At 39.1% G+C, this 53,546-nt stretch overlaps 1 protein-coding gene across 1 annotated transcript; it reads left to right on the top strand.

The window, feature by feature from the left end:
- Window positions 1-2,348: 2,348 nt before the first annotated feature.
- On the top strand, window positions 2,349-30,946 carry LOC112967044 (synaptic vesicle glycoprotein 2C-like; the record flags this gene model as incomplete). Its single annotated transcript, XM_026067754.1, has 10 exons — window positions 2,349-2,495; window positions 5,434-5,567; window positions 5,724-5,813; window positions 10,108-10,218; window positions 11,792-11,880; window positions 13,230-13,394; window positions 16,719-16,852; window positions 18,466-18,669; window positions 19,578-19,737; window positions 30,763-30,946. Coding segments are annotated over 10 exons (1,418 nt in total), but the record flags the coding sequence as incomplete, so codon positions are not given.
- Window positions 30,947-53,546: the final 22,600 nt, after the last annotated feature.

Below are 53,546 nucleotides of genomic sequence, written 5' to 3'. Positions count from 1 at the left end.
TATTCAAAACGCGCCTGGATGCGATCCTGTGCAATGTGCTCTAGGTGACCCTGCTTGAGCAGGGGGGTTGGACTAGATGATCTCCAGAGGTCCCTTCCAACCTCAGCGATTCTGTGATTCTGTGATTCTGTGATTTCAGTGCTGCCAGGTGTAAAATATTTCCACTATTCCTTATAATTCTGATTTAGCTTCAGAATTCAGAAATTCAGCTTTAGATTTCAGAAATACTAAGCAGAAAAGCAACATTTAATAGTAGAACTCTTTTCTTTATTGATTTTTTTACTGATTATTTGTATTAAGTGCAGTAACAGTGCCATCGAGTGGCAATATAGAGCAATCATACATTTTATTTACTGGAAATTTCCCAAAATTAAAAATGATAAATTAAGGCTATAGAACTGAGTTCTGACCAAAGAGTATATGATAAAATAGATATAAGCAACATTATAAAATCATAGAAAGGATTCTGCAGAAGAATCTATAGCATCTATGAATTCCTTTAAATTCCTTGACTGTGCTCCCCCCACCCCTAATTTTAGTGGTGTTCTTGCCTCTACTCCCTCCCTCGATCTAGCAAGAGTTTTATGGGTTTTTTTGTGCAGATGCAGACTTGCTTTTGACAGTTTCTGACACTGCCATGAATCTAGTTCCTTCAGTTCCTACTTACTTGATGAATAACAAACATTATCAAGACTAGTCAGTCTTTAGATAACCATGCCATAAAGTCATTTTTGTAGGCTGCATCGTAAATTCAGTTAGGCTTTCTTTCCCCACATAACTCTCTTAAACAGGTAATACAGAACTTTATTCCTCTGGTGGTTAGAAACCATCCCTTTACCAGCCTGTATTTATTTAGAGTCAATATGCACCCGTATTTTCATTATTCACTTTGCACTTTAGTGTAACCCATATGTATTTGTAGGGAGCGATCATGTTCCCCTTTAGCCTTCATTTTCAAAGGTTAAGCAAGCCATCCTCTTTAGTATCCTGTCATTAGGTAGACTCTCTGGTCACCTAATCACTATGAAAGATGATACTTGTCCCTGAAAACACCTCTGTTTCTCAATTAACATATATTTACAAAATTCAGCATAATAAGGATAGGTTTACACCTCTATTAATCCAGGATGCCTCCGACAGAAATGTTCTTCTTTTTCCTTTGGAGCAAGAACTTGTTTAAAATATCCTTTGGGTTTATTAATACTCTGCAGTAGATGAAATGTGGTGCTAGGGGAAAAAAAAAGATTTTGTTGACATTGAATTTGACATATAAATCAGTGATTATATATAGGTTAGCATCTTGGTACATTTTGCTGTTGCTCTGGCACATGCCGCTGTGGTTCTGTAATCAGTAATTGCCATGTCTGTGACTCACTTGGTCTTTTCTAGTAATCAGTCAAGTGAGGAGGTGATATTCGGCAAGGAGGCTGCTGCAGTGACTTCCCACTCAGGCACTGCAGGTTTTCGGTTGCTCTACAGCAACTGGCTCCCAGGATGCATTTGGGCCAAGGGTTTTAACAACTCACAAAGCAGTGGAAGCCGCCGCTGATCTCAAGATTAACGACAGTAGAGTACGGCACAGCCAGGAGCAAGGGTGAAGCTGGGCACGTGTGCAGTGCTCTGCCTGCAACCGAAGAGAGCTCTTGTCGCTTTGCTCTTGCATCATAACTCAAGGAGGGGAGAGGCAAGCTGAGGTACAGCCAAGGGCACACTACCGTTTGGTTTCAAGATGTACAGACAAGGGGCCTGAAATCCACTTTGAGAGCTAAATCCAGAAGTAGTCTAATGGCTCTGTTTTGCAGATTAGCTCCTGACCTAGGAAAGCGTGATGTGTTAAACATAAGAATAAATCTGAACTTGCTCTGCGTCTAAAAGATGTTTGTTTTGCTCTCTATCGTGTGGTGCTGGAATAGATAGAAGAGCAGGCTAAAGAGAGCTGTGTTGCAACTGTGGGTTTTTTTTCCTACCTATTTCTTCTTACAGTTTTGGCATTAACTATTATCATTAATTCAGCAGATATATTAAATCATGAGATAAACTGCAGCAGCGAAAACAATAGAAAAAAAGCATAGTAAGAGCAATAAAAACCGTAATTAACCTTTCATTTGACAATCCCTCAGATATTTTGAGGAGAGATATGTAAAAAAGATATTTTGCAGGTTGTGAGGCTGACAGCAGGATGAACGGTGCCTCATTGTTTTTAATTAAATGTAGTATGGTTCACTTACCTTAATAAATCACACCTTGGAAGTAAGTTATTACCAGGGTTTTCTAGGGCTGGCTACAGAGCACAAGATTTTGCCATAGTTTTATAACAGGTGTGAAGCTGGGGTAATTTCATTTTACAGTGGAAGCACTGTTTGTGGAGTTGGAGCTTACAAAATGTAAACCAGATTGTGCAAACGTGCTGCTAGCTGTGGGTGCTGCTGGGCCAGTTTCTAATGCCATCAGCCAGGATCCTGGTCGTGCTGGGGTGGCAGGTGCAACCTGCCCTCGTGAGCTGGCGGCACCAGCATGGCTGCACAGTGCTGCAGCGCGGCTCGCTGCTCCGACTGCGCACGGACGCAGCCAAACCAAAGTCATGTTGTGACGTCTGTATCAGGTGATTTTACACTGCAGTTTGAAATATATAATGAAGAGTAAGAATGACTATGATAAAATATGTGTATGCAATACCCAAAGCACAAATGTGTTTTCTAATTGCTTCATTAACTCACCTTAAACCTTTCCTTCTTTACTTCCTTCCCTTCCCAAATTAGATGAAAGTATGCCCATATTATTTATGGGCATTATTTCCATTTCAGTGAGGTTAAAAGTTGAAAATTTTACAAAGTCAGTAGAAGTAAATTTTTAATACACTTTCACATCCTTTCCTGTTTTTCTTTTTCCCTTAAATATTTGGTCAAAGTTCTATTTTGGGATAAAATCTAACATGAAGTTTTAGATAGCTTCTTTTTGTTGGAGGGAACTTTGGAGGGGGTAAGTATGGTTAGCCTGAGCCTTACTTTTAAAAAAAAGTAGCATAGCACTCCAAGATCATTGCAGATATTGTCACTGGTTTTACCTCATTCTTCCTTGGGTAAAGGCAGAAGGGCTAAATGAGGCTGTAAAGCAAGCTGAGATCGTTTCCGAAATACAAAAGGTGTGTAGGAGACCAGAAAACCAGTCTTAAGTCTGCAGTGTTTCATAGAGCTTTTGATAAAGAGCAAAAAAATTGTATTCTGTATTCTTCATATTATAATATATATTCTATAGAATATACATAAGAACACATAACTGAAGAATGCATTACTGTATTCTTCATATTGTAACACATAAATACTTTAAAATGAGAATGAATTTTTTTCTAAGAATGTAATCATGATCCACAGGATGAGATCTTTAAATTCCAAAATACACTATTTAACAGATGAATACCTCCTTTGAAGAAGTATTTAATAGCCCATTTGGTGCCATGTGGTGCCAGTTGTTTACTGACATCCAGACAGATTAAATTTACCACGTCTTTTGTCTAGAAAAATCAGTTATCAGAGAAGATCTCAGATGAATCTGGCATCAGCTCTTTCATTAGTCAGTATTTCATTTTCTTCCAGTAGCTGCTTCTATGCTAATTGTTATTTTTATATTCTACTCCAATTTTAATAAGTTTTGCTTCAAAATTTTACTTTAAGGATTTTGCTGTATTGAAGCCACACTAATAGGCTGGGTAGTTATCCGAATCATATTTTTCTCTTTCTTAAATTCTTAGGATTTTTAAAATCCTGTCATTGCTATAGTCCAGTCATAATGTACCACTCAATCAGATATTTTATTAAAAAGCTGAACTAGCAGCCCTGCAGTTTCACATACAAGTTTTCCAATATCTCCTTTTGCTTTCTTCTCAATGTCTTTGAAATGGCTTCTACTTCATGTTATTAGTCAGTGCTCAGAGATATTTCAGGATCAGTTTTTCAAAGAGGAGTTTTTTTTCTGTTCTTTTTTCTTAATCTCTTTATATCATCCTCAATTCTCTCTCTACTTCAGTGTTAAGGTTGCCAGTTTCAGACGAAAGCTTAAATACTGATTTTTTTTTTTTACATCCAGTTACAGGTTTTTTTTCAGTTTGCTTTTCACAGATTTTAGGGTGTTGTATAGTGCTCTGAAACAAGATAGAAACAGAAGTTAGGCCCTGTAAATGCTTTATTTATTTCATTTTGTTACATTCTGAGAGTCTTATTTGATTAAGATTATTGAAATTAGCTCTTTGTCAAAAAAGTCAATAATAATAATAATAATAATAATATAATTAGAACACAGTTGGAAACCTTAAAATTCCAGTTTTCATACTCTGTAATCTTATGTATACCTAATTATTATTCCTGTATTCTTCAATTATATAAAAATAACACAGCAAATACCACAATGAAAACTACTCTCAAAACTCCAAAATAGTAATCATCAATACCTAAAAGAACCATTGKCCTCAACCATACACACTTGTAATGGAATGGAAACACTATTTCAGAAAGATTTTGACCAAAAAAAAATGTAAAAGAAAATTAACTCAAATATGAATGATATCCTAGTACTTTAATGCTAAATTATAAGGTGCCTGCTTATTTGAAGAAGATCCAAGAGCATTGAGTTTATAATGAATAATTTACTCTGGTCTTAGTGTTTCTGTTTCTAGAAGTCTGAAAGCATGTTACTGTAGACTTGATTGTATTTTTGTATGAATGCTTTTCTCACATTATTTCTGTTTCTTCCTTTCTTATTTATTGCTAGCAATTTACTATGAGAATTCAATACCCAATATTCATCAGCACTTTAAATAGCTTCTGACTAAGAGGAAGACTTGGAGATGCCAGTTAGACTTCAATTTTGTCAGACTGTTTATTGGTGAAAAATAATAGATAGTTTGTTGGAATAGATAGTTTGTTGGAAAAATTGTGTTTTTTGAAAAAAGCTTTTCCTTTAATGGTACACAGGCTCTGGCAGATGCAGTATTCCTAGATGACACAAAATTCCATAAAATGTGTTGTATGAGTGTAGGTTTTTAGTTTAATTCTCTCTTTTTCCAGTATTCATACAAAGTTATTGCTTTTTTATGTATAAAATCTTATGAACAAGTATGAAGATTGCAATGGTGTCCATGTTTGATTCATGTAACTACCTTCATACAGATTTGCCAAGTGGCTTGAAAGACACTTCTTAATCTATGTTTAAGGAAGTCTCTCATCCTGCCTTATCTGAACGTTTTCCAGCATGAAAAGTCACGTGCAAGAGTTTAAAATTCACAGGCTAGGAATATTTGTGGAATCTTTGATATTTGTGGGAATAGAACAGATGAACCAAGTTCCAGATACAGATTTGCTTCCCATTTTGAAGAAGCTGCAGACTCCAAATTACAATAATCCTTATTTCTCTACATTTTGTGAATTTCTTCTTTCACAGGCTGGAGTTTCAGCATGGGCTCGGCCTATCAGTTCCACAGCTGGCGAGTATTTGTGATCGTCTGTGCACTGCCCTGTGTCTCCTCTGTGGTAGCCCTCACCTTCATGCCAGAAAGTCCTCGGTTCTTGTTGGAGGTATAACTTTCAAAATCGTTTTTAGATTCCAGTCAAACTTGTTTATGTGTTTAGATCAGAATATCATTATAACAGGCATTGAGATTGTTCAGTGACTATAGAGGATATCTTAATCTGAATATATATTTTGTTTAATTGCTTTGATCAAATACTTAGGTTGGAAAACATGATGAAGCCTGGATGATACTCAAGCAAATTCATGACACAAACATGCGTGCTCGTGGACAGCCTGAAAAAGTTTTCACAGTGAGTATTACTCTTAAAGCTAATCTCTTAGAGTATCACCCAGCTTGCTGATTGGCAAGGTCTTCAGTGCTTAAGCAATCAATATTATCACTCTATGTACTAAAGAGAAAAGAAGTCATTTGTACCCTAAATGTCTGAATATAAAAACTGAATTCCTATTGACGCTGTTATATATTCAGCAGATGTTAAGATACCAGCCGCTAGAAATTTTGACCAGCATATTCTGGACCATATGAACCTGTGGTGTGGTATTTTCCATTGTACTGAGATAATCAGTAGACTCCAGCTGTGATCTTTTATTAAGTTTACTTCAACTTTAATATTAACAATAAGCACATAGTAGAAGTCCAAATTAGCTGGCTCTTGTTCCTTTGAATCTTTTCAAATGATTTTTCATTTTCATCAGCTAATACAGCTATTTTAAAAACTTTATTTCCACTTCTGTTCAATATTAATTTTTCAGACATTTAATTTTTTCAAAATATCTTGGAAGCTTGACTCTTTCTTGTTGTTTTGTTGACTTCAAGCTCTAAGGAAAAGGCTGTATTTGAAATATTGCTGGGTTGTTTCTATTTGGAGGAAAAATTGACAGTTCAGACGTGGGGGTTTTTTTTATGCAGTCTTTTTATCTATGAAGAATATACACAATTTTGTTTTCCTTAACACAGTGGGACCAAACAGCAGCAGGCATTTTCTTGCTCAGAAATCCAGTCTGCCTTTCCAGCCTTTTGTGTGTGGTGGGAGTGCTGGCACTCTACTCCCTCTCAGGCCTATGTGTGGGACTTTTTCTTCTTCCAGAGGCTTGCTTCTTGCTCTAATGCACATATAACTCAGTTAAGAAATCCTCTTAAAGGTTCTGCATTTGCGGGCGGTCTCAAGGACTGACCATCTGACCATGTAACATTAGTCCATTAAGACTTTCAATTTCTTGCCTTGCATGTAGTTTCCATTGCCTGCATTTAATTTATTCCAAAAAGAAGCTTAAAACTGCTATTTTCATTTTGAAAGAAGGCTGGTTAGCATATCTATCACATTTGACCTCCATTATTTATACAGCAGTAGCATACCCCTAATACCATTCAACCTAACTTTGTTTTATTTTCTGATGTTTATGAGTAAAGGGATTTGGCTAACAGTATAGAGTTAGGGTGTAATTTCCCAAATGGCTAATGCTCATCTGAGCTGCTTTCCAAAGGAGCATTCCTGCTTCTGCTTGGTTTTTATTTTTCTTCTGCCAGAGTTGATGCTCATTGATTTACTGCATAGTGAGCCATAGCATCGACCCTGTCCACCTACAGGCGTAGTTTAGGCACAAGGAAGAAGACAGGAATGTGCTGAGAAAAGGAAGGAGGCACAAAAGATGGTGGGAAGGATCAACTATTCAAGGCAGTCTCACATCAGTTTGATGTGATCACATCCTAAACTGGGCACAGAGATGAAAACAGAGCATGTGCTTAGTGTCTCTAATTCTTGTGATCTAACAAGTCTTCTCTCTACAGTTGTTAAAATGTAACACTGACCCATGTTAAACTCATTTTTATTTATAACTATTTTAGTTAATTTGTCAACCTTTATTACAATTTTCTCATTGCATGAATAAGGGAAAAAACAGCAGCGGTTTGGGATTTTTGCCATTTCTGCCATAAGCATTGGGAAAACTCAGATCTTCATATCAAAAAGTCCAAAGATAAGAAATACTGGACTGTGTGTCAGGGTTGCACATTGGTAGCAGTTCCTAATGTAAGCTTGTGTTAGTATGATTAGAAAATGATAACTTATCATTGTCTCCTCTTGGACAATATTAGCACTTATTATGCCCACAACGCAAAGGACTTCTGTGTAGTTTGCTTGGGACATCCTTTTTTGACTCTATTTTTTAAAATTAAAATTAATCCTGGGTATTGTGACATTTCGTCTCAGTAGGTTATTCACCTAACTTTCCAAAGCTCCGTTGCTTCATCCAGTATCATTATATATGACTTATAAAAGTGTTAATACTTTCCTCCAATTTGTGTCACTAGTTGCATCAGAGATAAACATACTTTGTTTGTATGTTTTCTAATTCTACAGCTGATGTAACTTTTTATCTCTTCATTATTATTATAGTTTTAGTGTGCTTTCTTTGATATATTTTTCTGTCTATTTTGATCCCATATTTTCCTAGAAGCTTCTTCACAAGTCATGTTTATTCTTGTTACTCATATTACTGAGGATCTTTAAAGTTTTAAAGTTGAAAAGGCATAAATTGATGAACCGTTGAGAGTTAGGAACTCCAAAATGGAGTTCATAGTGACTGACCGTGGAAATTGTGGAGTTGGCAGTTCTTAATACTTCTGAAAATCTCTTCTGAGATAACAGAGCAATAAGTTGATAGTAGCTTCTACTGTGGGACTACTCACATGTTAAACGTTTATGTACATGCTTAATTATCCTCCTGGGTCCTAAAATGTGCATTCATTGGATTGCTTGGTCTAAATGGGTGAGTAAAAAAAAACCTTCCTACCCCTAAAACCAAAATTTTTTCTGCTCTTTCATTGCCATGTATTAATTGATCTTTTTTTGGCAGACTTTTTCCTTTGCAACAGGTCTTTAGTTTGTATAATTTAAGGAATTCCATATTTCTAGCTACTACACTGAAGCTCCCTTTTCACTGAAATAAGTAACTTTTATCATTTTTTTCTTTCATACTTTATATGCTGGAAGCTGAATTTGCACTGGGACAGATGGATGGTTGGCCTGATTCAACAGGACTTTTCTTAGGTTAAATGACCATGAAGGCCATGGGCTTTTTGTCCTGAGATCACATGCAGTGTCCCTAGGATATATGATTCCCCGCAATCTTCCCAGCTCCAGAGAAGTCAGGTGTCCAGGGCAACGAAAAGGCTGCATCTCAGCCTACAAGAGCTGTGTTTGCTTATGGAGTGGGATTCAAAAGGCACGTCCTTTCTGCCATGAGGGGCAGCATGAGAGTATGTGAGGATGTCCCTATGTACAAGGTCTTAAATAATCTTGGAGGATTCAGCTCAGTCTTTTGTATAAAATGCTCTATAAAAACACTTTAAGAAAAGCTGAAAAACAACTGAATGATGCAGACAGGATTGTTGTTTTTGGAAGAGGCGTGATGAGAAGCATACAGGCTTTTGGTGTAGTCATTGTTTGGCCAGACAGTGAGCTACAGTATTCTAGAAGTGAAAGTGGTTACAGTTAAAACCCTTTGCTGTTTTTGTTCATGGGATGAGACTGCCAGGCCTTAAACAATGTGTATCTACAGGAATAGCAGACTGAAAACTAGAGGTATACGATCAAGACTRCAATTCCCTGGTGTCCTGTAATCCCCTGTGATACATCTCTGGGTGGTGGGGTCCTCATTCTGTTAGGAGAAACAGGAGACATTGCTACCTTCAGAAATTACTGCCAAAATTGAACACCTCATCTGTTGCTCTACCCTTCTATATGTCAGTCCCCTTCCCCATTTTATTATTTTATTTATTTTCTTTCCATTCTCTTTCCATTTGTCTAAAATGATAAAACACAATCTTGCTCTGCCACACAGGAGACTGCAAGTGAAAATTAGCACTGTAGACAGCATTGCATTCTCTCTCACTGGTAGTTCTGTATTTTTCCTAGATGTATGTTTATCTCATTTCATTCTGGGTGAAGTAGGCAATTCTTCATAACAGCAATAATACACATGGCTTCAGACCATTTCAGCTAACTTTTTCTCTCCTCTTTGAAAAGGATGGTTAAAATCAATATCAAATAGACAAGGAGACTTCCCAGTCTACCACTACAAGAAATAGTAACAGAAGAACAGAGTTATTCAACTGTTAATTTTTGACATTTCAAATGCTTTTTGTTTTGTTACAGTATTTTTAAAAATGAATCAGTAGACTTTCAAAGATGTAGTCATTGCAAGTCAGAAACAACTTGACAACAAGGTTGGGACATGCTTAACTGGAGGTTTAATGAATGTTTTATCCTTTGTGGCATTAGAGATATACAGCAACACCATAGTAAAACCTAGCAGTTACAGCTTGTTTCATTCAGAGGAAATGGATTTCCTGCATGATTTGGAAGTACAGCTCTTCCAAAACAGTTGCATCCATAGCAGGCATTTTGACACTATAGTGTGCAACTATTCCTTTATATTTCTAAAGTATTCCTAGTGTAGACACAGATTTAATATCTGTTCATTCTTAGTTTATGGGAGCTATTAAAACATTCTAGAATTCCTTGATGTGCTGTTAATGCCTCAAGAAAATGCAAATATTTGCTGTTCTGTTTTTATTTCTAGGTTAACAGAATCAAAACTCCAAAGCAGATAGATGAGCTCATAGAAATTGAGAGTGATACAGGAACGTGGTATAGGAGGTGTTTTGTAAGAATTCGCACAGAGCTATATGGTGTAAGTAACAACATCACTGTTAGTTCTGTTTTTATCATGTTTTTTAGTTAGTGTTCGGAAGTGGGCTTGATTGGCCAAGCTCATACTGGTGGCAACTGCAATGCCATGCTTTCCATGTGACTGGGGAATTTGGAAACCATTGTAAGATTCCCGTTTCGTGACCCAGGAGAGGTATAGGTGAATCGTGGAGATGCTGTTTCCGACTTCTGAGGAGGAAAACGCTGCATCAGCCCTTACACAAGTCATGGCTATTAGTTATACAGGCATATGCCCAAGCACTACAATATAATGTGTGTTGGGAATGCATATTAATACATACCTATGGAAAGAGATGATACATGATGAGGTGAAGAATTATCAGCAGGAAGTTGAGGTGGCCACATTACTTACAAATGGTAAAGCCATGAATAAATTATGTAGATGAATATCAATAAAACTTTTATAAGGCATTGTATCTGCATGTATTTTTAGTACACGTCAAACATTTTACCAGAAAACTACTTCAGAACTATTTCATTAATATAAGCTCACTGGGACTGTGTTCCATATCCTTTTTTCCTTTTTTTTTAAGTAAAATTGCACAGTAACTTTGAACCTTGTAATGAAAACTGAGAAAGGTCTTATTAATAAAAAACACTAAGAATGTCCAAAACAGCTTTTCACAGCTCTGAAAAATCTGACATCTTAAAGCTTTCCAGAGCTAAGCAGAAGTGTTGTAAACTAGGGTTTGTCACATATTTCCGATCAAAATTACTTTGCTTCAAAAATTGGCTTTTCACTATGAAAAAAATCCAGGAAGTGTCTACATTTAAAGTTATTTGTCCAAATTTGGAGTAGATGAAAACGGAAGTGTTATGATTTGGCTTTGTTACTAAAACAACTGTTAAGAAGTTGCAGCTTTGTTGTCTCACATCTTTGTTATTTCATTGAATTAGTGCCTGGGTCAGAGTGTCTTCCTTGGTACCTGATGTGTGCTAAAAACTGCTAGGACAGATTGCCTCTTCTCTCCAAAAGCCGGAAATGACCTTGAGAGAGAGAGAGGAAAACACCATTCTCAGTCAGCTCTGCTGTAGAGCTTCTGGCCTGGGGATGGTCTCAGCTTTTCCTCACATAGTTAAAGTACCAATTTCTAGCTGTAATAGATAATGACAAATCAAACTCTGATTTGTGTATCCTATTGAATTATGGAGTATAGCTCATCTAAACTTAAAGCAGTATAATACTGGGAGGTGAGAAGGAAACGTTTCTGAGAGGATCTTTGTCAGATCCTTATCTTATTTGTGATAGTGAATTGAAGACGCCTAGAGATTAGGAAAGTTTGAAGTAGTCTGTGGAGGTAACTTAACAGACAAAGTGAAAAGAGGCCAGAAAGACACAGAACATGCACAATCTGGTTATAGCCAGAAATTAACTTACTTATATCATAAGTACAGTCTGACTTTGGTATCAAAGAGCTAATTTATTCTCTCTGATACCCTGTAGAAGCAAGAAAACCAGAATAGAAAAGCTTCTGTCATTTAACAAAATTGTTCAAAATATTTTAAAAATAAATGTATTTCCTAATGATTTACAGATTTGGTTGACATTTATGAGGTGTTTCAACTATCCGGTGAAGGATAATACAATCAAACTTACAGCTGTATGGTTCACCCTGTCTTTCGGGTAAGAATGCTTCAAATCCTAAACCATTTTTGGCAGACTTGGTAGACAGAGGAATCATCTGCATGCAAATCTTTGTCACTATGATTATCTTTTTTCTTTGGAAAGGTTTTATTCAATATCTTTCCACGTAATGCTATATTTATCGGTTAGTCTGGTTTTGGTTAGTCTCTTTTTGGTTGCAAGCCTGATTCATTAAGAATATATGGTTTAAGACAATTGGCATCTTCTGTAGATCAGGATCTTTGAACATTTTCATGTAGGCAATCAGCAAACATAGAAGAACTGTGCCTGCTTCAACATTTTAAAAGTGGGAGCTTGGTGCTCTACCTGCTTTAACTTTTAAAAAAGTATGTATTTTAAAGCCGGAGTCTTCAGGCTAGACTTGATTTATGCAGTATTTGGAAGATGTCCTTGATATTGTTACCCACTGATCCAGAACTCACTGGTGTCACTGCAGACAGATGCTGCTGTAGCTTACCTGTTTGTATCTAAAGGCAATCATGCTGTGTAGCCCCTTCATAAAACACGCTGACTTTTCTCCGTTACAGGGTCTCTTCCATGACAGAGTCTTCACAATTCTCCTACAGTCTCCCACTTCAAAAATAATCCACATCTTCACTTCATCTGCCCAACTTTCCTACTCTAGAGAACATTCAGCATAGTATATCCTAGCTTACTTTTGTTTTGGCACTCCGGTAGAGCTCCTTTCCTTTTTTAGTCCAAAGACAAGGCACCAGTGATCAGACCGTGAATTCCTATGCCGGATGCTAGAAGAGACTTTTTTCTTCATATCTCTCCCTGTCTCCAGTCTATGCAGAGCTCCATTCTTTGTGTCAGGGCACCACAGGGGCCGGTAGCAGCGAGGGTCTGACAGGGTCTGTCCTGCCACCCCACGAGGGAGCAGGGCACCCGGGGGCAGCCCAGCCCTGGGCACCGGGCACCTCTGTGGAGACAGGGATGGGCCGAGGCTGGGCGGTCACCCACAGTTGGGATCGGGATCAGTGGGGCCTGTGACTGGGCAGGGCTGGAGCCCGGCACCGATGAGATGTCACTGGGGAGGCCCTGGGCTGGACTGAAATGGGGTCTGGGCCTGGGCAGGGTGGAGGGAGACCCCGGGGGAGGCCAGGCAGGGGTGGTGAGGGCTGTTAGTACCTCAGGGCCCTGACACATGGGTTTCATGCAGAAGTGAATTCCAATCTGGATCTATTCTTTACACACAATATTTGGAAATCATGACTCCAGATTCAACTACTGCATCAAGTAAATGGTTGAGAAAGCTGCTCATTCTCACCTTGCACAGATTTCTGAACATGTGAGAATTGTGACTGAATATTTGCTGTTTTTCACAGCTACTACGGCTTGTCTGTCTGGTTTCCTGATGTCATTAAACATCTGCAGTCAGACGAGTATGCATCCCGAGTGAAACATTTTCGGAATGAGGAAGTCTCACATTTTGTCTTCAACTTCACATTGGAAAATCAGATTCACAGCAATGGAGAATACATCAATGACAGGTCTAGAGATTTTCTAATATCCTGACTTGGCTAGAACAAATAAATGCATGTTTTAAAGCATGTTCTAGTAATCTAATAATTTTCTATATTAACTATTAATAGAAGGTGTTGTTACTTTTGTTGTTACACAACCCTCTAGTGTATCAGCCACTCCTTCCAGTTTTGTATTGTCTGTCCTTCCTAAAGAGCCTGTATGCATCCACTGCAGCTATCACTGTGCATCGTGTGAGCTATCGCACCATGTCTCTGTGATCCCAATGAGACTGTAGCCCTGTAACTGCATACAGACTTCTAATCCCTCCAGTTTCTCTGCCGTGCTGTGTGCATGAGTGTACGGGCACTTCAGAGAGGCACCCCGGCATGCTGACTTCCTAGAAAGGGCACGAGAGCCTTCCCCATAATGTGGCCGCTTAGGCTCTTCCTTGTTCACATACATGTGCTTGGGGTGATTCCACTTTAGCCCCGCTTTGCTGATTAAGAGGCCCCTTCTGTTTACATCACCCCAGACCCTTTGGTTGCTAGCCCTGTCCACTACTTCCTTACTGGACCATTGGTCATTCTCTCCCTCCCCCATCATTCCCAGTTTAATGCCCTACTTACCAGGTTGCCCAGCCTGTTGGCAAAGATGCTTCTGCCCCAAGTTCTTCTGTGAAGATCCCTCATGCAAAACCAGGTTCTTTGCATTCCTGGAGAAAGCCTGAAAAGCCCAAGTTAATGCTACTTCCTTTCACAGTGGGATTCAAAGGTTTTCAGAGCCAGCGTATGCAGCATATTGCTGGGGGATGGGGGAGGATGTACTTTTATCTCTGTTGCTGGTTCTTTCTTGTAGCAGTTAAGACTGCTGTGTGAAAATGTTAAGCATTAGAGGATCAGATCATATCACAGAAAAATAAAAGATAAATATTACTGTAAATCAATAAAAAGCATGAACAACTCTTAAATGGGAAACAATACATTGGCAATGCATTTTGTATTTTTTAACTGAATCCATAAGTCTTCAGACTCTAGCTAGAATTTTACAGATAACCAGATAACTTAGGGAAAAATTAAACACAGCTGTTTTAGGTGTCTGGTTTCTCTTAAGAAATATCCAGAAGAACCATGTGAAGGGACTCCTGGATGTCATGGTACTAAATAATTATTATTTCCATTGGAAAATATATATCTAAATGAATAATATTGATGATTTTGGTAAATCAGGGTAATTCCTTTTTTAATAGGAACTTGAGTTCTGAGGTTAAAGTCTTGAGTTGAAGGTTTATGCTTTGCAGACAAAAATGAGCAGTTATCTCATTTTTAAACTGCCTATACCTTCCAAATTCATTTTCTTTCCAGGAGACGGATGTTCTCCTAAAAGCGAAGAAGAGTTAACTATCATTCAGTAAGTTTCAGTTGTTTTGCATTGTCAATCAAGACCTTATCACTTTGAACTGAAAATTTTTGTAAAACAGTAAATCTAACACTAATCCACTCTAAACCCCTAATTTACTCTTTCAAATGTACAAATTTAGTAGGTCTTTGATAAGCCTATTCAGTTATTTCAGAGTTTCACAAAACATTTGCCACATTAATGTGCACTTTTTTGATATTCTTCCCCAACAAATGTCTCAGTACTCTACTTACCCCTATTTTTCAGTATTTCCTTCAAGTTCTTTCTTAACTGGAAGATGTATCCATCAATACTTAACTTTTTACTCTGATGCATTTCTCATGGATTTGAATTCAGATCACCTCAGTAATCCAAACCAGTTTTAATACAGTCACAACATATTTCCTGTCCGGAGTAAAAAGTGCATCAGAAGCACACAGGACATAGCCTGTCTTTTATGTTCCAGCTCACTAATCTAACTGCTAAATTCTCTTTGTTCTCTCCTGAAATTAGGCTACATTTTTAAATGGAAAGTGCTATATGAAAAATGATAATGAGTTGACATTGAACTCCAGCCTGATTTTAATCAGACTGTCACAAATGAGAAATATATAGTAACTAATACTAATGGGCTGAGAACACCTTTTTTCTGACCAATACAAGAAGAGAAATCATTAGCTAGAAATTATTTTCCTGTGATAATCACAGTTATCTTTTGTTCTCCTTTCTCATTAAAATTTGATTCTAACAACTTTATTGGTGAGCAAGTTTAATTCCTTTTATTTGGTATGTAGCATATTTTGTATGTTTGCACTCCTACTATTATTCTTGTAATAGGAAAAATACTTAGCTAGTCACAGCAGGTTTAATTAGAGTAGAGCCAGATCTGTGCCTGGAAGGCTTTGCCATGTTAACTATATTTACTGTTATATAACAATTAAAGCACTGCTTTTCAAGGCACTGTCACTTTTGATGCAAACTGCCAGCAAAACTACCCTTTTGTAGGTGTAGCTTTTCCCACATTCAAGTGAAATAAAATATATTACAAAAAGTTCTGATTTATTGCTACATCTATGGGGTTTTTTCTAGCATAATGATGTTAGTTTGCGTAAGTATACTAGAAAAAGCTTATTGTACTGGTTTAGCCTAGTAATGTAGAACTAGGAAGTTGTTGCTAGTACCATGCTTTGTCCTTGAATTTTTATATGAATGAATGAATTAAGAGACATCCTCTGGAAGGAGGATGTTAAGAAATAAGAAAAGCTAATAACAATTTGTTTGTACATGGTTTATGTACACAGTAATTGCAATTGTATGCACAGACACAGTAGTAGCAAACACATACTCTGGTCAGATATCTAACTGTAAACTGCATGTGTAATTGGTGTGATCGTGTTAAACCATTTTGTGAAACCATTTTTAAAAACTTGGATCAATATTTTTTGGAGTTGAGCTTGACACAGTGCAGAGTGTTCATCTGGAGAAATAAAGGTTCTTTCATATTCTTTCTTTCTGATGTCCAGGTACCAGCAGGTGCTTGTTTGTTCCAAGAGATGAGATTTCTGGAGCCTGAGCTCCCAGTTTACAACAGTAATGTCAAATTACAAGTAATAATGATTTTACAAGGATGTTCCATGACATTATTTTTGGCTGATGATCACAGACATGTAGTAACTGTAATAGTCTCTTTTTATGTTAGTTATTAAAATAAATTGTATTACTGATTATAACCAGCAGCTAGGTGGAGATGCCTTTTTAATGCTTTTTCTCAAAGGTAGTATTCTAGAATGAGCTTTTCATTAATTTTGTCACCGTAACGTTTTTAAGTAATCACTATTTCGGAGGTGGAGATTTTTGAGAAAGGCACCAGGTAAACCTGTGTAGCTGAGTCATTCTGCTCTGTCACTGTTTCTGACCTATGAAGGTAGACTGATAGAAATTATTTGTATTGGCAGGTTTATTATGATGAAGTTTAAATCAGTAACCTTTGAAGATTCCCTTTTTAAGAACTGTGTGTTTGAAGACATTACTTCACTGAACACATACTTCAGGAACTGTACTTTTGTGAATACCACCTTCTACAACACAGGTATTACAAGAGAAAAAAAAAAAGTCCATTGTTCCGCTGCATGTTCTTATTTTACTGTTGTGGTCTGATTATAGCTTCTAGTTTTCTAACAAGACATTCAGGAAGCCTTCTTGTAAGGAATACAAAGCTATAAAAAGCAACAGGGGTCAGTAATTAAATACCAGAAAAGAGAAAGGTTCATATCCTCACTGGAGAGACTGCAAGCCTGATATTGATTCAGATAATGAATGTCTCTTTGATTTTAATCATCTCTAGAGAGTTTCAGTCTGGAGAGGAGAAGATATGTTTACTGATTTACTGATTGCTCCAGTTAGCTGTATTTTCTATGTGATCTAAATGGGACTGGTGAAGTACATTGTCCTATTGTGCTTACTGTGGGAAGGGGTTCTAAGTTCAGGATTCATGCTACTTTATCTTTAATCATTCCCAGTTTACTACATATTCTGCCAACAAGAGGAACACACATTTTCACACATATAAACAGAGTAAAAACATTTTTTTCCAATTCAATACTATGTAAATGAGAGTAGCATATGGCCAACAGCTTACATCTGGAAGAATGCAGAACTTCTTACTGCTTTCCTGTTACTCCAGGAATTGTATTAGTAATAGGGTCAGGTTTCAGAACAAGCAATGCCCAGCTTTCATTGCCTGGAAGGAAGGTATTCCTGATTCAGGGTTTTAAGGCTGACAGGAGCAATAGAAGGGAAGGGGAAGTAAGGAGAGATCTCTAAATGGTATTTGGAGAAGAATGGCTTCAACCGTTGCATGTAGTAACACATCCATTTTCTTGTTCAATAATGAATGCATGAAAATGTCACCACATCAACGTTCAGTTTTACAGTGGTGGCAATCTGCTTTCAGAACCCAGGAGGATCTGACTGATAACTTTTGAAATGATAACTAGATGCAAAACTATAAAAACTGGGGCAGTCAGAAATATATGTGATCATTTGTGTTTCATTTAGAAATATTAAAACAGACACAATTTAGGCTGAGTTTACAGAGCAAACATTAGCAAAATGTTGAATAATCAAAAAACTAATTGCCTCTCTAAGCACTAGGAAGGATTCATTTTGCAGAGTCATTTTCTCAGACTAGAAGTGAGCTGAAGATCAAGTGTTCTGCTCAAAAATGAAAATGAGTTTACTCTGAATTCCCTATGATCATTTGCCTTTAACAGAAGCCACACAAACTGAGCATGATTGGCAGTCTTGGCTGGAAGGATACCTGGTATGCAAACAGTAGGTCTGATACTGAGCAAAATTGAGGAACATTGGCAGTGCTCAGTGGTAGAAACTTGCAACTATCCCAGGCTTTTTAGGCAAGACCAGCCTTTGCTGATAGGACATAACCAAATAAAGTGCAAGCAGAGATGAAGTACATTAATATAATTTACTGACTTGAAGGCCTTAGTTCCTTACTTTTATGAGCTTTGCATGTTTTTTATTAAGATAGAAAGCTGTGAAAATTAACAGCCATAACTGGTCCCATTTCATGAAACAGGATCAGGGCCTAGTTATCATTAAGGTTGTCTAAGCTGGAATGCTTTTGATCAAAAACCACACAGAGTCAAATATTTGCTGAATTTTTTCTTTTTCTTGTTTCCACAGATCTCGAGCAATATAAATTTGTTGACAGTGAATTTATAAATTGCACATTTTTCCACATCAGGACAGGATGCCAGATCTCTTTTGATGACGACTATAGTGCCTACTGGATTTACTTTGTTAACTTCCTGGGAACGTTGGCAGTGTTGCCAGGAAACATTGTCTCTGCTCTTTTGATGGATAGAATTGGGCGTTTGACAATGCTAGGTATGCACTTCACAGTAAAATAGGAAACAAAAGCAAAACCTAAAGCTATCCTGATAAAGTAACATTTTCTCTTTTTAAAGGATTTAATTCAGAGAAGTAAGGAAAAAAATTCCTTCTAAAGCTATTCCTTTATGCAGCATTCTAAGTGCCATTTTAGAAAGCTCCCAATTTAGGAAGTCTAGGAACAAAGGAGTTTGTAACTGGTTCTACTATGCCACATTATCAATCATTATTCTTCCACACTGGAATTACAAGACTGTAATTTAGGCATTTGGGATGAGATTTGGAACAGTGCTGACCATTGGCTTGCCTTTGCTCTAGCTGAAAGGAGAGCAGCATATACACGGATTATCGTTGGCTAGTGGAGCAGCTCCTGGCAATGACCCAGTGAGCAGTCCTTAGCCTGTTAGCCATTTTGGAAAGTAATACAGCTGAAAGGCATCTACTGCAGAATATCTCCAATGACAAATCTGTTTTCATTTTACTTCTATAACTACGTAGTAGTTTATTATGTTCATTTTCTAGGAGCATATTTATATATAAATTCAATTCCTACTCACACTACAATATATGATTGAGTTTTGTTTAATTGCAGGAGATGATAAACAATGAAGAATAGGGGTGGTTTTCCTGAGAAGACTTTGTTTGGTAGTTCAGAGGGGGTTCCAGTTTAATACTTTACGATATATCCTAATATTTGAGGAGTTACACTTTCGTTTTTTTCCCTGAGCCCCTTAAAACTTTTGTCTGCCAGAAYGGTCTAGCCAACAGAGGATATCTCTTTAGTTTTTAACTCAAAACATATGGATCAGTTATTCACACACACTGTGTGAATAGAAATATTAGACAAACAAAGATCGTTTAAATACAGCTCCACTTAGTATTTGCTTCATCTGTCTTGTATATAGGTGGTTCCATGGTTCTTTCTGGCATAAGCTGTTTTTTCCTGTGGTTTGGGACCAGTGAATCCATGATGATAGGTATGCTTTGCCTCTACAATGGTCTCACCATCTCAGCGTGGAACTCCCTTGATGTCGTTACTGTGGAATTGTATCCTACAGACAGAAGGTAAGTGCAGATATATCTTTGTTAACCTTGCTGGGTCCATCTCTGTGTACCAGCAGAAATGGTAAATAGAAATGGTTAAATATGAGCTTTACAGCAGTGGTAATGTTTTGAGCTGGCCAAATACATAGTTAGTCTTATGAACAGCAAGGGGAAAAAAAAGATTTTTTGAGCTATTTGGTATGTGTTTTGCATCAAATATTACCTAGTCAGGAAAATACTACAAATGTAGTTTCATATGAAATATGAAGGTCTAACTGCTACTTTTGTTTAAAATACTACTTATCATCAATAGTATTTCTGAAAACATTAATGCAATAACTCTGGGTTTCCTCTAATGCAAGTAGCTATGAAGTCAGCATTTGGTCCAAAATAGCAATATTGCTGCGTTTGTCTTTTGATTATGAAGTGGTGTGGGGATGATAATAAAAATCACTGGCTGGAGCTGAACAGCATCTTCTGCAAAAGATTGTGGGTTTGAACCATGCTGAACTGTTAATCAGTGCGCTAAGGATTTGTATGCAGGGTCAATAGCAGTTGGTATGTTCTCATCATTAATCACATACAGGAATGTCTTGGGCACTACTCCCAACCTCTCAAAGATCTTGGAGAAAGACTCAGGACAGTTTTCATGTCCTGCAAGCACTGCTGCTAGAAGGGAATTTTTCCTTTAGTGTTGAGGTGTAGGATACTCTTTAACGTTGATCTGATGTCACTGAATGAACTGTAGGAAGAACAGTCTAGTCATACGCTATGTCAAGCGTAAAAACATAAAAGTCACATTTTATTGAACAGACTGGGATATTTTTTCTTTTTTTTTTCTCCTTAAAAAATAATTTCTGTGTAAGCTTGCAGAGTTTCCTGCCAATGTGTGGAGTGTCTTTTCTCTTATCACAATACTACTTGTTATGTCATTCAGTAGAAGTTTCAAATAGAGTGAAAAAAAAATTCCAGAAGTTTATCAATGCTTAATGCCTTGCTGGCAGTTCTAAGTTTTGGGGCGCAGATGCATCTGGCTTTGGTGATGTTCATTAGGAGAAAGGAGACTGTAGACTGGGTTGAGTATTCACCTCTGCTTTCTTTTCATTGGCATTTTATTTTAATTTATGCTTCTTTACACAAGAAAGTAATCTCTGTTTTTATGGTTATGTCCAAATAGCCATACTGTGCTGCTCATGAATCCAAAGCACTAAGTTTTTATAGCACTTCTGTTTTTATTCCACCTCAGGAAATTTCTCTTCTGGCAATAATTATTCCATTAGTCAAGCTTTATGGTATAATTTTAATAAACATCCTTTATAAATAGATATTTTCTTGGAATTCATGAATGAAATAGTCATAAATATTTTCCTAAAATGAAACAGAGAAAAATAATTGTGGTAAAACACATTTATTTTAAAGGAAGAAAAAATAATCATCAGTACTAGGAATGATAAAACAAACATTACTGATACCTCTTCTAGGGCATCTGTATTTGGAGCTAATAGTTGTTGTATAGAAGTTTCCACTAGCATTGAGATTGTAGCAATTTTTTCCCTCATTTTCTTTTTTAAAAATTTATGCATGCAAAAATAGCTGTATTGAATTCCACCATGAAAATTTACTTCCAGATGTGGGGTTTTTTGGAAACAACTCACATAGAAAATATATAATTTTATAATATCAGTGTAAAAAGGCTAATAGGCAATCTACCTGTCTCAGAAAAGGTATTGCTTATATATAATGAAGGTGAGATTTTTCCCAAAAGTTCTGGTCTCTCCACTACCATTTTTCATCTGTTGGGTTATAAGGAAATGAGCAGTTCTGGAAGTCTGTTCCTAGCTTTTTAGATTGGGGTAAGGCTGTCCCTGTGTTTCATAAAACTGCAGGGACTCATTGCCTGTTTTCCACGATTCTTTCTCTGATATTTTGTATCCAGGCTGGCTCCAGTTTTTAAGGCCTCTATTACCTACCTCTAATGGTCCTGTTTGTCCTTCTAAGACTTCTTTGATCTCCATAACCTAGTATGACTTGTCACAGTTTGCCAGGAATTTCCAGGTGTTGCAAGGGGCCCCAGGACCGGACAGCCTTTCCAGGAATATATGATGCACGGAGCTGCATCCAGGGTCCTGCACACTCAAGAGGATGTGCTCTGCTTTCACTCTAAAGATGCACTTTCAGACCTGCTGGTTGAATCCACAGTGAATGTGGTCCTAGAATGTTTTCCCGTAAAAGATGATCTAGATGCAACCATTTTGTTCACTGTATCACTGTTTTGCTACCCTGCTATGTCCTCTTTCCTTTCTCCCGACTGGTGAAATGGCTAGAAACCAGCAGCAAAGGGCAGCTGGAGGTTGGGCTGGAAGAAAAGGGTGTGGAAGGAGGCCGGTGAAACGCTTCACAGGCATGAGAGACGGAGCCTGGCAACACCTCCTTTTCTTCCTGCATGACTCCTCTTGGAAACTAGCCAGTTGCCAAACTGCTGGGGATTTGCCAGTGTCATGCAGGGTAATACAAAATGCGTTTCATAAATCGTACTCCAGCTTATTTACGAAAGGCCATATTGGCTTTCTGCCAGGCAGGGATGTGGTGAGCAGTTTAGAAGCTTTTGGAGTATAGGATACACAGGACACATTTCATTTTTCTCTTCGTCTACCCAGAGGGCAGAATTAAGGTTGTTTCAGAATCTTCACAGATTTGGGTTCTGTATGCTTTCAAACTTAACTATGGATTTATGCTTTAATTTACAATTTAATGCCCGGGTTAGAGGTAATTAAGCAGTTTGTCCTAAATTCCTGATGAGTACTTTCAGATTTTATGCCGTTGGAGCATGGCTTTTGCCTGCATGTTCTTTATAAAACTTCGGTAGATATGAGCAACTGCTAAAGTAAGAGAGATGTTAGAGACTGTATAGATGTCACGTGGTTTTCAGATAGATGAAGAAGTTATGTTAAAAGATAAAAGATATGTTACAAATCCTAGTCATAGGGAGGTTTATCTCTTCCAGATGACACACACAGAGGTAATGAATAATCATTTCATAATATTAATTTATTATTACTTTTCAATACACAAACTTTAAAGGACACCAATGGTGATAAGCTGTGAATTAGCTGATTTCTAATAAACAAGGAAGTTAGCCCAGCTCCACAGTATAAAGCAGTCGTTTTACCTCATCTTTTCTCTCATCTTTTCTCTCGTCTTCTTAATGGCCTGTGTTATTCTGGATTGCTCAACAGTCAGCACATTCTGAAAAGTCTTTGGTCAGCTGTGACCCACTGGAGAGCCGAGCTAAGCTGCTCAGTAGCTATGGAAGCTCTGCTCTAAAGGAGAGTTATTAAACTTCTTGTGAGCATTTTTGGATGCTCCTGGAGTAATTTCTTACTCTTTTATAAACCTAGTGTATTTTCAGAACACTGCCTTAAATGAGGTGATGTAGAACTTGAGGCACAGAGGAGAAAGATAATATTGTTAAAAATGACTTTAGGTGCCTGATTTGACAAATGTGGGGTCTGGGTTTCAGTTACTGAGCATTTTACAGGGGGAAATGGGCTGAAAGTATAACTTCCACTGCAGCTATGAGTGCTTGTCAGCAACTCAAATCTGAAAGTGCTAAGCTGAGCACCCAGAAAATGTGAAACACATACTTAATGACCACTTAATTTGGTTCAAGTGACTTGCCTAGCATCATTCAGGAATTTTATGATGAGGGCAGGAATTATCCGTTTCTCCTGACAGCGTTCAACTACCTTAACTGTGAGACTCTGCTTTCTCATCTTGCCGTCCTCAACCCTAGTGACAGTGCACCTTCCAACTTCTGCAACAGATGAGGCAAAGCAAGTTTCCTTCACTACATAACTGTTTTATCCCTCTAGCTCTCTTTGTTCTGTGCATTGGCACAATGATATGGAAAAAAATACTATGTGATGAGGTAATTATAGATTGTGTTGTAATGTGTGTGCCCAAGGGGCTTGAATATTGCACAGTTGCCTAGGTCTGCCTATAATACAAATATAAATGGAAGAGAGTTAAAGCTCTCCAAAGAAATAACATTTATGAAGATTTTAATGACTTTGAAACACAGTCGTTGCATTCACATAAATGTTAAATGTCTTCTTGTGAACTAACTTGGGAAGCACCAAGATTTTAAGTCAAGACTTGTTAAGGAGTAGGTACAACAAATAAGCCAAACCTAAACAGATACTGGAAAACAATAAGTCATCTCCTTATATTTCCTGCAGAGTAAATCAAGGGCAGATAGCATCAAATAACCAACAATTCATCATTTTTACTATGGTTGCCAGACATCTAGTTTTGAATCTTGGCCAGGAATATTTTGAATTCAAGGTGTGCTACAAAATGAAGTCTGGAATGAAATCCTGTTCTGCTTTTTTTAATATCTCTGAAAGAAATTCATAAGGGTTTGGTCATAAATAGGAAATAAGGCACCTATCTTCAGTTTATTATATATTTATCTTTTGCTTCTCTTCTTGAGCCCTGAGAATCTCCCCCCAGACTCATAACCATTATTCACAGGATATCTTAAGTACAACATTTTATTGCTGTGGCTGTCGGAAGAGAAGTTTTCTATTCTTTTCAGTTGTAATAGCAAAGTCATCAGCTTACAGTGCACTTCTGACAGCTATTTTCTACTGCCATCCTGTGGATGTGGTTCATCTGCACTTTGCTGAAATTCATGTTGGTGTTTTTAGGACATGAAATGCTTCAGCTATACAGTTTCTTTCTTCTTTCCCAGCAGAGCAGGCGTTGTGAATAATGACCATTACCTTGTTCACTGAACTGAAAATAGTTTGCTGTTTAGCTACTGGAGATTTTGATTTCTTACCCAGTCACACTGAAGTCTGCTGACAACTCAAAGAATGCTAGGCAGATATTCTCTATTTGCTGTGTATATTTTACGCTTACCACCAAAATATCTATACAATTCAAAGACCCTAGGATCGCTCTAGAGTCCCTCTTCTCCCCCACTGTGGTAGCACCCATCTTCTTAGATAGTTATTTATTTTTGGCAAGACCATATTTCTATGGAAAAATTCTGAACAGTGTTACTTTGAAGTCCTTCTTTACTGTCTTATTTTTATTCCATTGATTTCTTGCAGATATGGAACCAGATAGGATTAATATGAAACGAAATCCTTATCTTCTACGTTTGATGCCTTGAACCAGTCTTGTCTTGCAGAAGGCATCAAACTAATTTGAAATATTTTTTCAGGGATTATAAAATAAAAAAGGCTTAGAAGTTTAGGATTTTTGACTGTTTTGTTCTTCTTGTGAGAGCATTTGTCAAAGTAACTTAATTCTTCTCTTCCATCAAGGCAAAGATAGGAGAAACCAGGCCTTTCTTATTCTTTGATTAATTTTTTCTATTTTGTCTCCAGTTTTATACTTACGTACAGGAGGATGGAATCATTGCTTTTGAAGGATTCACAACCAAACTTAATGGATTAGTAGTCCAAGGCAGAAAGGCAAAATCCATGGGTCTGCTTGCACAGTGAAGGCTGTAACTGGCCAGTCTATCATCTGAAAATGTCTGGACTTCAGAAAATCGGCCATAGCACATTCAGAAAATTCATGGTTTTCATAGCCTTTCAATGTTATCAACACCCATGAAAATGGTATTCAAAGTCTTTTGTAAAGTGTTGGAGAGGTTCAGCACTAGCTCTGGCAAGAAGGTTGTCAAATATATGCGCTACACATTCAGGAGCAATCCAAAGGCTCTTGTAGGACAATGAGGTTGTTAAGTGTTCTGACTATAAGCAATGGAAAAGTGGGGCCAAAGTATTTTACTTAGGTGTATAAGCACCTGGTCTAAGAAGCAGCATATGTGGCAACTGGGAAACAAGCTCTTTTAATCTAAAGACTTGGATAATCCCTCTATTTTTAACTGTTTTGGATTCTTGCCATTTGTTATGTGGGTCTTGGATGAAAGGAAGCCAGCTGTTTTCCTTGGTCACAGCTTCTCCAGCCCCTGAAGTAAAATACATTTGTGGAAATGCCTTTTATCCTAACATCCAGCTTTCTCGCATATCTGACACTTTCATAGGACTTTTGCATTGCTATTCTAGCATTACTGAAATCTGTAACTTTTTTTTAAAGCAAGTCCACATTGATGCAGCAGCACTGTCTGACTGGGCAAAGGATTCTCGCTACCCAACTCCTTTGGCCAGTAATGAGGATTGCTTATGGACTCAAAAAGAGATTTTTGTGCCAGTGCTTTGCCCAGTAACTGATCAACATAACGGAGACTGGTATATTTAGTAATGACTTTAGGCTTTTGGATTTTTTCACTTAGTTCATTCAGGATGCTGAGATGACACATCATGTATCTTTGATCATTTGCAGACTTTCTGTATACTCCAGCACTTTCCTGAAAGACTATGGCAAAGATCGTATTAGTGTTGCAGGAGAAGACTTGTGTGTTTCAGCATATATGTTGCATGGCTTTTTTTTACTCCTCTGAATTCAGTAGAATGAACTATGAAGGGATGAATTAGTACAGATTTTAGCCGATTTGAGTCACAAGCACCTTTTTAAGAAAGCTGTTTGTTTTTTAAACAAACAAGTTCTGAATTTGCCATCCCTATCCCTCAACAGTTTGCTCAATGACTTCATTCTGAGTGCACAACAAATTCATGTTCAAACACAGTATTAGAACTGAAGGATATAAAAGGAGAATGTTGAACAGGGATACTACTTTTCAGGCACAGGTAGTAACAGCTATGTAATTAGACATTTTACTTAAGCCTGTGAAAAATCTTACTATTTCTGTCACAGTGGATGTCACAATAAATGACCAGGCAAACTGATGTGCACATTATATATTTTAGGCAAAAAGACATGCCTGGAAACTGCTTAAAGATCAAAAGACTGAATTGCTGCTGGGTTGTTCATTTTGTATCATCAGAACAGCCAAGCCAATAAAAATAAGCTTACTTTATCTTACTCTTTTCATGACAATTCGTTAATATTAATAAGGTTAGACTAATAGCAACATCTTACAATTGGAAAAACTTAGTAAGTTAGGTTTACAAAGAAGAAATGGATTTTCAGTGCCAACAAACTACCTTAATTTTACTCAGATATAAGAAATGTTGCATTGTAATATTACAGATTTACCTTTTATTACAAATGGAATTTCTATTACAAATATACAGTATTATAGAAATACAAAATATTTAATACAAAAACACAAAATATTTAATACAAATACAAAAAATACAAAATAAAAAATTACAACTCAAATGTATACAAAATTATACAAAATTGCATTTATTTATGCAAATACAATTTTTTCAATTTATGCGGTTTATACAATTTGTATACAAATTATGCAAATACAAAATTAATACAAATTTATACAAAATACAAATACAAAATCAATATACATACAAAATATTTAATATAATTCAAAATATTATTAAAATACAATATTTTGTATTACAAAATTACCTTAATCCTTAATATGGTAATACTGGATATAGAACTGATAATAGTTCTAGATTATAGTGGCAGCCCTGAATATGCTAGCTGTAGAGCCCAGCACATGAAAATAAATGGTCCGAATTGTTCAGAAAATTGTATTCAGGTGAGGCAAGCAAATAGCATCTGTGAAACAACTTACCTTTATAAGGTAATATAAAACAGCACTGAGTGTAAGTAAGGCTTACCCATATGTTCTGTACTAGTGCCTTTCCAAAGACTTCATGCCCATATCTCTGTCCAAATTTGTATTAGCTAAATCTATATATTCTTTTGTGAGTTCTAGTAACTCTCTGAATATATTAAGGCTGTTGATGGCGAAGTGTCCATTTTCTCTATTTGAATACTATTATTTTCCTGTAACTCTTATTTAGGACAAGTTTGGTTTCACATCAGTAGTGAGAGCCAAAGAAATCGCATTTACATCTGCAGACAGTGATCACAACCAGTCACCACTATAACTTTAGAAATATCTTTTAGGCATAAACAAGGCCAAAATAGGAGCAGTTCTGACTCTTTTCATCTCCTTCTTCCCTGGACTTGTTCAAAATAGCTGCAGCCTGTTATTACTCCATCAGATAAATTCTGTTTTCCAGGCTGGCTGAGCTGTCTTTAACTTTTTCCTATCTGTTTGTGATAAAGTATATTTCACTGCAGTCTTTCCTCTTCCTGATCCTCCTTCCTATCTCCACTGTCATTCACCCTACGAGGTACATCAGTCTGGAGCTCCTTCATTGTCTGTAGCTTCTCCCCATTCTGGTCAGCTTCCTTTAGACACTTTCTGGTGCTTGGCTTTATCTGCCCTTATAGTACAGATATTTCTGTCTTAGAGGCTTGATCTTACTCTCCTATGGGCTTTGAAAGATTACTCCAGTAAGGTGGCTCTTCACCACTTCTTTCAGCACATCTCTCACTCCTCCTTTGGACTGACTTCTCCGAAAGTCTTCCTAAAACTTGCTCATTCTTCCTGTGAGGAAGATCTTTTCATGGAATTGTTGCAAGTATTTCTCTGTCAGAAAGCTTCACAAGCAACACTTCCAAAGTTTCCTCATCAGCTGCTCTCAGCAGTGGACTCTCAGGCAGCCCTCATGGGTCTGCATTGTTCCTTCTGTCAGGCAGCAGAACATGTCACTTTAAAGATGGTCATCTCCAGGATGTGCAAGTTCAAATTTTTTGGCAGTAAGTGTTGGGTAAGGTCTGCAGGTTTAATCAAACTAGTAAGGGCTTTAACCATTCAGGAGGCATATCTGAGTATCTTCTGCTTGTTTTTCAACCAGTTTCAACGAGGTTTTCTGGATAGTTTCTGCTCTGCTGTCCAAATAGACTGTCTCTCTTTCCATAGAAATCACTGATATTTCTAATCATTCAATATATTAAGGGGTACCATGTTTTGCACAAAGAGGAATTATGATTACTTCAGGCAAAGTAAACATTACTTTTCTAAATCCCAGCTATTTTAAAGAGATCAAGGGAGTCGCAAAACACTGCTGTCCACTGCAAGAGACGTATGGTTAAAGGCCTAATAAATAAAATATGGTTATAATTACACAGCAAAAGAGACTAACTCGTTTGTTCTCTTGAGGTCAGAAAAGGTATATAATACTCAGAGCTAACACTGGAAAAGTAAGTATTGACTTTTATGATTTTAATTCCTTAAGAAAGGTTTTAGAAGAAGAGGACTGACTTTGGTCTGCAACCATGGACAAATTAATATTTAATGTTAGCTGAAAAATCACTTTTAGAAGCTATATTAACCAGTCTGTTTCATGTTTTAAGTCTGTTCTGCAAACATTCTGTTAACTTCAGAAATTTGCTGGTCAAAGTACACTTACTTCAAATTAGCACATTTCTGAATCTTCGTCAGATTCTGAAGTTGACTCTGTTGGTTAACTAAAAAAGTTCATTGAGTTCAGCTTCTTAGAGCAAACTAAAGTCATGCAGAAGTATGTCAGAAGAGTCCAGACCTACCTTCACCATTCTTTTGGAGCAGTGTCCTCAAATACATCAGGCCTGATATAATTCTGAAGGACAGTTTGAAAGCACAGCATGTCAGGATGTGGACAGTGCTGAAAAATGCTTCATCCTGGTGAACTGTGCTAGACAGAAGCTTTTACCTCTCCCCCAGCATGAGACCTGGAGGTAGGACACTGACAGGCCTGACTGATCAAAACTTTTGAGATCCAGTGACAAGATTTGCAGAAGAGAGAAGTGGATGAACTAATGACACTTTGGGCTGTGGCCATGTCCATCTGTTGCTGAGGGAGAGGACCTCTTCTCCTTTGATATCATGGTTTGCCTTTTCAGAATCAGAAAATAGTGCTGGAAGGAAYCGTGACAGTTTATATCCCTGCTCCCAGTAAGGAGCACATCTGCTTACTTTGACATCTGTCTGGGCTGCTTTCAAGGATCTCTCAGACTTCCTTCCTAGAATTCAGACTTGTCTGAGTAGAGGACTTCTCTTCCTCATAGTCAACCTCAGTTTGATAACTAAGACTCTTTTTAGTCGCTCAGTCCATTAGTATTTCTGTTAATCCTTGATGTTTAGGCTGGAGGCTTTTCTCTCTGATGGCAATCTTCCATGATATTAACAAGAAAGAAACATTTTGTTCTGAGGAAAGCTATCATCCTCCTAATTCTTATTATTTTATCCCACTGAGCACAGTTTGAGCTTCTGATAGTCCTTCTCTTTTTTGCTTCTTAGAGATTTGAGGCATGTTAGAGATTCTACTGTCATAGAGATATTTTTGTTGGTACATTTTGTGCAAGGTTATTCCTGAAGCTATGAATCATACAGTCATGTCAGAACACAATTTATTAAAATGATAGCAGTTTGCATAGTATATCTACATGTTATTGTTTCCAAAACTGTGCAGATCAGTGACTCTTGGTTTAGTTACCAAGTATTACTAAAATCACACCTGTACAAAGCAAAAGCCCCTCTGAATTGCCCAAGTCATCCTTTCTGATGGCAGTCCATTTTCTTTCCCTTTTCTCTAGAGTTTCTCAGATATCTCTTCTGCCCAAGTTTTTTTTTTTTTTTTTTTAATGTGATCATTCTCTTTACCCCCTAAGAGATAGCCATTCATTATTATTGGAGGTCTCATTAGCCTTTTGAGAAAGTGCTGTTTCACCATGTATATCATCTGTGGGAAATGCATTTCTTTTCAGTACCCCAAGATGATCATCCTCTTACTCTGATGACTTCCCAAATCACCATGTAGCACTTGAAAGCTTCCCCATCTCCTGGCTCCCAATCCAGCATTTCAAATGTTATTGAATTTCCATTTGCAAGTCCTTTTCTTGTGCAGAAGTGCAAAGTTACTTTTTCAGTCATTCATTTTACGTTTTGATCACTGATGGAGCAGAATGGGTTTGCCTCAATAAAGTGCTGTAACAGTTGAGCTTTGATTTCACTTTATAAAGACAATGGGCAGAAGCTTTGCTGGCATAATTCTGTTTAAGATATTGGGGATTTATTCCCACTGAGGCTTTGTCTCAAAGGCTTTACTATTTCACCCATTTTTAACTTTATTTTGTTTTCTCTTCTAGGGCAACAGGCTTTGGCTTTTTGAATGCACTATGCAAAGCAGCAGCTGTACTTGGAAACTTAATATTCGGTTCCCTTGTTGGTATAACCAAAGCAATCCCTATTCTCCTTGCTTCTACTGTTCTAGTATGTGGAGGTCTGGTAGGACTTCGGCTTCCTGACACAAGAACCCAGGTGTTGATGTAACTGCAAAAAGCCATTTTATTATTTATTTCCTTCTTTGTACAAATGTCAGCTCTCCTGACTTATGGTGCAAAGGCTTCAGATTCTCAAAGCTTAGCAGGGTGCTCAGATGGCAGAAATCAAACACAAAACAAGATACTATGGAGTGGCAGAGATTTAGAAACCTCTATCTGAAAGTTTTAAATTTCTTTTTTTTTGTTCGCATACTTTGCTATTTAAAACAGCTTAATTTCACACTGCAAAGCTACCTCTTAAAACATTTTCAGTGATGTGTCCAGGAAGATAAAAACCATACCATAATTAGATATTTAAAATGCAATCAGTCATATTATTTAAATACACATACTAAATTTGGCTGAGCTTTTGTAACAATACAGACCTGCAAGTCGATTACTAACCCGTACTGGTGCACAAAAAGCTAATCTTACATGTACCAACGCATGCAGCATTATCAGGAAACTGTATTGACTGCATTAGTATTGGGTGGCTATATTTAAATGGTGGAAACTTCCTGCATTCTCAGAAAGAGGCATGGGCAGGCTTTAGCAGTGATGGTGCCTCTTTCCTGGGAAACCATTTTATGTAGATTTGATCTAGAGTAAAGATTATTAACTGCACCCCATATTTGCTGAGGAGAGGGTAACAACTACTACAAGGAAGAACAAAGCTCATAAAGGTGTGCAAAAAAGAGAATAATAAAATAAGCACTTTCACTTTTTGCCACTGGTCCCCCAGAAAATATTTGTTTTCTACTCGCTTGTGGGCATCTGCAATGTTTTTGCCATTTTAAAACAGTGCATTTGTCTTTCTCTATAAGTGAATCTATGAAAACCAATATTTATGTCATTGTAAGTATAAATAAAGGGTGAATCAGGCCAGTGAACTATATGAAAAGATGCTTTCAGAAAAGTGTTTTTACTATTTAACCTTTTAATTTGTATTTCTTTGTCATAGAATGGTTATAAAAATAAGTGGTAATAGTGCCACCTACTTAGTGTAGTTAGATGAAAACTTCAATATACAGTATAATTTAATTAAAAACTCTCAAAACAAATGTATTGGAGTTTTTTGAAAAGAGTAGCAAAACAAAGAAAAGCAATAATAAAAACACCTTAATAATTTTCACACTTTATACACTCTGTCACATAATCATTTACTCAGCTAATCTGTAATAGTTCTGGAGATATCTCACCACTTAACACTTTCATGCATCTCCCAAGAAGGCTATTAAGAAAGAGGCCATGCCAAGGCTGTGGGGAGTGGTGGTGGTGTATATATTCCTTCCAAGCCATATGATGTGGACTGTTCTAGATTATAACAAATAGTTCCCTACTAGTCCTACTTCCATATGAAAGACTACTGGATCATTTTAAAATGTTAGCATTAAAAATTAAATAAAGATACGTCTATAAAATTAGCAGAAAGAAGGGGCAGATCCTCTGATGGCAGAAACTGTCACTGCTTTCAGTGGAGCTAAAAAAATTTGTATCAGCTGATGAACCATCTGCAGTTTCAAGTTTCAAAGAAAAAATTAGATATAAAACATAAAAGAAAGTTTATCAGTATTTTTTCAAATTATGTCTGACAACTTTTGTCAGGTGGCTGAATTGTTGCCAAAGAAATCAGCCTTTCAGATAAGGTCATCATATAGTAACATATATTTTGCTTTTTTTTTTTCCTGTCTCATATATGATGATTACTTACTATTGGGTAGTAATATCTATTACTGCCTTCTGTGTGAGTCATCATCACAGTCTTACTAAAAGAGTCAGACAGTCCACATAAGAAGACCGTTCATTACATTTAAAGTTCTCTATTTTTATTTACTGAATCTAGACGTTAAATTTCAGTTATGAACAAATGCCTGTGCTAAATTGTAGCATCAAAATATTAGCCAAGAATGTGTTTTTCTGCTATTAACAAATGAGAAAAGTAATTAAATTAAAAAGTATGAGTACTGAAGATTAGTGCGCATTTTTTTCATGTTGATCATTTAAATATTGCATAGTAAGAAACAAAGTTTAGGAAGTATGCTTATTTTACAATATACAGTCCAAATTTTTGAGATAAGATATTTTATATTTAAATCTGATTTAAACATGTCTTTTAAATTTCCAAACTGTGTTTAAAAGAAAAAGAGAAGAAGAATTATTTTTCACCAAGTTCCAAGTTAAGAACAAAATGCCATACTTAGTTTTGCATCTATGGCTTTTGTCCGCTTGTCACAGTCCTAATATTATTTCAAGGCTGTTTTACCCAATGAGAATTACATTTGACTTTGGCCCTCCTTCTCTGTGCCATTCATTAGTAGCGTGTGTCCACCTCCTTGTACTTACTGCACATCTTATTTTGAAATCTGAAGCCTCTGTACGTGTTTGGAGTGAACATCAATGCAATGGAAAATTACATTGTCATGCTATGCACTGTTCACTTAAAGTAGTATATTCTGTCCATCTCTGTATGTAATACTGAAGAACAGCCAGATCCAATACATCATGCCATCTGACCAGTGTGGAGGAGATGGGGCACAGGAAATAAAGGTTCAACTTTTGAGGGCTCCACTTCAAGACTAATATGCTAAAATCTTGTTACATGTAAAATTATGCTGATTTCAATACTGGTTCTTATACTAAATCCTGGCCACATCGTAAGTATATGATTAAGTCTGGATATAGTGGAGCTAGCAGCATGAGAGCCTATGCTTGGAATACAGCAACAGCAGGGAGTAGTAAAGACAAACAAAATGCCGAACAACATGGACTGTGCATGGTCCAGGATTAGAGCAAAAGCTCTAAGACAGGAAAAGGAAAAAAGGAAGAAAGGAGAATAGCGGGTAGGAAAGGAGAGAAAAGATAAACAGAAGAGAAGAACAAAGAGAAAAAAATCCCTGTACATTGCCAACATATTAAACAAGACCTAAAGCTAGAAGTTCCCCTAACTGGTGAGCCAGTTGGCTCAACAGATTTGAGCTAGTGCGCGAGCTAGCATGAAAGCTGTTTGGACAATCAAGTATTTCAGGCTTGAGTGCAGTAAAGGTGTATCCCATAAAGAGAAAAGGAGTGAATGCAATTTCACGGTATAAATAGCTGGTTACAATCCACAGGCTGGAACACAAATATTTAATCTATGGAGATCTGGGCCCAAATGTTACTTAGGTTATAGGCAAAAGTGATTTGGCTGGTCTCTAGTGAATATGTGTCTTTTTTTTTTCTTCTTTTTTTTTTTTTTTTTTTTTTGCAGCTTCCAAAGCAACTCGGGTAATAAATGCTGGACAATAGGAATTTCACTTCCTTTCTATCTTTATTCATTTATATCTAACACAAAGGGTCACTTAGTGGCCTGTTTAGATCCCTGATATACCTATGATATACAGGTCATTTGCACATACCTTCAAAACAGAATGCCATGTAATGCTATATATGGCAACATAACTACATTCTGTACACACAGAGAACTAAACTTGACTGTGTTTGTGTATCAGAGCTGTCAAGCACATATAATCAGAACTTCCTATTTGTCTGTTGTGGTCACTGAACTGAATGACCACTAGTTGGAAACTTCTTTTAGTCTAAATTGAAGGAAGATACAAGGACTCTAGTGCCCTTGTGCTGTAAAGCTCATAGGCTCAACACAGTGGCAACAGTGATGATGCAAAGTACAGCGGCCCCTGAAGAGAGAGAAGACTTAACAGCATTTATTATAGTATTAATCAAGCTAGTGAAATATTTTAAAATTTGAAAACTGTCAGCGGAAAAGACCACGTTTCAATTTTTGCCAAAGAAATTTTATTTTCATTAGTTTTACTCATGACAGATTGTTGGGCAGAGTTAACAGATTCATTTCTTCAAAGCATCTTACTCATTGTGTTCGTACGTTTTAACCAGGTTGGCTATATTCTTGTTAGTACCCCGTCACTTGGAAGCATGCACTACAACATTTGGTATGTGTTGCATTGATTGCTGAGCGGGGACTGCTGGCAAGGGAATCAGAACTACGTGTTCGTGGTTTCAGGAGCGCTGAAGTGGATTGCTTAGGAATGACATGTTGGGAAGCCTTCTTCCTCTATGCTTGATTTCAGTCAGTGCCCTTCCAGAGCTGTATACTGCAACACTTAGCTACAGAAGAAAAAGTGTTAGCCCTCCTTCCTGATGGCTCCAGTAGCGTATTATTTGCTTATTGTCTTAGAAAAGTGGGACAGCATAAGACTGCTAACTCAAGCTCCACTCTCTCTTCATGCTTACCTTTCCATTCATTTTATCCCAAATTGCTTTTCTTACCAGAGTTCCACTGTCAAAGACAGTTACAACTCATTCTTCATACTCTCAGTTGCTTCTGACTTCACAGTAACATTCAGTAACAAGGTTTGCCACTTACCTTTTGCAATTGGATCATCCTTTTTTAAACCAAGACGGAAAACAAACTCAGAAGGCCTTCAGACAATCTCACTTTTGTGAAGCAGCCAAAATCCACTTTTCCTTTCATAGCCAGAAGGCTGAACTAATACAAAGAGGAGCCTTCTGACAGAATGACCCTTGTTTAGCTCCATCAGCTGCTGCTGCGTGGTGACTGGGAATGTGGAGGAATCTTCTTGTCTGTGCATCTAGCACAGCTCCATTTGGAGGAAATGTTATTCTCTCTTCTTGTTTTCTTTTTCTACCACTCTGGAACCTCAACTTGATATAACTGCCTGAGCCTGCTTTTGAGTCACATCCGCTGGTTCTGTTTTTTAGCAGTGTAACAGGGCTATAGTCCTCAGCCCCACATACTGATAGCCTCTGTGAGCTGGGCTTCGGTTCTCTTCCCCATAGTGAGTTTTAAAATCATCTTCATTAGTCAGAGAGAGATGTCTACACCACTTGACCCAAACAAGGTAATATCATGCTAATACAACCTGCATGCCATGCTTTCTGTTTAATATTAACCTGGAAATGCAATTAAAATTTCAATCACAAGGTTAAAAAAGAATACTTGCACTCAGGAGGTCAAAGACACAAGAAGTGAAACAGAATTGCTCCACTTCCTCCAGAGTCTTGAAAGAAAACACATGTTCAGTAATCATGTTCCAGAAGAAAACAAGTCTGAGAGACTGCTTTTCCTCTGCATTTCCTGCCTTCTTGTTCAATAAACTCACTGTAAGCACTTGCCTGAATTAGTGTGTTCCAATACTGTTAGTTCAGGAAACACAGCATGAAAGAGAGACTTTTGCATGCAGATTGGAGGCAAGATGGGGCTCATGCAGTGATGTGGAGTTAGCAGAGACATATGAGCCAGCGAGTCTGGAACTCGCATCAGAACCTGAATTAAATAGGAAGCACCAATTTATAATGCTGCTTGCAAATCTCCTGTACCTTCACCTACTCTAATCCAGTCTACAGCCAGTCCATATACTGAAATCAGCCTGTTGATTTCTGTATCACAGCTCAGTTGTTTTCTTCTAATATTGATAATTTCGACTAAGTGGTGCAAAATATTTTTGGATCACTATTTGCATTCTTTATTTTTGTTGCAGTAGTGAATAACCTACTTCTTTCTGCAAAAGCTGCATACTTCAGCATTTAATCCTACTCTAATCCTCCTCTTAATTCTAAAATTATTATACAGAACTTCATCCACATTCAGGTCCTCTCTTTGATGCAGTGACTTAGCATGTCAGGAACAGGAAAAGGCAGAATGGACCAGACTGATTTTTCTTGTTTGACCATGGGTCAGATTATCTCCAAAGATGCTGGCCTGTAATACGTAGCATACTTTATAGGCCGTGGAGGACATCCTGTCTAACTAAAAATGAATAAAATGATAGCAATAATTATAGGCCTCTTCCCACCACACACACTCAAATTAGAAAAAAAGTAGGAAAAAATACAGGTGTAATTGCTTTCTGGGATTGGAGTATTAATAATCTCCTCTGCCTGAGAAAGGTTGAGAATACATCGCTTGCTCCTAACCAGTGCACAGTCCAACAACCACAGAGAGCAAAGAAGTTGTATAACTGCAAAGGTCTTTGGATGAGGATGACATGAAACAAAATAATATTGTCCCTGCTCCCCCAAGGTATTCATGGATATATATTTTAATGCCACATAACTGAGAGGGTCTGTGGGAGTACTGGAAAGACCAGAGGTCTTGCCCAATACACTGTCCTTCAGCACTTTCATTGGAGCGGCAGCCGGGCACCTCAGGCTGCAAGGGAGAGCGCCACATTGCTGGCAGGCTACTTTTCATCACTCTCTCCACAGCTAGGCACCTATGCTCGTTTCTCTTGGATCCTAAGCATCCACTTTTTTGCTCCTCCTCTTGCTTTCTAATTTTGGACATCTACCACCTGCCAGTGAGTTTTTCCCAATAGTCCTGACCAAGCAAGCTGAAGCTACTTGCTACTAATGGGCAGCACTCATAACTCATTGCAAGTGTAGTACTCTGAGCCCAATGTCTTATATGTTGTTCCAGTTTCACCTGTTGTCTACAGCTAGAGTTGTCATCTAGCTATTCTGAAAACACTATATGTTTCCTAACGTGTGATACATGCCTTCTGTACTCTTAAGGTCTGCCTTGTAAATATAGGCCTGTCYCCTGCTGGCAATGTGATGGAAGTTATTTGTGAACTTCATGTAGACCTGTCTTGCCCAATTAAAAGGTGGACCTTCAAAAGAAGAGTGTAGGGAAAAAATTATAAAATGGAATCAAATTAAATACAAGCCATAAATAGTAAGATTTCAAGGCCTGGGATTCAATTATTGTTATTTTTGGCAGCCATTTTCTTTAAATCCTAACCTGCAGCTATATAATACTGTAGATTTTAAAGAAGAGGTCCTATACAGTTGCCAGAGAAGATATGTATAAATATAGACACACACGTGGGTGTGGGTGAATATACATGCACATATATATATATACACATATATATTTTTATACACACACACACACACACACACACCCCTATACCAGTATACATAACACAGGTGGGTATAAGACTTAGGAACCATATATCTTAAAAAGATGTCATTTGTGATGTCACTAATTGTTACCTTCTGCATTATGCTTTGCAAAATTCTTTACTTATTCATGCATAAAATTGTTGTGATGCCAAGATTCATCTTAGCTGGCCATTACCTTTATATCATTGGAAGAGAACTCCTGAAGTGGTCTGAAAAATAAGCTTTGGCTTAGCTGTACCTGTCCCCAGCCACACTGTGCCAAACAGCAGAACGGCTCACCACATAGAGGCACTGGTCATGTGCTGGTGACTAGGAGAAAAGCTTTGACACAGCACTCTCAGCAGCTCAAAACCCTATAAGTTTGTCTTCTCTTATTCAGAAAAAAAAAGTCCTTAAAGATGTTCCACGTGGATCTCAACATGTTAACTTCTGTGTAATGTATGAGAAAATGTCTGTGTCTTCTTTCTGTATTGTGTGTTTTTCATTGTTTCTGCATACATAGCTGCTGTCGTTCTAGTAATGTGGTTATACAATTGTTTACGGCTGTGCTTATCAGCAATCTTTGACCAGCCTGAAACAGAGCCATTGCCAGGGTATCTTTCAGTTAATGATTACACCCACAAAGATCTGCTACAGTAATTAGTGCTGTATAAAGTAATTCCAGCTATAATTCAAGTAAATCCAGGCTTAAAATAGCAGCACGTGCACACGCACACACTCACACATAGTGGTGAGGGTGGAGAGAGTTCTTTCAAAAGCTCTGGCATTTATTGCATTTCTCCTTCCCTGTTTTCAAGACGTTCACTCTTCTCAGTGTGCTTCCTCCGGTGGGGGCATGCACACATGCTACACAACTAAGGAATCAGTAGAAGAAAGGTGTATTCCTTTCAGAAGAGCTGACAAAGTATATTTGCTAGGGGAAACCTAACTCATTTATAGTAAGATTAAAACAACAATAAAAGAAACCCAAGCTGCTAACAATTGTTTTTTTGTGTTCCGTGAGTAGATAAACTGAATACTAGTCTAAACCAAACTTTGGAGAGGAGAGTAGAAAAGGGCAGCAGTGCTCATATGATAGTATTTTGGGGGAAGTACTGGGTCTTTTCAGAAGGAAAACATACACTCACTGAGTGATAGGGTAGCATGTAGTGTCCAATAGTGATCATGAATAGACAATTTTAAGTAGAAAGTTACTGTTTGGATTCAAAGTAACAGCTGGTGATATTACCATCCATATGGAAATTTGTAAACATAGATTAAAAGCAATAGTTTTGAAGGAAAAAGAGAATATTAAAATTTGGAGAGAAATCTTACCAAAAGCAAACAAAATCCCATTATCCTTTTTGTATAAACCTTACAGCTCTTTCCTATTTCTTCCTGCCACAGATACCTCCTAGTATGGTGACTGACTCCATCAGCACTTTACTAGTGAAATCAAAGGTTTTGCTTGCATTTACAGCAAAAATAAGAGCAGGTACAAACCTAGTGCTGCATGAAGGCTAACTTGTTCGTAAAGAGTAAAACAAAAACCATGCTGCTAGCAATTGGGTTTATTGTCTTCCCAGTGTTTTAGGCCTTGATCCTATAAACTGTTACATGAAAGTAGTGATGTGTATGTAAACTGATTCCTGTTTCAATCAGTGGAGCAATCTGCAGGACCGGGATCTTAGCTTTCTCATACTAAAAATGAATATGTTATGTACTTGATTGTGTATACTGTCAAGTTGGAATTTATGAGGCGAGAGAAATGTGTTCATTTAGCCCTTATTTTTTTTCACATGAATACTTTTGGCCTGGTGTTTCCCAACCAGTAATCGAGTTTGTAATAGCATCTCACGTTGCAAGTCTAATGAATCAACTGATAACTTATTTTAGCCATTTTATAAAATATGTTGTATTACAATTAAAAAATTCCCCAGAAGTGCTGCATTGCCCTCAGCTGCATGTCATTGCAACAACTAAATTGTATCTTGTACTTGACCTCAAATATATGTGACGATTAGGTGTATATAAGCAGATTTTTTTAAGTCGGCAGTTTCCTTTGCCGCATAATAAATATGTGCAAAAAATCAGGCATCAAACACTAGGTACTGAAAGTAGAGCTCTTTGCTTCACTGTAATTTATCAGCATTGTCAGGGTACTGATTTTCTTAAAAACTAGTTAGCATCTTCTAACGCTAAGCAACAGAAGGAAAATGGGTGTTCTTTCCTAGTTTTTTGTGAGCTATTTTCTGCTTCCAGTTTCTCCCACTAAACTTCCACTGAAATTGCTAACTGGTCTGAACCAACTGGGAGCAGAATTTGGCAAACTGTCTTTAGCATCCAGAGGCACAGGTGTGTTAGTGTGCATATGCTGGCAAGGAAAATCCTAGACATTCTCATTTTCTTAATGTGAGAAAACATGTACATATTGTATATACAGTAATGAGATATTTTGAAGTTGAATTCCCATTTATACATACTCACTTTCAGATATACTAATCTGCAACAAGATCTTGGCAATGGTCCTGGCCTTTCTGTTTTTTGATTTGTTTGCTTTTTTTACTGCTGTGTGATTGCCTGGTAATGCGGGTTACAGTCGTCACTATTGTATATATGTGCTTGCATGTGTGTGCATTGATAAATTCTTCCTTTTGGATTTCTGAATTTTCCATTTCAAGTCCAGCCGGTACAATTGTGAACTCATCTTTCTAGTATGCTCCTCTGTGTCAGATTGCCAACTACCAAGATGTTTGACGAAGTGTTTCGATTAAGTCCTCTGAGGAAAGCTGTCTGTATACTTGTGAAAGGGCATGCTCTGTGTAGGATGACTGTGTACAGTATAAATCTATAAAATGTGGAAGTGTTTATAAATTTATCTGCCAAATATTTATCATCCATGTAACAAATGCAAAGTTATTTAGTGCACATCAGATTAATAAAGGGGCATTTTTTGCTCCACTATATTCAAATAAAGAGTTGTTCTCTGCAATGAATACACATCAGTGTGCTAATAGCTAGACCATCATTCATCACTGCCCTCAAAATACTGAAAACAATTGTTTTATTTCAACTAGTTCTTTTTTATAAAGGCTCCCTATGCATTTCATTTTTAGTGCTGGTAGTAGAAGATGAAGACATTTTTTTAAAAATATGGTACAAGTTAATAAAGTTAAAGAAATGTAAATGAACACCATAAAAAAGAGTAAAATTTGCTATGGTTGCAAGAAGCAAAGTTCTCCTTTAGTTAACCATCTGGGATTCATATTTTTATGGTATATAATTGGACAAATAGACATCTGGTCTTTCACTACGTAACTGCACTGCAGGGGTATGTTATCAGCCAAAGGGTCTAATCTAACTCTGTGAAAAGCATACTGGTGCAAGGTATAACAATCTGTGGATCTGAAAGGCTAATAGGAATTTATACAATAAACTATGGTTCCATGGGAACCAGGCATCCACCAACAAAAAGAACAAAAAAACAAACCGGCACTGCAGCAACAATATTTCTTTATTGCATTGTGCTCTAAGAGCCCCAGAAAAGCATCAACTGATCAAATGTGGTAGCTTTAAAATAACAAAAAACTGCTGAGTTATTTATATTCTGCCATGTCCATGGCTGGATCAGGAATACATTTCCAAATATAGGTTATTCCAAACAGATGATGGAATAAACAAAGCACATGAGCTTCTTCAGCTGTGTCACCAATAGGAAAAAGTTAGGCTACATGTGAATTTAAGCATTTTTCAGCTCATGCAAAGCACCATCTGCAAACCCAACAACCTCGAGGACACATGTGAATTTGTGACTGTCCTTTGGCAACCAGAGTTTGTTCTATTTGTGGTAGAGTATGGAAAAAACATTCTTCATTTATTAAATATTACCAGCAAAAGTAGTAATCCATCTTAAAAGTGCTCTTAAAATTACACCTTCATCTATCTACATCTGGAGGGGGTTAATGGTATAACTATACTGGTCTCTTCATCTAATGGAGATGAAGCTTTTACGTCTGTTCCTCCTAGTCTCCCAATTCAGGTAAGAAGTTAAGCTTTTTTTTGCAGAAGATCACAATGCAAAAGGGAGTGTGGGAGAAGAATTGCGCATATGTTCATAAAAATCTTACAGAAACTTCATCTGCTCTGCAGAAAACCTTCAGCAGCAAAGGATTCTGTGTCAACAGGGCTTAGAGCAGTTTTGCAAATGTAGCACATGATCCTGCAAAAAGGTCATTTCTGCATTTTTCTGAAGAATTTCGCAGACATACTGGTGTCAGCCTGAACTGGAGAAAAACAGACCTCTGGCCAACACAGTTATTCTAGCAAAGTGGTGATGCTTAATTTAGAGCATCAGGTGCTTAGTTTAGAGTAGTGTGTGTGTGTGTGTGTGTGTGTGTGTGTGTGTGTGTGTGTGTGAGCACAGGTACATAGAGACTGTGGGTGCAGCATTTTGTGGAATGTGGCATTGCATATACCTGACACTGAATGCTAAGACATATCATGCGCGTCCTCCATGTGGTTTGCATTCAACTAGCATGCCAGCTAGATTGTGATTATTATTTAATCCATTGCAGTTGTAAAGTTAAGCATATGATATATTAGGGTGCTGTGAGATCAGTATCTGATCCAAATCACTCCCTCTCCCACTTAGTCCTCTCTGGAACTTCTATATGACACTTCATGTTGGCAACAGAGAAAAAGAAATGGCTCAAAGTTCTCCATAGGCTTTTCTAAGAAACATAAGCTGAACTGAAAATTATATCAGTCTATATGTTTTCTCATGGCACTATATGTAAACTCTCAAAGTACTCAGCTGAATTCACTCTTTCAGCAGAAAGCACTCAGATGGAATGTGTTACTTCCTGCTCTTGAAGTGGACCAAATTGGTCTGAATGCTACGGCAGTAATGGTTTTGTGTCATTATTGCAAACTAGTGTTATATATGCAAAATAACTTGGGAAGACACCAAGAGCCATATTACAGAGAGATCCCTTGCTGTTTCATAGAGCTTAAAGAAAGGACCTGACTGCATCGATGTCTATAGCTATTGAATCACACAAACACAGAGCTTAAACTGTGATCCACTATACCACTATTGACTGCACTGTGGTGCACAGCCTTCTTCAAAGCGCCACATGAATTCTGCTCAGAAAGCTGAATGTCATCCCTACGTTGAGACCTGGAGTCAGAAGCTGCAGCTACTGCTGCCAGTGATAATACCTGAACAACCTATGTTTGGAAATGCCTGCACTAATCCATCTAAGCAATGCTTCCAGCCCTGAAAGTGAGAAGACAAACCAGTGCCAGTCTTATCAACCATTGAATAACTTTTGTTATCTGTTGGAAAAGCCACGGCACTATGGCACTTTTAACCACAGAATGGAAAATTGTCAAAGTATACCTTCAAGCATACCATCATCCAGCACTGAAAAAAAATACGTGTTTAAGAATCATTAGCTGCAAGAATGAAGCGTGAAATGTCTCCTGTAACGACATTTTGGTTGGTTACATATGTTAACTAGTTTGGCTGAATTCTGATCAGATATAGCTTAGGCTACAGCTCTAGCCTCAGCTTTCTCACAGGACGGTAAAGGCAAATGGCATTTTTATTAAAAAAAAAAAAGTCATGATAATGCATAGACTTGAATTGTGGCAGAACAACACTAATTTCATCAGTGGTTGCAATAGCTCTGAATGGTGGATTTTACAGTAGATTGCATCATAACATATTTACTTGTGTTTTTCCTTATTAATCACCTAACACTGAAAGTTCTTTAAACAAGAGAAGAAATTTCCTTACTAAAGGAACACGCCCAAGCAAACCTGAGGCAAAGGAGAGTATGGGAAGATAAGGATGAGCCATTGTTTGCATTTCTCCTGGACTTTCTTCTTCTCCTCATGCAAGGAACTCCAAACTGAGTTTGGAATTGTGGAATTTTCACCTGATTCTTTTGGGTGCTATTTTTAAAGCCACATTTTCCCTTCAGGTGCACTCCTACTAGCCACTCCTACAACAATCACAAATTCTGACAGAGAAGGGAAATAACTTTCTTCAGGACCTGGGTGTAAGTGTGTCCATACAGACTTCAAACTACTTAACCCTGTGAATCTCAGTGCATTCTTGACTTTAAATAAAAACATCCTTTGTTTTGCAGTCAGACCAGCTGGTGGACTTTACAGAGGATAGGAAGGAGAAATCAGATAAAACTAAGTAATTCACCTTCAGCTGTCCCAGAAGTGAAGCCATTAGTGGAATCTTGTATTTGTCATGTTATTTAGCTTTGAGTGGCTCTCCTTGCACACGATCCCCGCAGGACTCCCTTGCAAACTCAGGCTTCTGCCTACACACAATATTTTCCAGCATTGGTGGTAGAGCTAGAACATGTGAAAGGAAATCCTTCTGTTACGTAGATTACCTGGCAGTTAGGATCTTTTTTCATGAGTTTACTTCCCATCCAGTAGGTTTGGTGGACCTTGGTGGGCCTTGGTGAACTGTTATCTATAATATGTTCCTATGATATTCCATTCATAATGATAAGATTGCAGAAATGATTGCTTTGTTAGTCTCTGTTAAACTTATATGAGAAAACAAGCTCAGGCCACTTGAACACAAGGCTCAGAGCAGCATAGGCTACTCTGCAGCCCAGTTCTCAGTATGCAGGAGTTTGACTTTGTGGCTTCAGTCTATCTGAAATCAGAGGTTTTTTTAAATTAGAATAAAATGGTGGTTCTGTTCAGAAAAAAAAGAGGCCACTAGCTCTTGCCTTGTTAGTAAAGATGTTGAAGTAGGCCAAGGAACAATAAGATATTGCTATACTCTTGAGTTACAGGAATATCAGTATTACATAGTTAGTGTGAACTCTAACCCGTCTTCCACTTCCTTTTTGGTAAGGCTGTTATACTATGTTTTGTGAGCTAGAATATATATAAAATGCATAATAGCTATGGACATTGACATAGGGAACCTATGTCCCAGGAGAAAACTCCAGACTAGACTGGCTAAAGCATATCAGGACTACTGACTGATCATAAACTAAAAAAATAGGAGGAAGAGAGCACACATCTGTTTAAAAAGTTCTCTGTAACTAAATATATTACTTTGCATTGTTGTTGTTACATGAATGTTGAAATCAAAGAAATATATCTTCATTTCAACATAGGAACCTCCCTTCTTGCAGGAACATGAATGCTGGCCGTGTCAGGGGAGCTAGTTTTATTGCAGAAGCCATGTCTGGTTATTGAAAACAGGCAGGTCCACATTGGTATAGTGCCATTTCCAATCTGACCTGCAGGTGGAGTAGGAAAAATACCTACCAAAAAGGATCAGGAAAGATCTAACTAACATAAAGCTTGCCTAGAGCTTCAGCCATATTGCACTGTGCACAGCAGCAGGCTGAGATCCTTAGCTTGCAGGTAAACTTACTGACAGGGAAACATGTGCCTCGTAACGTGGGTGAACAAAATATCCTGAGCTGGGATACCTGAATTTACCTCTGCCCACAGACAGTGGGTGCTCAGGGAGAGATTAACTCAGCAGAGAATCACACTCACTGCTTCAGCCAGGGCATTTTCAGGAGCTTTATAATTGCCAGAAAGTTTTGCTCTGGGATGAAACTTTGCAAATAGCACTACGAAAATCTTCTAGCAGCAATCAGTCACTGAAAAGAGATATTTAAAAGTTCTACTGGTAAAAAACAAGAGTGGTTTCACATAGCTTTTTGCTTCCCTATAACCAGAATGAGCAACGTATGTTGGTGGGGCCTCGAGAAGGGAAGTTGATGAGGACCCCGCTCCACCTGGTATTACATGTCCCTGCATTTGTGTATTGAAAGTGCCCACTGTTTACCTCCTATCTGCCAACAGCTTACAACTGTTCTGAGGCCTTTGATCCTGCCGTGAAAGTATGGTGTGGAAATTGGAAATGGTGGAGCCAAAGCAGTAGCCAGGGAGTTGGGAAGCTCCGTCTGCAGAAGATAGGAGGGTGGCCGAAGTGCTGAGTAGCAGGGGCAGGTGTAGTCTGAAAATTAGAGAGCATTACCAGCTTTCGAGGTTGCATTGCCTACACCTGCAGTCAGCTGACCAAACAGTTTCAAGGTCCGCAGTGCGGTGAGCGGAGGTACTAGCCTGCCTGGCCACTTCCACGGCGAGGAGCTGGGGCTGCATTGCTTTAAGGCTCTGTGGGAGAGCCCCTGGCCCCACTTCCCGTGAGCGCCGCCTGCTCTGCCTGCTGCCTGCTGCCGCCTTCCCGCCAGGCTGCCGGCTGGGGGCCTGCGGGACGCGCCACCCCCGGGGCACTCGGCCCTGCCTGAGCCACGCTTTCGGGTTGCCCCGGCAGGTGCCGAGCTGAGGCAGGCTCCGGGCCCCTCCGCGAGCGCTGCTGACATAACCCCCTAAGTCAGCATCAGGATCCCAGCCCCTCACGACCTACATGGGCTTCTCGTTATTGTTTATGTGGAGCTTAAGACACTGGTTTTAATTTTAGGGCTGTGGCTGATTTGGGATCTCGTTATCTGAGGAATACTTTTTGCCTTTAGAATAACAACAAAGCARCTTCCTGGAAAGTAGTGGAAACTGAAGCCATCTTGACTTAAATAAGAGGAGGCTGCTGACACTGTGTTTTCTGCAAAGGGTCCTGGATGCTGAATTAGATTTTCCCCCTTAGCCTCTCAGAGCCTGAATTTGTCGGTCTTTTAGACATGTTCTTCATTTTTACACTAATGTGAATAATGAGGAGCTTTTCAAAAGACTGGAGCTATGCCAGTGGAAAAGGGGTGGAAATGAGAAGACCAGAATTAGTCTAGTGGAAATCCATGGGAGCTCAGTCTGTGCTTTATCTGTGGGGTGACTGTTGGCAGGCAGGAAATAGCTGTGAGGTTGCTTTAGTTGTCACACGCTACCCTGTAAATGTAAAGCTCCTACTGCTCTGCCGAGAAAGTAATAAATAAATAATACATTAATGAGTGAATAATGCATGGACTTTTAGCAGACTGGAAACATTACTAGGCACATGCAGTCGCAAGGAAGCACACTGTATTACAAAACAAAAAAAACAAACACCACCACAAGCATTTCTAGCTCACAGATAACACGTGAGGAAACAATCTAAATTTTACTTTTGCTACATCCAACCCAGTAAAGAAAGCTTCTTGCTGAATCTGCTTGCTACAGCCGGACACAGATGTTCCCTCCTTTCAAACAGTTTTGAATTCATTTTTATGGTCATTCATTACGTCTGGACACAGAGGGTGACTCCACGCCAAAGTATTCTGTTAAATGAATAAATATTTATTCCAACAGACAAATGGAAAAAGCTCTTTTTTAGCAGAGTTCTTGGAGAAAGATTGCTACCTCTGTCTTGCAAAACTCTGTCACTTTTGCAGGAACCAGGGCATTTGTCCAAGACATTTTGAACAAATACTTTTTTTTTAAACCTGTTCAAGCAGAGAAACTGGTTTCTTAGGTACCTTGGCAGGCAGGATTTAACCAATCCTTGCCGGAACTCTAACCTCGATGGGAAAAATGGAGGGAGCCCTCACCTGACAGGAACGGACATATAAAAGCACACCTTAAAAATGCACCTTAGGTAAGGCTGTGGTTTATGATACGAGGTATTTAGTGGTAATACCATCAAGGCATGGTATAGCATGACATTCCCACCCCACCACTGCTTCTCACTTTCACCACAGCCACTCCCCGCCCCCCATTGTACTTAAACAGCTCCTTGCGGGCTGAGCTGGCTTGTGAGACATCACATCTTTTTGAGGGGGGAAGAGGAAAGTTAAGTCAGATCAGTCCTGTGACTGGGTTAATGGTGTGGCCCACCCAGATTGTTATGCCAGCACAATAACATAAGCCAGTATTTGTATCAGGAACCCATAGTTACAGTCACGGCTGCAAAACACTTTTTAGATTGCAGTTCCATCATGTACCACCGAAGTACTACTTCAACAGTGATGGCATCCCGGATTCAGGTGCACTCGTCTTTCTGCCAGGGCTGCTTTAACAAATTTGGCAAGTTACTCCCCCATCTAGGCAGATCATGTATGGAGCTAGCAGTGTCTGAAAGATGCTAAAATCCAGCCTTGTGCCTGAGTGGTTCTTCTCGGACCTGTAAGGTGCAGTTCGGGACCTGGGCTGATGTGGGACCCAGAATTGCAGTGTTGCCCTCACCAAGGGCTCGGGGTTGGAAATCAGACCCCTTGGGGTAACGAAACTCACTCAGAAGTCAGAAGGTTTTACTGACAAAAGTGCTGGGGGAAACTATTTGTCCGTACTTGTAGTTCTCTCCACAAAACAAAAGGTCTAGAAAAGTTCTTTTACTTAGAACAGTGTATGTGCAGATTCCTAAGTACCACGTCACTGTGGCAGCTGGACCTTTAAGGCAAACACCATGAGATCTCCAAGTGGTGTAAAGATGCAAGATTTCTGAAGGATACACATTGAGAAGGAAACACTGAATTCATTTCTCTGTGTCATTTTTTCTCAGGTGTCAGCACTACGCAAAAGTGTTCTTTCATGCACGTTTTTGTACATATCTGGTTTCTTCATGTAAGAGGTTGGTTCAGTCAAAGTTTCTTGTATGTCTGTTTTCTCTCCACCCCAAGAACTATTTCTTCTGTTTTTAAACACCGTTTTTTCAATTTCAGTTATATAGATATATAATGGTTACTTATTTTTTAGAATGTATTACTGAAGCCCAACAGAGCTTGCTGAGGCCTACTTCTGGTTTCTTTTGCTTGCCCTAGAAACCATTATAAAATCTGAGGGACGTATTCTTCTAGAGACCATGCTTTGGTATTCAGTAGTGTCTTCAATTGTACATCGTAACAGTTAATAAGTTAAAAATACTTCCTCAACTGAATGGAGCAGTTGCTGCTGATATTGGAAAGTGTTTTCAACACTTTTGCCCTGGGTCTCCATTTTACCCATCTATTCAATTTGCCACAGCATTTGAATTTCTTCCACAGTTAACTAGCTCACAGTTCCTTATGGTGCTTCAGACTGACCCAGCTCCAGCCTAGTTGGAGCTTAATCTACATTTTTAATTGGTGTTACTGCCATGATCCCTCCTACTTTTGAAGGGAAGATGCGGTGCAGGTGGCGCAGGAGGAGAGGGCAGTGTTGTGCTCCTGGGGAGGCACGAGAGCCTTTCTTGTCCAGACTGGCAAGGAAGGCAGAAGGGGCAAGCAATGTCCCTCACCATGATTCCTGCACAGGGAAGTTACAGCATCCTCGCTAATGCCAGCTGTGGTATTTCAGGGAGCCCGAAGGCCAATTACGTGATGACATATTTGTTTACTTACCTCACACCAATCAATAATGCAGAACATGGACGCTGTAGTGAGGAGGCAGCTGTAACCCAGCCTAGTTCCTGGGCTAACCCCTGCAGCTGATTCCTCTCCCTGCAACGCGGCAGTTGTGCAAATCATCACCGAAGAAAGCGCTGCTGCAGCGCGGCGTGCTGACTGGGCCGGGGCAGTTCCTGGTTTCCTAGTTCCTAATGTTGCCTTGAGCACCTCTTAACCTTCAGCTTTAATTTATAAACACAGCGGTTGTGGCCTTTTTGCTACAATTTATGCAAAGCTCTAAATCTGGGTTCAGGACCTACCTGGGACCCCCAGCGAAATCCTCAGCAGTTTAGTGAGGGCCCAGCTCTGCCACCACAGCTCCCGTGAGGCATCACCCCCTCTGCTAGCTGACATTTTGAGCAGCGTCGATCCGGCACGTGCAAAGGGCTCCTGTCCCGCCGCTGCTCGGGCAGAGCCGCTGCCCTGCCTGCGCGCCTCTCCCCGGCCGCGCACCCGCCATCTCCGTGCCCTGCAGCCTGGGGAAACCCCAGAGTAATAGTGCCACGGCAGAGGACTTCAGAAATGGCCATCTGCCATGGAAATGAGTACAGCTGGCAGCTCCCGCCCCCCGTGCGTGGGGCTCCCCGACCGGGCCCCCATGCTCAGGCACTTGGCGTTCGTGCCACTGCTTGGGAGTGTTACTCGCCCTGAGATTTGCCTTCTGCACTGCCAGACTCGTTTGGTTACGACACATAGCAGTTTGGTCTGTAGAAGCGCCAGGGTGGCAAGTACAGCTCCAGCTCGTTAGACTTTAATTAGCTGCACGGAGGAAACAGTGGAAAAGGTCCCTGTGGTACCTGGGAGCCTGCCGGGAGTTAATCTCCTTCCGTATTGCTCGGCACAGATGCAGGCTGCCCTGCCCAAGCAGCGGCTCTGCCTCTATTTACCCGGGCGGGTGCTCTAGCCCAGCCTTTCTCTCCTGCAAAAATGAAAAGGGTATAGCATTTCTCTGTGATACATTAAAAAAAAAAAAATTAAATTAGCAAATGGATTTTTCCTTTCTGTAGAACAAATGTGGCCAGCCAAAGCATATGATTTACAAAAAAAAAAAAAGGTAGTGTCACAGAAAAAGTGACACTAAAGCTGCTGTTTCCAACAAAAAGCCCATTGTCTCTAATTACCTGCATGTATTTGCGTCACTGCCACATAAGCCACTCAAGAATTTCAAATATCAATATCCTTTTCCATGTAAAATCCCTTTGTACACAACAGGACTGTCAAGAAACATGAAGTAGTGTAGGCCATTGAAGATTTTTGATCCAAGTGCGGGGAATGAGATGTATGAAAGATACATTTTCATTTTCCCGTCCTTCAGTTGTCTTTCAGATCATTTCCCTTTTAGACATTGAACAGTTCATGGCTGCCTGTAAAGTCCAGTAAGCGGCAAGCCCAGTCCCACCAAGCTTACTCACAGGCTCGCTCCCTGTGGGTGCGAGCTGCTTCATTCACACGTAGGTTCATAAGGTGGAGCTGAGCTGTTAGCAAGAATGCAGTGAGAAACACATGATCCACAGAGCATTTAATAATCCAAGACATTATCAATGTCCTTGATAATACGCTGAGGACATTGATCTTAAGCTCCATTAAAGGACCTGGACTGAGAACAGGAAATGTTCAGATTCAAACATTTACTCTAGATAGCTGACTACACTGATTTCTTAAGTGTATGCTTATTAATAACTGTAAAAGCTAAGCACTTAAGCACTTTAAAGAGAATCTGTGCCATAGTCCTAGGTCTGGTTTAGACTGACTAAAAGTCTGTGGTTTATTTTATATAATTTATTACAACCAGCTTCCCGTAATGCATTGGGAGAGCGTATACCGTGCTGGCTTCCCTTGTGGTGCAACTCTGCTGCAAGTGCAGCACGCGATGACCTCCGGTGCTGGGCGCAGCTGCAGCGGGCTTGGGAAGGGGAGGAAGGAAGAAGGACAGAAGGGAGGTGCAGAAGGGCTGCCCAGCCACGCGACTCGCAGCGCCAGGCAGCTCGCACYGGCAGGCTGTCGCCCCTCGCTTTGTTCCTGCCAGAGGTGTCTAAATCTTCATACCGCGCACAGCTGATGGAGCTTTCCTTTTAAGTCAGAAAACCAAGGTTCAACAAATCTAATACAAAAGGTCATGAACCAGCCCGCATGGTTACTGTTTATTGCTCCAGTACACTTTCACCTAGCTCCTGTCCCGCTGCGAGCGTCCGGCTGCGTTGTGCCTGCCATTCTGCGGGCCCTGCGGAGATTGCTGCCACCAAAAAAGCCTTGCAGCTCTCCCCACCTCAGCATTTGTGTCTTTCCCCAGCCGCCCCCAGCTCTGGGCTGGCACAGGCGTTCGAGAGGCTGCTGCATGAAGGAGACTGAGGAACTGATGGCCCAAGAAAAAAACCTCCCAAAAGAAAAAAGTTAATTTTTCAGGTGGATCAAGTCCCTGAGTCCCCACACAGTGATGTGAATATCTGCACCAGTGCAGAGCACTGGGGGCAGCGGGGAGGAGGAGGTGGAGGATACACCACGGATACTGGGGCTGGGAGACGAGGGCTGAAAGGATTGCTTTTTTCAGCAGCAGCGTCAAAGTACACACACATGAAACAGGCTGCTCACACTCTCGTCTTTTCTACTACAGCAAGTGAGGGAGCACGAAAACACACCAAAGACTGGTGCTGTCTCACAGAGATGCTCTGCAGCTTTCCCTGATGATTCCTTCGGCGAGAGACCCCCCCTTCGGCTACTTAAAGTGCAGATCGTGTTGAGCACTTTTCAAGAAAGATGTTTTGCTATTTAAAACATCATGTGGCTCTGTCAAAACTACTTTTTTATAAGCTTTTTTGGTGGAAAATGTCACTCTTGATTTTTTTTAGACAAAAAGATATTCTTTAAAATCTTTGAAATGTCTGTAATTTTGACAAAAGAATAAAAAATGAGGGAAAGGGTTTTTTTTAATTTAGGCTAAGTATAACGTGATAAATGACAAAAAATTATTTCAAGCAAATGTTTTCAATCAACTCAAGTGTATTTTTAACTGTGAAAGCAAATCTTTTTATTTTTGTATTGGCTTGGTTACCCCTTTTCTTTTCTTCATTAGAGTAGAAGCAAGCATATTGGTGATTATTTGAAAGACGCTTCAGTGGCATTCAGAAAGCCGAGTCAGGAGCAAGGCTCTACCAGTGTCTGCATAGCACACGTTTAGAATAAGTTGTCACCCCTGTATTACAGAACGTGCATTTGAGGGACTGAGGAAAAGGGACGAGAGAAAATCAAAATGACCTCCATAAAAGGAAGTGTCTCTCTTGGTGGGTGTCATTTTTCTCTTGTACCCTTTTAGTCCTTCCCTCCCGTATAATCCCTATTTTAATATCAGAAATGTCCTTTTCCCCCCAACATGTTTTCCTCCCAGGAACTATACCCAGCATAGACAGATACAGGGAATGAGCAAAGCAGAGGCCCTGCAAATGGCCCGTGGACATCCTCAAACCTCTGGAAAACCAGAGACCTAGTACTGGTTTATTTTGAAATTGAAATTACTGAAAGCTAATGCCAAGAGACACCAAGACCATGGCTACATTTGCAGGCCTGGCCTAGCCCATGACCCACCTGCCCTCCCAATGCATGAAGCACAAGATTGCTTTATGGACAACCTGCCATGCTACGGAGAGATGCCCGGCCCCGTGCCGAGCCCCTGGTGGGCAGCACACCGCACACCCCCCCAAGCGCGCTGTGTCCCCCAGGCTCTGCGGGGCCGCTTCTGGCTGTGCAGGGACGCTGCTTCGTCCTCCAGCAAAATTCGCCCTGGCGTGGCCTGGAGGCAGCCCTGAAGGTGCAGCGCGGCCCTTAAATATACTGACTTTTGAGAAATTTCTGCTCCTATCCATGCTGCTCTGGTGCATTTCAGATGTCACCTGGGAGTGGGTGGCCGCCACGCTGCCACAAAACACGAGGTTGGGCCTGCAGCTCGCTGCTGGGCTCCCTGCAGTCCATCCGTCTCCGCCAAGACCGGGACCACGTGTGGCAGGGAGGCCATGGACCGGGCACCCGCTGCACTCCTGCGCCTGCGCCTCCGAAGCGGGCTCACTGCTGCCGGTGCGGAGCACAGGCCTGTGCGGGCGCGCGCCACTCTGGGGCGTCCCAGCCCCTTTCAAAATGGTGACTTCTCAGCAGCGCGTGCCTTTGGGATACGCCGCTCTTGGCGAGTGAAAGTTTTTCCTAAGGAGCCACAGAGGCAGGCAGGAGTCTTAGGGGTCGCTTTTCCATGCCTCTGCTCTGCCTGTGCTGCGAGAACACCACGATTTGGCTCGCCCATTTCTGTAGGTTTTTCTTTGCCTTAAAAAATTTTTTTAAATCAATTATTTAATTAAA

The sequence above is a fragment of the Apteryx rowi genome, unplaced genomic scaffold (assembly GCF_003343035.1).
Source record: "Apteryx rowi isolate R43461 unplaced genomic scaffold, aptRow1 scaffold_262, whole genome shotgun sequence".
NCBI classification, from domain to species: domain Eukaryota; kingdom Metazoa; phylum Chordata; class Aves; order Apterygiformes; family Apterygidae; genus Apteryx; species Apteryx rowi.
This window is presented reverse-complemented; position numbering and strand designations above follow the sequence as displayed.